General features: G+C 54.6%; 2 protein-coding genes, 2 long non-coding RNA genes and 3 pseudogenes across 4 annotated transcripts in view; 4 read left to right on the forward strand and 3 right to left on the reverse strand.

Moving 5' to 3' along the window:
- The window catches only part of LOC138102196 (uncharacterized), a 12,462-nt gene extending 7,719 nt beyond the window's left edge, over positions 1 to 4,743 (reverse strand). Inside the window, exons 1-2 of the long non-coding RNA XR_011147348.1 lie at positions 4,374 to 4,743; positions 1 to 4,015 (exon numbers count right to left, since the gene is read on the reverse strand). The exon at positions 1 to 4,015 is cut by the window's left edge and continues 7,719 nt beyond it. This is a non-coding gene — a long non-coding RNA (uncharacterized lncRNA). The remainder of the gene's footprint in view (positions 4,016 to 4,373) is intronic.
- Positions 4,744 to 13,449: 8,706 nt separating this feature from the next.
- LOC138102154 (N-acetylmuramoyl-L-alanine amidase-like) lies at positions 13,450 to 16,420 on the reverse strand (annotated as a pseudogene).
- An 817-nt stretch (positions 16,421 to 17,237) lies between these two features.
- LOC138102172 (inositol 1,4,5-trisphosphate receptor-interacting protein-like 1) lies at positions 17,238 to 40,324 on the forward strand. Its single transcript, XM_068999910.1, has 3 exons — positions 17,238 to 17,327; positions 23,468 to 23,579; positions 33,164 to 40,324. The coding sequence occupies exon 3, from the start codon at positions 37,113 to 37,115 to the stop codon at positions 39,021 to 39,023; it is 1,911 nt and encodes a 636-aa protein (XP_068856011.1). The 5' UTR covers positions 17,238 to 17,327; positions 23,468 to 23,579; positions 33,164 to 37,112; the 3' UTR covers positions 39,024 to 40,324.
- A 5,280-nt stretch (positions 40,325 to 45,604) lies between these two features.
- Positions 45,605 to 48,312, forward strand: LOC138102182 (zinc finger protein 70-like). Its single transcript, XM_068999937.1, has 3 exons — positions 45,605 to 45,847; positions 46,499 to 46,577; positions 46,764 to 48,312. The coding sequence occupies exons 2-3, from the start codon at positions 46,526 to 46,528 to the stop codon at positions 47,612 to 47,614; spliced, it is 903 nt and encodes a 300-aa protein (XP_068856038.1). The 5' UTR covers positions 45,605 to 45,847; positions 46,499 to 46,525; the 3' UTR covers positions 47,615 to 48,312.
- A 332-nt stretch (positions 48,313 to 48,644) lies between these two features.
- On the reverse strand, positions 48,645 to 52,970 carry LOC138102175 (ultra-long-chain fatty acid omega-hydroxylase-like; annotated as a pseudogene).
- Positions 52,971 to 53,060: 90 nt separating this feature from the next.
- LOC138102155 (N-acetylmuramoyl-L-alanine amidase-like) lies at positions 53,061 to 56,031 on the forward strand (annotated as a pseudogene).
- A 6,412-nt stretch (positions 56,032 to 62,443) lies between these two features.
- LOC138102192 (uncharacterized) lies at positions 62,444 to 63,571 on the forward strand. Its single transcript, XR_011147344.1, has 2 exons — positions 62,444 to 62,813; positions 63,172 to 63,571. It is a non-coding gene; the product is annotated as an uncharacterized lncRNA (long non-coding RNA).
- Positions 63,572 to 69,505: the final 5,934 nt, after the last annotated feature.

The raw sequence follows: 69,505 nt of genomic DNA on the forward strand, positions 1-69,505 counted from the left end.
AAAACAAAAATCGGCCTGGGACAACACAAAAGATTGGCACACCTGATTGTCAGAAATCAGGAAAGGATTGTTGCTTCCCACCCGAATGAGACCTCTGCCCGAGGAGCTCACAAAAGGTGTTGAACCAAGGAGGAAGAACATCTGCTGCTAAGGTTAGAGGCTCAGTTTTGGCAAAACAAAAACATCAATAAACTATTAGCCAAACACATTCCATCCAAGACAGCAAAGCAAATCAGTGACAAAAGGAGATTGCTGCCCGAGGAACCAGCTGTGGGCATGGGAACAGAACCTGGGATGAGTCACCATCCAGATAATGAGGAGGAACAGCTGGGGAATATCAACCAGCAGAGGGAGGGGCAGCTGCAGGCCCATTAGCAGAGAACTCTGGGTGAATGGCTTTCAGCTGGCAAACTCAACACCTTCCCACAGGCATTCAAGCAGTTACTTCATGGCCACGAGATGACATCACTGGTCAATGAGTCAGGGCAGGACTGCTTCAGGATGCCTCCATATGATAAGCCAGATAAGAACATCAACCCAAGATAAGAACAAAAGGAGGACCCAGGAAAGAAACTCAAGAAGACCTGTCAGGGAGCAATCAAGAGAGGTAATTACCTGCACTTCCAGTGCCTGTTCCATCTAGATAGGGGGAAATTAGCCAAGATTACTCTGGATGATGTTGAATGTTTGTCCTGTGACATCCCACCCTGCGAAATTTATTCAGCATTTAAAGCCAGGTGGGAAACACCTGGCAAGTTCAAGAGCCTTGGGAACTTCCAAATTAAAGGGAAACCTGACAGCAGTGCTTTCAGGGACTTAACTATGGCTAAAGAAATTGAGAAGAATGTGCAGGAAATTAGCAAAAATTTAGCTCCTGGTCCAGATGGGATTACCCTAAGGGACCTCAAAAAGATGGACCCCAAGTTCTCCCAGACTATGGAGATTTTCAACCTTTGGTTAACATCAGATAAAAATCCCAGACATGGTGAGGGGATGCAGGACTGTATTAATACCAAAGTCAGCCAAACTGGATTGTTTAAAGGACACTGATAACTGGAGACCATCACAATTGGCTCCATCTTGTTAAGACTCTTCTCCAGAATAATGACAGCAAGGTTGACTAAGTCATGCCCCCTCAACCCAAGGTAAAGTGGCTTTATAAGAGCAGCGGAATCCCCTGAAAATTGGAAACTCCTACGAACAATAATTCCATCTCCCAAAAGAGAATACAGACTGCTGGGTGTCGTATTCATGGGCATTGCTAAGGCTTTTGACACCGTGACCCACCAGCACATTCTACATGATCTGCAGCACAGGGTAGCGGACCCCCATGTCACCAGACTGGTGAGCAATATGCATGAGAACATCCATACATATCATCACATTAAAACCTGTTCAGAAAATGGACTTTCCAAACAAATAGACACCATCCCTACACTAATATACTTGGCAGACCACACGGATGCAAAGCAGGCCTCCTTTAATCCCCTGAACTACAAATTCAATTGACTGTCAAGGAGTGGCTACACTTAACACCATGCACACGTGATGCCGTCCTGTACTCCAGCATGAAGGATGGAGGTTTGGGTATCACCAAATTGATGGGCCTCAATCTAAGTATACAGGCCCGAAGATTACGTCGACTTGCCCAATTGTCGGATGATGCCTTAAGATCGTTCCTGAAAGAAGAATGCTCCGATCAAATCTACAGGAAATTATGGATAACAACTGGAGGAGATAAAGAAAAGATCCTGTCGATATGGGAGCCTAAACTTAAGACAGAACTACTGGATGGTGCAGGTGATGACACAACATCAGAATGGGAAGTAGCTACTCTGAAAGCTCAGTATCTGTGACCATGTAACCAGAGGAAAGAGGAATTTACTAAAGGGAAACAGCTGGTATCCCAGGGCCCTAGTATTACAAACTTTGAGGAGGATAACATCAGCAATTTCTGGATCTTTAGATACAGAGGCATACCTCACAGAAAAGTAATAACAGCATTGCAGCTGAGAGCCAATGTCTACACCACAAGAATTCCTTCCTGGCAAGAGGAAGACAAGGTCAGTGCGTCAAAAGCTGCAGGCACTGCAAGGCTGAAAATGAAACATGCTCCCACATCATCAGAAACTGTGCAGTAACACAAAATGGCAGAATTAAAAGACACAACTACATCTGTGACATGTTGATCAACAAAGCTAAAAAGGAGGATTGGACAGTGTTTCAAGAGCCACATGTGAGGGATGACAACGGTGAAATGTACAAACCAGACCTGATCTTTGTAAGAGAAAAACAGGCATTGGTGATGGAGGTGACAATCAAATGTGAATGCACTGAAGCATCTTTACAGGAAGCTGCAACTGGAAAAGTGAGAAAATATCAACATCTTCATGAACACATTCAGGAACTCGCCAATGCAGGAGATACCAAGTTTGGGGGCTTTCCTGCTGGAGAGTGGAGAAAGTGGTTCTATGGAACAAATGAGCTCCTAGAGGCCCTGGGTCTCTCCAAAACATGGCGGGAGAAGACTGCCCGGGCTCTGGCCTCCAGAGCCCTCCTCACCTCAGCTGATATTGTTCATATCTTTGCAAGCAAGGCTGGCTCGGTTGCATAGAGTTCTTATTGCTTACGCTAATTAAAAAAAAAAGTTAAAAGCCTGATGGTACATAAGGACAGTGGGAACGACACAATTCTTCCAAGGATGTAGCATTGTGTTTCACCCACTTTTGAGACTAAATTCTACTGATTTGGACCATGGTGGATGGGCCACCTATACTTAACCCAGAAAAGGAACATATATGAAAATAAATGCTCAGTAAATAGTCAAATGCCTCATCATCTAATCAGTGATGTGAATGAATGGATCAATGAGATTCCCACTGTCCCTACTTACTATCCAGAGAAACCACAGCCAACAGAACAGGCTTGGCAGAAGCAACACGGAAAGAAGACCCTGTTGAGCTTGACTCTGCTCTGGTGCTCCGACGAGACACGAGAGGTGTGGAATACGTGGGAGGCGTGGTGCACATTTGGCAGTGTTGGGTGACCCGCCCACTGGTGTCCCGGCCATCGGTGAAATACCACTACTCTGATTGTTCTGGTGAGCACACCTGGCCTCCCGGGTAGAGGAGGGAAGGCTCCCCATGCCCCATGCCGGCAGCAGGCAGACCGTGTCTGAGACCCCAGTGGAGAGACCCGGCCTTCCCGTGACCACACTTGGCATGCTGGGGACACGGGGTACACCTGGTCCCCTGTTCCAGTGGGGAGATGTGGCATCTCATCCCAGTGGAGGGCAGACCTGCTTCCTGTGACCAGACTTGGCCAGTGGGAGACATGAGTGTTTCCCAGGCCTGGGTACCGCTGTGGTCCCTGCTGACTCAGTGCCTGAGCAGGTCCCAGTGAGCCCTAGCACATGTTCCTCCCCCCACCCTTACCTCCCTGAACCACCAGCCCATGGTGACATCAGAGTTCTCTCCAGCCTGCTCAAAAGTAGAGAGATCACAGACAGGCATCCACGCTGACATCTCAAGTCTCTCTGGGCTGCTAAAGAGCAGTGAGGTCACATGAGGTCACAGGGCCTCCATGGTGACATGCCAGGGCTCTTAAATCTTCCACAGACTTGAGAGGTCACGATCAGTCACAGTGGCTGCATGGTGAGAACACTACGGTCTCTATGTGCTCAGGAGCCCATTTGGCACAGGCACTCACTGAGGTTCTGTGGTGACATCCCAGTGGTCTCTATGCTCCTAAAGACACTGAGGTCACAGGCAATCCCAGGGGTTCCATGGCGACATCCCAGGAGTCTCCCATCTGCCAAACTACACTGACTTCACATGCTGTCACAGGGTCTCAATGGCAACATAACAGGTGTCTCCAGGCTGCTGAGCAGCCGTGATGTCACAGGCTCTCACAGGGGTTCCACAGTGACATCCTAGGTGTCTCCATGCTGCTGAAAAGCTGTAATGTCACAGGCACTCACAGCGGCTCTACGGTGACATTCTGAGGGTGTCGAAGGCTGCAAAAGAACCATCAGGTCACACGCTGTTACAGGGACTCCATAGGGACATCCCCCCAGGTGTCTCCAGGCTGCTAAAAAGGTTCTTCCTCACAGACACCCAGAAGTGTTCCATTGTGACATCCCAGTGCTCCTAAAGAACACTGAGGTCACAGGCAATGACAGCAGCTTTGTACTGACATCCCCCGTGTCTCTAGGCTGCTAAAGAGCTCTGATGTCAGCGGCAGTGACAACGGCTCCATGGGGACATGCCAGGTTTCTCTAAACTGCTGAAGAGCAGTCAGGTCAAAGGCCCTCCCCAAGGCTTCCATCCTCACATTCCAAAGGGAGCCAGGTTTTTAAAGAGCCCTGAGCTCACCTGCACTCACACGGCTTCCATGGTGACATCGCAGGGCTCTCTGGGCCTTCTAAGGAGCCCTGACAGTGACAGACGCTCCACGGTCACATCCTAGAAGACTCTGGGCTGCTAAAGACAGGTCAGGAGCAGTCACGGGCACTCCATGGTGACATCCCAAGGCTCTTTAATCTCCCTCCTCTCTCTCTCACCGCCACCACCGCCACTGCCCCTCTCCTGCGCCTCACCACTCCGCACTGCTCCCGGGGAGAGAAGGAGGGAGTCTTTAGGAGCCGCCGGAGTTCCTGCCCCCCGCCCCGCCCCCGGACAGGCAGCAGCGGGAGCTCTCTAAGCCCGGGGCCCGGGTCTCTAAACCCGCCGTGCCCCTGCCCCGCCTCCCGCCTTCATTTCTGCATCGCTCCCTCGCCCCGCTGCGCTCCTGCTCGCCCCCGCCGCGGGATGAAGAAGAAGCGCGGGACCGCGGGAAAAACGCCGTAAAACCAAAAGACTCCAAGCGACCCAGCCAGAAATCTTTTCGCAAAGAGACGCCGCGCAGCCCCCCGCCACCACCCGCAGCCCGTGCCCAGCCTCACCCGTGCCCGGCTCCCCCTGCTCGCCCAACGCGCCCGCTGCCCCCGCGCAGCCTCCTCCTCTCCCGGCCGCCGCCGCCGCCGGCCGCGCCTGGGACCCTGGGCGGCGGCGGGAAAAGCCTTTCCCGTGCTGCTCCGCGCCACCGCCGAGCCTGAGCGGGGAGGGCGGGGCGGCCTGGGCCGCGCGCGGGCCCTGCAAGGCGGCGCGGGGAGCGAGGGGAAAACAGAAGGAAGGAAAGAAATGCAGAAGAAAAAGCCGCCTGGGCTGGTGCAAAAGGGAAACAACCAACTACCACGCTCCCCTCTAACACCCCTCCCCATACCCGCACCTCCGCCTCCCGCGTCGAAAAATAAACCACCCCGCAACAGACACACAAAATTACCTCCTCTCACCTCGCGCAACCAAAGCCGAAAGCCGGCCAAGGGCGCCCGGCCCTGCGCTCTCGCGGCGGGCGGGGGAACTCGCGCCGGGGCCGGCGGCTTGGGGCCGGGCTCGGCCGCCCCGACGCGATCCCCGCCGGCCGGGCTGTGTGTGGGGGCTGTGTGGGCTCTGGGGCAGCGGGGCCGTGGCGGCGCAGGCGGAGCGAAGGGAGGCGGCTCGCCGGGAGCGCGGCGGGGCTGCTGTGGGTGCAACAGAAAACAAACCTTGGGGGAAAAAAAGTGTTCTGGTAGGGCCTGATGGTGAAAAATAAAGGAGTAGGATTTAGGGGACTGGTACCCCTCCGGGGCAGAGGAGCCCTCGAGCGTCCTGCCCGAGCCGGCTGCTGCCGGTTTCCTGTGCCATCCCATCTCTTTAGCAGCGTGGAGCCCCCTGGAATGTCACCACTGAGGTCCTGTGAGTGCCTGTGACCTCCCAGCTCCTTAGCAGCCTTGAGACACGTGGGATGTCACCACTGAGACCCTGTTAAGGGCTGTGAGCTCCGTGCGGTTTGCAAATGGGACACTCCTAGGATGTCCCCGTAGAGCCCCTGGGGTTGTTTGTGCCCTCAGTGTTCTTCAGGAGCACAGAGAGCGCTGGGATGTCCTCATGGAACCCCAGTGAGTGCCTGTGACACAGCGGTGCCGTAGCTGACTAAAGTCACCTCGGATGTACCCACTGAATGGCTGTGAGTGCCTCTGAGCACACGGGTCTTCATCATCCCCAGAGAGCTCTGAGATGTCCCCATGGGAGCCCTGTGAGTGCAGGTGAGCTCAGGGATCTTTGGAAACCTCGAACCACCTAGGATGTGAGGATGGAAGCCTTGGGAGTGCCTTTGACCTCCCTGCCCTTTAGCAGTCTGGAGACCCCTGGGAGCTGTAGCAGGATGCTTTGGGCTGGCTGCTTTGCCTTGGAATGTGGTCAAGGCACTTGGACAATGGCTGCTTTGCCTTGGAATGTGGTCAAGGCACTTGGACAATGTCCTATTTACAAAGCTCTCAGGGTGGATTGAGAGGAAGCACCATGTGTTGTTTTGGTGTTGGATTCTGCTGAAACTCCTTCAGGCAAGTAAGCCAGAATGAAGGTGCTGATAGTGAGGCAAAACATTTGCAGAGAAGCTGCTAAAGTGCCCTGAAGGCCTCTGCCAGCCAGTCAATCCCTTTCAACTGTAAAAGTGCAGTCCTCTTTGCTAGGGTAGGTTCTTCTAAAATCTTCCTCCTTGGAGTATGTGGAGGTTCCTTCCTGGCAGTGACGCCCACCAAGGCTACTCCTGGAGGTGAAGAGAAAGAGAGCTGCCACGAGTGTTGGTGTGGGGAGTTACACGAGCTCTACTTCATAACTGTTTCTGTTTGCTTGCTGAAATATGACTGCTTCCCTACTGCTTTAATAGAGTGCACTCTATTGTGCTCTACTGTACACTGCCAGGAGCAGGTTTGGATTTTCTCCTGTGTAGTCAATAATTGTGATCGAGTTCTTTGTGTCAAATCATTTCTCCTACTGAATAATTTGTTTTCTATAAGTTGATCTATAAGTTTTGCCATGTTCAAGTCCTGCTGGACAGAGTTACTGAAACCAGTGACAGTGTGAGGCTGGGCTTGGATGCAGCTGCCCCAGGCTCCTGTCTGTGAGAAGGACCTGAGAAAGCCAGGGTTCCCTCTGTGCCCCTCGTGACTCAATGGCCGTGCTGCTCTAGGAGCCTTTGTCTGAAGCTGCCACTGCAGCAGCGACAGAGATCCCCAAGGAGCTTGTGTCACTGCTGGTGACATCAGAGCTCTTGAGCAGCCTGGAGAGCCCTGGGATATCCCCATGGAGCCCCTGGGATTGCTGGTAACCTCAGTGTTCCTCTGAGCAGAGACCACTGGGATGTCACAATGGCACCTCTGTGACTGACTGTGACAAGAGACCTCTTTTTCAGCCTGCAGATCCCTGGAATGTCCCCGTGGAGCCCCTGTGAGATCCTGTGACATCAGGGCTCCTCAGCAGCCTAGAGACACCACTGATGTCACAACTGACATCCTGTTGCAGCCTGTGAGCTCAGTCTGGTTTGGTAGATGGGAGACCCCTGGGATGTCCCCGTGGAGCCTCTGGGATTGCCCATGACCTCGGTGTTCTTTAGGAGCATGGAGACCACTGGGAGATCTTTCTGGAACCCTTTGTTTCAGTGCGTGCCTGAGCCAAATGGGCTCTGTGGCATGTAGAGACCCCTCTGTTGTCCCCACGGAGCCCCTGTGAGTGCCCATGACCTCAGAAGTCTTTGGAGGATTAAGAGCCCTGTGATGACACGGGATGTCAGCACGGAGGGCCTGTGATCGGGTGTGATCTCATGGCTTGTGGTGGTGCATTCCCCTTCCCTCCCATTTTTCAGCCTCCCCATGATCTGAGAAATGCTGGTTAGGCCTCGGCCTTGACAAACTGCAGCTTGGCTGAGCTACTCTTGAGCTTATCAAAGACAACGTGTGCTCCCACCAACTGGTGCTGTCGAATGTGTTCCTGCTTTTTTTTTATTTTAACAGCCTTGGAAACTTTGTTTGTGCCTGAATGGTAAACACTGCGTGCAGGTGTGCATGTCCTCTCTGGAATGTGGGAGAGGGGCTGCTCTCCTGGATCTTTAAGTGCTTTACAACTGTAAGTAACTTATGCTTGTAAGTAAAGTTACTATAGAGGTATGGTGAATCCTGTATGGGTCCTGTTCTGAGGTGTCTGGTTTGAGTTCAGTTCTCAGTTAAGTGTTGTTTAAAATGAAGTATGGTTGAGTCTAAAAGCTTTTCAGTGTTATTCCACTGCTAAATGGTTAAGTTTAACTTATAAGTTTAAATGTTGCTACCTTTTAGTTAAGTGAAGTGCTATTGAGCCTTTAGGCCATGTTCTTTTTATCCTTACTCTTTATAGCATCTTGACAAAGACATGCACATACACACACACACAGATGATTTTCATGGTATTTCATTTTGGATTGACTGACTCTGGATTTTGTTTGTTGCTTTTCCTCGCAGTGCTTTAACTGTTGTGTCAGTAGTAGAGTGAAGCTTGTCAAGGAACCCTGTCCTGCTGTGGCTTTGATATGAAATCTTTCTTTCCTGATACCTTTCCTATGATTCTTTAAGTGATGTTAAAGTTCCTGTGCCATCCCATCTCTTTAGCAGCATGGAGAGCCTGGGATGTCCCCATGGAGCCCCTGTGGCAGCACGAGTCCTCATGGTTCTTTTGCAGCCTTTGAGACCCCTGGGATGTCCCCATGGAGCCCCTGTGAGTGCCTGTGACATCCCAGCTGTTTGGCAACATGGAACCTCCTGGACTGTCTCCAGGGGCCAAGTGTGAGTGTCTCTGACATCAGTGCTCTCCAGCAGCAGCAGAGAGCCCCCTGGAATGTCACTGTAGATGGCCTGTGAGTTCCTGTGACATCGTGGCTCCTTAGCAGCGTGGAGATTGCTGGGATGTTACCCTGGAGGCCCTGGGATTGCCCTTCCCCTGCCTGTTCCTTAGGAACATAGAGAGCCCTGGGATGTTCCCATGGAACCCCGGGGAGTGCCGTTGCCAAAAGGGCTCCTTAGCACCTAGAGACACCTCTGGTTTTGCCACGGAGTCACTGTGAGTGGCCCTGCCCTCAGATGTCTTTGGAAGATGAAAGAGCCCCAGGATGACATGGGATGTCAGCATGGAGGGCCTGTGAGCAGAGAAAGCAGCAGATCGCAAGTGGGGCCAGGATGAAACCTTGTTGTGACTAAAGGCCACCCCAGGGGTGCCAAAGGAGCCCCCTGGAGCTGTGCTGGGCCGCAGCAGCGGTGAGCAGCAAAGTCCCTGTGAGTGGGGCCCCTGTGAGCCGGGAACTCTCCTGTTGGCTGCATTTGGAAGTACCCTGCAAACACAACAGTGTCACCGGAACCCCCCAAACTGCTCCGGTGGTGAACCTGCAGGGACAGGACTGTCACCAGGATTGTCACCAGGACTGCCCCAGCACCCGCCCACCCCCCCAAATGGCTCCGGTGGAGACCCTGCAGGGACAGTAGTGTCACTGGGGCCCCCAAACAGGGACTGTGTGGGGACAAGAGTGTCACTGGGACCCCTTCCACCGTGCTGTCCTGCAACTCTTGCCATCAGGACCGTCACCGCTGTCTCAACTGTATCACTCTCTACAGCTCCTGGAAAGGAGGTTGTAGTCAGGTGGGGCTGGTTCTCCCAGGCAACCACTGACAGAATGGGAGGACACAGTCTTAAGCTGTGCCAGGGGGAGTTGAAGCTGGACATTAGGAAAAAATTCTTCACTGAAAGAGTGATTGGGCACTGGAATGGGCTGCCCAGGGGGGTGGTAGAGTCACCGGTCCTGGCGGTGTATAAAAAAAGACTGGATGTGGCACTCAGTGCCATGGTTTAGTTGATAAGGTGGTGTTAGGTCATAGGTTGGCCTTGATCTCAAAGGCCTTTTACAACCCAGTTAAATCTGTGATTCTGTGAGCTTTGGTGCCACTGTAACTTTTCCTCTCTTGGAGGAGACTCTTCCATAAGAGCACCTGGAGGAGGGGCCAGGGACAGCTCCATGTCACCCCTGGGGCCAGCACCCTTGGGGGGTGGGATCAGGGGTGGGGGGTGCCCACCTTGGCGTTGCTGGACTGGGAGGTTGTTGGGGTCTCCTCCCCCCGCCTGTAGCCCTGGGAGCCCTGAGGGAGGCACGGGGTTTCCCTGCCCCTGCTCAGCCTCGTTCCCCATTGGTTGGTTTGTGTTCCCCTGCGCGGGCAAAGCAGCTCGGGTCCTGTGACTGTGGCAGAGTCTCTCGGCCGAGCCCGGCCATGCGGCTGGGGAAATAAACATCTCTGAAACATCTAGCAAGAATCCGTCCGTATATATTTGTTTCTTTTCCACGGGACTCCTGGTTTGATATAGGCGTGTTGCAGTATCCCCACTGCAACATAATGGTGGAAGATTGCGAGCAGAACGATCCCCGCGACTGATTTGTGTGAGTAAACCCTGGAAACTTTGGATTCCTCTTCTTGGTTTTGTTTTGCTATTGCATATCTGGACTATGGAAGAATCGTGGGAAATGGGGCTCTCTGAGCCACAGAAAAAAATGTATCTAGAAGTAAAAGGAATCCTTGAACAACAAAACAAAAAAGTATTTGAACCGGGAGATCTTGAACACTTCTTTATGTGGCTTTTCAAAGAGTTCCCCTATATTTCCCGAGACTTACTTTTTGATATCAAACCTTCTGGATATCATCAGGAGTGTTTCTGGAACGAGATCTGCGATAAGCTAAGGGATGGACGAGCGATAGAAGCTGTCCGTGGATCCTTTATAATCACTGACGCTCTTGAGGAGCATTTGTATGGTCCCATTACCCCTAAAGCAGAAGATCATACTTCTCCCGTGGCCGAGACCGCGCGGCCGCCATCCCAGGAGTGTATGACTGCAGCCGTGCCGGTGGAGGTGCCTGCGCTGGATGCGCCCGGCCCCCTCGGGAGCGCGCGCCTTATCGCGGACCCCATCCCTGCCTCGGGGTCCCCGGCCACCCGACCGCGAGTGAGGGAGCGACGCCGCAGGCGCCACGGGTGCCGTGGGCCACGAGCAGCCAGGAAGCGGAGGTCAGCGTGGAAGCCCGCTCTGTGCATACGGCTCAGAGAGCCCTATGCAGGGAGAAGCGGCGGTTTCCACAGCGACACGAGAAGCCGTGCAGCGCAGCGCCGAGCCGAAACGGGGCCGCTCTCAAAGCGGCGTGGAGTTTGCGGAGCGGAACCACTCGCAGGGCACGGGGCCGGCGGCGATGGCAGCGCGGGGCCGCGCAGAGCCCAGACACGCGCTGGAGCGGGGCTGTGCAGAGAGCGCAGAGCGGCCGCGGCGCGGGGGCCTGACCGAGACGTCGGAGTCGGCGAGGCGGCGGCCATGCGGGACCGGCACCCACGACAGACACGCAAGCACGTGATGGGAGACGTTCTAGCAACAAAAGTCACAGGAACTGTGAAATGGTACAATGTAAAAAACAACTATGGATTTATAACACGAGATGATACAGGGGAAGATTTATTCATCCATAGAACTGCCATTAAAAGGAATAACCCTAAAAATTACCTGCAAAGTGTAGGAGATGGGGAAGTTGTTCAATTTGATATAGTGCAAGGAAAGAAGGGTTTACAAGCAGCGAATGTTACTGGGCCTGGAGGTATTCCCGTCAAAGGCAGCCGTTATGCACAAAATTATAAACAATATCCATTCCAGCAATTTCCCTACCCACAGCCTAATTTCCCCTTTTACCCTATACCCAGTATGAACCCTTTCCTAAGTTTACCCTATCCCCAGTTTATTCCCAATCCGTTTTTTCATCCATGGTTCCCCTCACAAAACCCTGCCTTTGCCAATTGTTTCCCCTACAATTCCTCTCTGATGCCGATGGGGGGATGAAAAGGGGGAGGGAAGAGATTGAACCCTCTCCTGCCTCAGTTTCCCCACAGGCATGTCCAGAGAGTTCTGTCTCCCTTCTGTCAGCCCTAAGATGTTCCAGAGAATCTGTTTGGACATTTAAAGACTCAGGAGGGTGGCTTGTTTTGTTTTGAAACAGTTCTTGTTATGGTTATCCAGTTGTCTTCATTCTCCTTTTATTAAAATAAAACGGGTGAGATGTTGGGGTCTCCTCCCCCCGCCTGTAGCCCCGGGAGCCCTGAGGGAGGCACGGGGTTTCCCTGCCCCTGCTCAGCCTCGTTCCCCATGGGTTGGTTTGTGTTCCCCTGCGCGGGCAAAGCAGCTCGGGTCCTGTGACTGTGGCAGAGTCTCTCGGCCGAGCCCGGCCATGCGGCTGGGGAAATAAACATCTCTGAAACATCTAGCAAGAATCCGTCCGTATATATTTGTTTCTTTTCCACGGGACTCCTGGTTTGATATAGGCGTTTTGCAGTATCCCCACTGCAACAGGAGGTCGGGGAGGTCTCATTTTAGGGCTTCTGGCAGCCCCCCAGGGGGTCCTCTCATCTGGGTCTGGGGGGGACCAGAGTCAGCACACCCAGTACTGCCAGACCACCCCTCATCCTGTGGGAAACATCCCCCAAAGGTGCCAAATCATGCCAGGATCTGGTGCAGCCAAGCTTTGGGTAGGCAAAGGGGGGGCTCAGGGGGACAAAGGAGAAGGGGCAGAGGGGCTTATCCTGCTCCTGGTTCAGTGCCCAGTGCTGGTGCCCAGTGCCAGTGTCCAGCCCCAGCACCCAGTGCCAGTGCCCAATGCCGATGCCCAGCCGCAGTGTCCAGCCTCACTGCCCAGTATTGGTGCCCAGTCCCAGTGTCCATTCCCAGTGTCCAGTCCCAGTGCCTGGTGCTGATATCCAGTGCCAGTGCCCAGTGCCAGCATCCAGCCTCAGTGCCTGTCCCCATTGTTCAGTCCAGCTGCCAGTCCCCAGTGTCAGTGCCCAATACTGGTGGCCAGTCCCACTGCCCACAGCCCAGCCTCAGTGTCCAGCCCCACTCCCCAGCCCCAGTCCCAGTTCCCAGCCTCAGTTCCCAGGCCTGGTGCCGCAATGCCAAGCCCTGATCCAGGACAGTCCCCACCCCGGTCCCAGGTGGGTGCCAGCCCCACTGCCAGCCCTGATACCAGGTGTGTGCCAGCTGTGTGCCAATGTCACCCCCCACCCTGGGGGACACCTTGGGCAGCCACCAGCAAGGCCCAGGGCTGGGCAATGCCATGCTGGCCCCGAGGGAAGCCGAGGGTTTTAACCCGGGGATTGGCCAATGCAGCAGCAGGAAGGAAGCAGTGATGGGGACAGTGACAGGAATGGTGACGGTGACAGAATGAGGCAGCCATGCACGGCTTGGGGCATGGCCTGGGGCATGGCGTGGGGCATGGTGTGAAGTGTGGCGTGGGACATGGCACAGGATAGAGGGCATGCCGTGGGTTGGGACATGACCTTGGAGCATGGCACAGGACATGGGACATGACACAAGACACGGGGCACAGCTAGAGAGCACAGGGACATGGGACATGACTGTGGAGCATGGCACGGGACACAGGGCATAGGACATGGCACAGGACACAGGACATGGCACGGGACATGACCATGGAGCATGGCACAGGGCACAGTCAGTCCCAGCATCATCACTCCAAACCCCCTCCCACCAACCCTACTGGGACACCCACCCCAAGCCCTGGAAGCTGGGCCAGCTCTGGATCTCCTGGAAGAGGGCGTTGCCAGGGCAGTTGGCATGGCTGAGCTGGCGGTGGCCACACAGGGTGAAGTCTGGCCGGACGGGGCCAGAGTGGACGGCACAGGGCAGGAGCTCGTCCTGCACCAGGGCCAGGGTGTCGGGGTCCAGCAGGGTGGCCGAGAAGTCCCAGGTGATGCCAATGCCCAAGCCTTTGGTATTGTAGTCCTTGGTGTGGGCACCGACCCAGCGCCACCCCCGACCCTCGTACAGGTATCCATCTGAGCCCACCACGAAGCTGCAAGGACCTGATGGGGACAATGGTGGGGATCATGCTGGGGACAATGGTAGGGACTACAAGGGGACCATGGGGGGCGAAAGGGACCACAGAGGGTGACAGAGACCACAGTGGGACAGTGATAGGGACAGTGGTGGGACAATGGTGGGGACTACAAGGGGACAGTGATGGGGACCACAGTGGGTGACAGGGATCACAGGGGTCACAGTGACTGCAGGGGGTGATGGGGACCTTGGGAGGCAACGGGTCTCTCAGGGGGTGACAGGGCCCACAAGGGTACAATGACAGCTCCCTTGAGGGGTGACAATGACCTGCAGCCAATGTCGTCCCAGGTGCGGGTGTCCTGGTGAAAGCTCTGCCTGTCCCTCGTGGCACGGGCACAGGGGCAGAAGCTCTGGCATGGCCGTGTCGGCTCCAGGGTGTGGTGGAGGAACATGGAGCCCAGCAGGAGCTGCAGCAATTACAGGGTGCCCCAGCAGGGACGGGCCCCCCACATGCAGCGGGGCACAATGGCCAGGCACTCTGCAGGGGCAAGGGGCTCCATGTGTCTCATGAGCCCTTGGGGACATGGCAGAGTCCACCTGGGGACAAGGGGCTCAATGGGTCCTTTGGGACACGTGGGGACACCTGAGGGACCTTCAGCCTGGATGTGGGAGGGTCCTCCTGGGAGTTACTGAGGGGACGGGGAGGGGCTGCTCAGAGTGTCCTCTGGCCAGGACATGAGGTGGCCAGTGTCCAGGGGACACAACAGTATTGGCCATGGAGACATGGTGGTGGCCACCCAGGGACCATCACCGAGGGGAGAGTGGTGGCCATCTGGGGGACAGAGTGGTGGCCATACAGAGGACATGGTGGAGGTCATCAAGGGGACACAGTGGTGTCCACCCAGGCAGCATGGTGGTGGCCATCCAGGGGACATGGTGGTGACCACCCAGGGGACCCGAAGATGTCCCACCACACCAAGCCACCTGTCCCTGCCCTCATCTCTCAGTGCTTGCCCACCAGAGTGACCCCACCCCACCCACCTGGGGTCCCCTCCCACACCCTCCCACCCCATTTGTGCAGTGACAACCCCCATTTGTGTGGTGACAACCCCGTTTAGGGGGTGACATCCCCTGCCCATACCCATGTAGTGCTCGCTGAACTCCTGTGACACCCAACGAGCCATGGTCACCACCTGCTGTGTCCTCACATCCCTCAGGAGATGCCAGGTGAGTGACAGCACCCACAGCACCCCCAAAACCTCCTTTTGTCTTCTCCTTCTCCAGCTGTCCTGGCCCCACCAGCGCCCTGAAATCCCGGTGCCAGTAACTGCTGGGGAATCTCCTCATTTCCAAGCCATTGCTGGTCCTGCAGTAGCCTCAGAGCAGCTTGGCCAGCAGGAGGGGCTCCCGGGCCAGTCACACCCCCAGGACCACCCCATCCATAGTGGCCACAGCATCAGGGACAGGGGATGGGAGGCCCTGCAAGATGTAATTTTGGCAGTTCCCCATGTCATCCCAGCAGCCGCTGGGTCCCAGCATGATCCCATTGTCGTCACCAGGAGAGATGTCCCCAAAGCCTCGGTGGTGGTGACAGCGAAGAGAGGATCAGCAGGGGGTTGAGGCTGGGGAGAGGCCACCCAAATCCTCCAGATCTCAGCCCCATCTCGATGCTGGCGAGGAGGGGACTGAGGGCCACCGTGGAGCCGTTGAGTGTCCAGTGTCGCGGGGTCACGGCAGAGGAGCTTGGTCAGGAGCTGCCACTGCCCAGGAGTGAGAGCTGGAGAGGTCCCAGGGGTACTTGCCCAGCACGGCCTGGCACTCCAGAGTGCTCCAGCAGGTGCTCCAGCACCTGCCCCAGTGCCGTGGTGGTGACGGGGGAGCCCCGGGGCTGGGGACTCGAGGACATCCATGATGTCACCCATGGAGTCCATGTGGTGTGGAGGACATCCGTGGGGACACCTGGGGGAAAAAGGGTGGGCAGGGGGTGAGGGTGTGTGAGGGGAAGGGTGGGGAGGGGGTTGAGGGGGGAAAGACACCCAAAAATGCATCAAAGCAGGGGGAGGGCACCCAAAATTAAGGGAAAGGACCCAAAATCTGAACAATGCACCTAAAACTGGGGAAAGGACCGAAAACGGGGGGAAAAGACATAGAAGAAGGGAAAGTACCCAAAATAGAGTTAAAGGACCCAAAAGAGGTGGAAAGGACCCAAACCAAGGAGAAAAGACCAGAGACAAAACCAGAGGTCAAAAGGTGTCACGGGGTGTCGTGGCATGTCCCTACGTGTTCCGGGACGGGCACAGATGCTCCGCGCAAGGAACAGCCACGGCAACATCCTGCGGGACATGGAGACACCCTGCGGGACACGGGGGGGGCGGGGGGCAGGGGACATACGGGGAGGGACAGGGACACACAGAAGCGGACAGGGTCACACGGGGAAGATGGGGACGGGGACACTCGGGGGGGACAGGGACACACGGCAGTGGACAGGGGACACGTGGAGAGGGACAGGGACACAGGGGTGGGGGACAGGGACACAGAGTGGGACACGGAAGGGGGACGGGGACACATGTGGGGACAGGGACACACACAGTGAGACGGGGACACACGGAGGGGAGGGGACACGATGCCACCAGGACGTGTCAGGGGACGCTGCCACCAGGACGCGCATTGCGACAAAAGCCACCTGGAGGCATCCGGTGACACCCAGCGCGGGGCCACGTGACCCCGCGGGCGACACCGCCCGCGCCCGACCCTTGCCCTGTCCCCAGCCTGTCCCCAGGAGCGGTTCCATGGCGGTGGCCGCGGCGCTAGGTTCCCTGGGCGCGGTGGCCCTGGGCACCTTCGTGGTGGCCCTGCTGCTGCGGTGGCTCTGGGATGCGCTGGTGGCTGTCACCCGATTCCGGGCCACTTGTCGCCAGCTGAACAAGTTCCCCATCCCACCCTGGCGCAACTGGTTGCTGGGACACACCGGCATGGTGAGGGCACGGCCGGTGGCACCTGGGGTGGTGGCACCTGCAAGGGGACAGGAGGAATGGAGTGGTGGCACTTGGGGGGACAGTGAGGACGGGGTGGTGGCACCTGCAAGGGGACAGGAGGAATGGAGTGGTGGCACTTGGGGGCACAGTGAGGATGGAGTGGTGGCACTGGCAAGGGGACAGGAGGAATGGAGTGGTGGCACTTGGGGGCACAGTGAGGACGGGGTGGGGGCACTGGCAAGGGGACAGGAGGAATGGAGTGGTGGCACTTGGGGGCACAGTGAGGACGGGGTTGTGGCACTGGCAAAGAGACAGTGAGAATGGGGTAGTGGCACCTGTGAGGGGACAGAGGAGGCAGACACACATGTCCCCAGGGCTGGCAGTGTCCTGAAGACACATGTGTCCCCAAGCCTGTCTGTGCCCCTGATGACACACATGTCCGCTGCTGTCCCCAGGGGCAGGGTACGGAGCAAGGCCTACAGCAGGTGGACGCCTTGGTGGCCCGGTACCGTCACGGCTGCCTCTGGTGGGGACTTCCCTGGCTGCCTGTCCTGCGTCTCTTCCACCCCAGCACCCTCCGGCCACTCCTCAGTGCCTCAGGTGGGACATGGGACATCCAATGGGTCCCCAGGGCCACCCACGGGTGTCACCACAGCTGGCACAGAGACCTGGCAGTGCCCGGGCAGTGGCCACCAACCCAACCCCACAGGTCCTCAGAGGCGTCACCATGGCCAGGCCAAACGCCACCCTATAGTGGCCACCAATCTGTCCTTGAGGTTCCCCAAGACCACCCAAAGGTGTCACCATGTCCAGCCTCTGGTTGCCCCCCATGTAGTGGCCATGGGTGCTGGGAGAGGGTGCCCACCCCGGGGTCCCCACCTGAGGGTTATGGGTGCAGACAGGGGGGCCCCACCCCCAGTGTCCCCACCCAGGGGACCTGATGCCACCCCAGTGAACCCCTGCCCACCCCGTCTCTGTCCCCCACAGCCTTTGTGGCTCCCAAGGACGAACTTTTCTACAGCTTCCTCAAGCCCTGGCTGGGTGAGTGGGGGGGGGGGGGGGGGGTTGGGGTGGGGACACCACCCCTGGCTGCCCCCCGAATGGAGCTGGGTGTCACAGGGGTGGGGACAGCACCCCTGAGTGCCTCCCCAGATGGATCCGGGTGTGTAACAGGGGCAGTGGGGGACGTGAGAGACCCCCTGGGTGCCCGCAGGATGGATCTGGGTGTCTCACAGGGGTCAGGGGCAGCGGGGGACAGGGACAGCCCCCCTGGGTGCCCCTGGTGGGTACAGATGTCACAGGGGAGGAGACAGCAGGTTTTGGGGGCAGAATCCCTGGGTACCCCCGGTGGATCCGGGTGTGTCACACAGGACAGGGCACCGGGGGACAGGGACAACCCCTCTGGGTGCCCCCAGGATGGATCTGGGTGTGTCACAGGGGTCAGGGGCAGCAGGGGACAGGGACAACCCCCGTGGGTGCCCCTGGCGGACCCCGGTGTCCCCCCCCAGGGGAGGGGCTGCTGCTGAGCCGCGGGCAGCGCTGGGCGCGGCACCGGCGACTCCTGACGCCCGCCTTCCACGGGGACTGTGCTTCGGAATTACCTGGGAATCTTCAACCAGAGCACCCGCGTGCTGCTCGTGAGAGATCCGAGATGCGCACGAGTCCCCATTCGCACCCCAAATCCTGACCTCAACCCCAAGTCCTGAACTCTGACGTGCATCCCAAACCCTGAGTCCTGCACCCAAAACTCTGTCCTGTACCCACTGCTGCACCCTGAGTCCTGTCCTGCACCCCGAGTCTTGTCCTGTACCCCAAATCCTCTACTGTCCCATACCCCAAACCCAAACCTGCCCTCAAACCCCAACCCCACCCCTCGCTCATCACCCCATCCCTGTCCCACACCCCCACTCCAACTCTGCCCCCTGTCCCACCCCCAATGCCCCCCCCGGTCCCCATCCCTTGTCCCTGTCCCTGTCCCCTCCCTGTTCCCTCCCTGATGCAGTCCATCCCCGCAGGCCAAGTGGGGGGTGGCAACAGTGGCAGCCGGCGGGGGGCCGGTGGGGTTGGAGGTGCTGCAGCCCCTGAGCCTCCTCACCCTGGTCACACTCCAGAAGTGCATCTTCAGCCACGAAAGCCACTGCCAGGAGTGGCCTCACAATACCCCTGTGGCAGTTTAGTCCACCTCAGTTGGTTCTTTTTCCCTGTCTTTGGATCTTCCCATTCAAAGGCAAAAATATTTTGGCTTTCCTCTGCCAGTGGGCAGGCCCAAAAGGCATCTTTAAGATCCACCACACTAAACCACTGATGTTGAGGTGGAACTTTGCTTAAAAGAGTGTAGGGATTAGGAACCATAGGGTAGCAGGCCCGTGTTCTTTTGTTTACTTCTCTTAAATCTTGCACTAATCTGTAATTTCCATCAGATTTCTTTACTGGGAGAATAGGGGTATTATGAGGGGATTTACAAGGTTCTAGTGTCCCATCCTTTATTAATTCTTCTATCACTGGTTTTAAGCCTTTTCTCCCTTCTAAAGATATAGGGTACTGATGTACACGAATGGGACATTCTTCTTTTTCAATTGTGACCCTTATGGGGTCAATATCTAGTCCATCTCTATTCCCTTCCCCAGCCCAAACCTCTTTGTTAATTTTGCTTTCATCTTCTTGGCTAAGTTTTAACACTTTGGCCGTCATTTTCCCTTCTTCTGGTATGACTCCAATCCCCAGTTGGATTTGTAAATCCCTTCCCAATAAATTGCTGCCAGCCCCAGGAACTAACAAAACATCCCCTATCCCTATTTTTGTTTCCCCTTCAATAACCACATCTTTAATGACAGGGACCTTAAATCCTTTCCCCTTTGCTCCTGTTACTTTTACCATATCATTACTTACATCACACCCTTTTGGAATATTCATCACACAAGTCCTTTCTGCCCCAGTGTCAACTGTAAATTCTAATACTTCCTCTTGGGGGCCTTCTTTTAAAGTTATCAAAGGCTCCAGATGGTATTTATCCCCCAAAAAACAGAGCCCATGACTTCCCTATTTTTCTTCTGTGTGTGTTTCTTGAAATATTTTCAGATCCCTCCTCAGGTGGGGGCATTCTCTTTGATATGCCCTTCTTCCTTGCAATAAAAACAGGCATCCCTGGGTTGTTCTTGGAACCTTAATTGTGCTGAGGTTTTATTTTTCTCTTTTCCACCATTTCTGAATCTGGAATGTTTAGGAGTGTTACCTGAGGGCTTTAGATTTTTTTTGGAAGGTACTCTCTTGCATAGTGGCTATCATGATCTTTGCTTCCACTTTGGCTTTTTCTTCATCCCTCCGGACATATATCTTTTGAGCTTCCCTTACTAGGTCTTGTAATGGTTTCTCATACCAGTCTTCTATTTTTTCCAATTTTTTTCTAATATCTGGCCAGGCATGAGTGACAAAGTTAACTCTTAGCAGGGCTTGCCCTGCTAGGGACTCCGGGTCTATCCCAGAATATTGTTTCATATTCTTTTGGAGCCTCTCCAGCCACTCAGTCAGGGTTTCTTCCTTCCCTTGCTGCCCCTCAAAGGCCTTTCTGACATTTTGTCCTCGGGGTGCCCCCTCTTTTATTACCTTGATTATCAAATTACGATAGTCATTCATATGTCCCCTCCCAGCTTCATCATTTTGGTTCCAGTTAGGAGGTGTAATGGGCATTTTCTGATCCCCGGGTGGACCTTGTTGGTTTTCTCTTTCCCAAATTTTTATTCCAGCAATTCTAATCATTTCTCTTTCTTCTTGGGAGAATATTATTTTCATTATTGATTGCATTTCTTCCCAAGTGAAAATGTTGGGACCTAAGAACTGGTCCAACTGCTCAGCTGTACCTATGGGGTCTTCTAATAATCCTTTCTTTTTTGAAATTCCTAACCTCTGTAGAGGTTAGAGGAGCATTTACAAAGCCTGTTCCCCCTCCTCCCATAGGTACTTCTCTTAATGGAAATAAATGAATTTCTCGGCTTCCCTCTGTTTGTTTAGCAATGGAGGGCTTGTTGGGCTGCCTCTGAGCCTTAATGGCACCTCCTGTATTCTGGTATGGTGCTCCTTCGTTAAGAAGAGGGTTGATTCGGGAAGAAAGCACCGAACTGCCCTGGGGAGGAGGGGCAGATTCAAAGTCTGGCGCTGAAGCTGAATATTCTGTGGTGCAGAGGGTGGGGGTGGGGTATGGCAGTGAAGCCAGATATTCCGGAGCACAGGAGGCGGGCACCGGGGCTAAAGCCGGGTTTCTCAAGGCAGGAGAGGTGGGGGCTGAAGCCGGGACGTGTGACCTTTCCCTTGATTCAATTGAGGGTGCTGGGATTCCCGAGATATATGGGAAGGGTGGGATCCCCGGCATGGGCGGGGGCAGGGCTCCCCCCCAGCTCCATTGGGGCGGGAGGGCTGCCGGGGGAAAGGCCCCCGGTGCGGGCGGAGGGGGGGCTGGCGGGGGAAAGCCCCGGAGCCAGGGGGAGGAGGGCAGCTTCTGGTGCTGGCGGCGGAGGCAATACTTCTAAAGGGTCTCAGCCTTTTTTCTCTTCTGTTTGCTTTTCCTCTGCGGTTTCTGAAATTTTAAAGACTTTGGTTCCCAGAGGTTTTGTAATTCCTGTCCAGCAAGAAGCATATTCTCTCTCCTCAGGGTGAGATGGCTCTTTTGAATTTACAAATACATTGAGAGCCTGGCAAATCCATGCCTCATCACACCCATATTTTGGCCAGTACACATGATCGGATCTGATTTCCTTTTTTACCCACTCTTTCATGCAGAATTGAATCATTTTTACTTTATCTTTTCCTTTTGTAGAAGGATCAGTTTCCCAGTTTGCGAGTTTGACCCCGAGGGGACTGTCTTGGGGTATATCTTCTGGCACCCTTTTATAGTTTGAACTTAATTTACTAGGTTGTTGCCCCATTTTTCAAGGAGTTCTCTATTACTCAAAATACCAATTTATCCCTCCCTTTGAAATACTAATTCATTCCTTTAAAACACTAATCTTCACTGCTGTAAAATACTACCCACCTTTTCACAGTACAAAAAACCAAAAAAAATTTAGCCCACCTTCCCCAAAAACAAAGTTAACTTCTAATTACACAGTTTTTCATTCACACATTCACTCTTTTTAATATTTGTTCACTCACTCATTCCTACTCACAACAGAATAATAAGGTACCTCTTTCAAGTCACTTGTTAGTATCCACCCATGGGTATGATATAATCCTTAGGATTGTGGGTGCTCTTGGATTTCCCTCAACCCAGCATTGCTAGCATCCAAACCCCCAACTTCTCTTGGGGTACTTTTAGGCCCTGGGTGCTCTTGGAGTTTTCCTCAACCCAGCATATGGGGGGGGGGGGGGGTAGCTCCCACTTTGCAACCCCTTCCCTGGGACCCCGTCCCAGTCACCCCGGGAGATTCTTTCACTCCTCTTATCTCTCACTTCGTCTCCTCGCTGGCCGCTGTTCTCGTGAACAAGACGGAACCGCAGCACTCAGAGACTGCCACACTCGCTTCGCAGATCTGGGGGCAACCAGCCCGCGTCTCATTCACACACACTCATCTCCCGTAACCACCCCCTTTTTCTTTGGACAATACTTACCAGTCCTGTTTCTTTTCCAGTGTCTGTGGGATTTTTGTCGAGAGCGCTCTCTTTCATTTGCTTTATTTTTGTGTCTTTCTTGTCCTCCGGGTGTTGCCCTGCTTCCACCAAATCACGCCAGAGGATGCTAAGCAAGGTTCCTGCCAACTTGGGCAGGAGGCGCCTTAGCCTTGCTTCTTGAATCCTCCCACGCTTTTCAGAGGCGAGGTGTAGCTCCGGGACGAGCCCCCAGTTGTGAAAAACGAGGTTCACTCTCCTGTGAGAATTTAAAGAGTTTAATATAAAGACAATAAGAGACACATAAAATAAAGCAAAGGGGTAATGGCCGAGTGCCTTGGCGCTCTGCCAAGAGCACACCTGATGCCAGAGGTGAGTCCTTTTTATACCACTTTTACTGTCTGTTCTTCATTCATATTCAAACTTTTCCCGGAGCTGTTCTGCATGGCCACTCCTTGGTTCCGCCTTTTTAGAGCATGCATAGTCTTCTGCCTTGTGGTTTTATTTCTCTTGATTCTTGGGGTTGGGCCCGCTAGGTAAGAGTTGATGGTAGGGTGGATCTCTTAATTCTCCAGACAGTCAGGGCTGATTGCAGCTTTGGCCTCTTTGCCCCCCAGGCAGAGCGGTGATAACGGGTCTCAGACTCTCCTGGCCACCTGTTCTCTGGGCGGAGCAGCCTTTGGGCCCTTTTGTTCCCTGGACAAAGTGTTGATTAGCAGCTCCTTGGGCCTCATCCTCTGTTCCCTTGGAGGGTATCTTACTTGCTCACACTTGCTAACATTCTTGCTAAAAAGAGAGAAAACTACATCCACACAGCAAATGCAAAAAAGCATTTCTAACATTATATAATATCTACCTTTATACTTTGTGAGAAGCCAATATAATATATGTTTATAACACCTGTGATGACACAGGATGTCAGCATGGAGGGCCTGTGATCAGGTGTGATCTCATGGCTTGTGGTGGTGCATTCCCCTTCCCTCCCATTTTTCAGCCTCCCCATGATCTGAGAAATGCTGGTTAGGCCTCGGCCTTGACAAACTGCAGCTTGGCTGAGCTACTCTTGAGCTTATCAAAAACAATGTGCACTCCCAGCAACTGGTGCTGTCTAACATGTTCCTGGTTTTTTTTTATTTTAACAGCCTTGGAAACTTTGTTTGTGCCTGAATGGTAAACACTGCGTGCAGGTGTGCATGTCCTCTCTGGAATGTGGGAGAGGGGCTGCTCTCCTGGATCTTTAAGTGCTTTACAACTGTAAGTAACTTATGCTTGTAAGTAAAGTTACTATAGAGGTATGGTGAATCCTGTATGGGTCCTGTTCTGAGGTGTCTGGTTTGAGTTCAGTTCTAGGTTAAGTGTTGTTTAAGTTGAAGTATGGTTGAGTCTAAAAGCTTTTCAGTGTTATTCCACTGCTAAATGGTTAAGTTTAACTTATAAGTTTAAATGTTGCTACCTTTTAGTTAAGTGAAGTGCTATTGAGCCTTTGGGCCATGTTCTTTTTATCCTTACTCTTTATAGCATCTTGACAAAGACATGCACACACTCACACACATGCACAGATGATTTTCATGGTATTTCATTTTGGATTGACTGACTCTGGATTTTGTTTGTTGCTTTTCCTCGCTGTGCCTTAACCGTTGTGTCAGTAGTAGAGTGAAGCTTGTCAAGGAACCTTGTCCTGCTGTGGCTTTGATATGAAATCTTTCTTTCCTGATTTCCTGATACCTTTCCCATGATTCTTTAAGTGATGTTAAAGTTCCTGTGCCATCCCATCTCTTTAGCAGCATGGAGAGGCCGGGATGTCCCCACGGAGGCCCTGTGGCAGCACGAGTCCTCATGGTTCTTTTGCAGCCTTTGAGACCCCTGGGATGTCCCCATGGAGCCCCTGTGAGTCCTGTGACATCCCAGCTGTTTGGCAACATGGAACCTCCTGGACTGTCTCCGGGGGCCAAGTGTGAGTGCCTGTGACATCAGTGCTCTCCGGCAGCAGCAGAGAGCCCTCTGGAATGTCACTGTAGATGGCCTGTGAGTTCCTGTGACATCGTGGCTCCTTAGCAGCGTGGAGATTGCTGGGATGTTACCCTGGAGGCCCTGGGATTGCCCTTCCCCTGCCTGTTCCTTAGGAACATAGAGAGCCCTGGGATGTCCCCATGGAACCCCGGGGAGTGCAGTTGCCAAAAGGGCTCCTTAGCACCTAGAGACACCTCTGGTTTTGCCACGGAGTCACTGTGAGTGGCCCTGCCCTCAGATGTCTTTGGAAGATGAAAGAGCCCCAGGATGACATGGGATGTCAGCATGGAGGGCCTGTGAGCAGAGAAAGCGGCAGATCGCAAGTGGGGCCAGGATGAAACCTTGTTGTGACTAAAGGCCACCCCAGGGGTGCCAAAGGAGCCCCCCTGGAGCTGTGCTGGGCCGCAGCAGCGGTGAGCAGCAAAGTCCCTGTGAGTGGGGCCCCTGTGAGCCGGGAACTCTCCCCTTGGCTGCTCTCGGGGGATCCCTGAAGGACGACGGCTCCTGTTGGCCGACACCCCCACTCCTGGAGGCCTCGGCCTTTTCCCTTTGGTGAGAAGATGCCAAGGCATCTGCAGGGAGTATTTCAGTGCCTTGGAGGGGAATTTTTCACAGGTACCTTGTGCAGGCTCTTTGTGTGCTTGTGTGTGTGCAGGTGTGCATGTGCTCTCTGGAAGGCGGGAGAGGAGCTGCTCCCCTGGACACTGAAGTGCTTTAGGTTTGTCCCGAGGTCAGGCCTGTAAGTTGCTCTTGTGCTGTGGTAAAGCCTGTGTGGGTCCTTTGCTGAGGTGCTGGGTTTCAGGTCAGTTCTAAGTGTTGTGTAGTTGAAGTACGGTGTTGCTCCTCCGCTAAATTGTAATTTGAACTTAGGTTACCAAGTGAAATGTTGCTAAGTTGAAATGCTATCAAGTGAAATGCTATCAAGCCTCTTGGCCACATTCTTTTTTATCCTTACCCTTTCTATTCCTTTCACACACACACACACACACACACACACACACAGAGACAGATAAAATTTTCACTTTCTTTCAGTTTGGGTTGAGTGGCTTTGGATTTTTGTTTGTTGCTTTTCCTCGCTGTGCCTTAACCATTGTGTAAGTAGTAGAGTGAGGCTTGTTATGCTGTCACTTTTATAATGAACCTTTTTTTACCCATACCTTTGCCAGTGATTCTTTAAGCAATCTCAAACACTCCTTGGTAACTTGTCTCTTTAGCAGCCCAAAAAGCCTTGAGAAGTCGCCGTGGGGCCTATTTGCCTCTCTTTGACCTCTCTGCTTTGGAGCAGGATGGCGCCAAATGTGATGTCACCATGCAGTCCCTATGACTGTGGGTGGCTGCAGGGATCTTTAGGAGCCCAGAGGGCTCTGGGAGTGCAGGTGAACTCAGGGCTCTTTAGAAGCCTGTAGCCCTGTGGGACTGAGGATGGAAGCCCTGGGAGTGCCTTTGAGCCAAGGGCTCTTTAGCAGTCTGGAGACCACTGGCAGCTGTAGCAGGATGCTTTGGGCTGGCTACTTTGCCTTGGAATGTGTTCCAGGAACTTGGACAATGTCCTATTTACAAAGCTCTCAGTGTGGATTGAGAGGGGGCACCATGTGTTGTTTTGGTGTTCAGTTTTCTTAAAACTGCTTGTCTTAGGTTGCAATGTAAGATGTAAGCAAAAGGATGTATTGTATCACCATCTGTTAAAACCAGGTGGGGCAGTGTTCTTTATCTCTTCCATGACACATCCCTGATAACTCCCTCCAGGGCATATGTTCTGTTAATGGGCCATCAAGGCCACACTGCATGACTCATAAAATTACATCAGCCCATTGGGAGATCCTCCGCCCAGGGGGAGGAGCCAAGCATTCCTACCTGGATGTAATCTGAGGTTTGGAGCACCACAGCCAGCCTTTCCTAGTGGATTCCCAGAGCACAGGAGCTACATAACCACCACTGGCCCTTCGGAGGAAGGCCAGACCCTTCTACAGGATCACCGCTTCAACAGAACCACATCTATCACTTCAGGAGGACTGCAGCCACCATTGAATCGGACTGCTCCCACCACCCTGACGGACAGGGCATCAGGTTGTGTCCTGACTCTGTCAGTGTTTCTGCACTATTGCATTTATTTTAATTTTCCTATTCAATTGCAGTTCTGACTTGGAGTCTCTCACTGGTTTGCTTTCAAACTAGTACATGGGGGTAGAGGAAGATCTCTCACCTAAACACAACATGGGAAAGAACAGCTGCCTCCTGGTGGTCAGAGAGAACGGCAGCGGAAGAAACGATGAGGAATCAAAGGATGGCACAGCAAGAACGTCCCCACGCGGACCAGCAAACAGCACGGATTCGGCCCCGGAGGACATCCTGACGGTGACAATTCCCGACCAAAATCCATCCTGTCCATGCTGTGGCACCCGGGCGGACCGTGTGTTGGACTTGATTGAACACCTGAAGAGAGCCCACATGAAAAGAAAGATCTGTATTCGGTGTGCCGGCTGCGGTAAGGAAAGTCTGAACCATCACAGTATTGCTTGTCACTATCCCAAATGCAGGGGAGCCACAAAAACGGCTCCAGCAGGGGAGTGGATCTGTGAGGTATGTGGAAGGGATTTTTTGACAAAGATTGGCCTGGGACAACACGAAAGACATGCTCATCCTGTTATCAGGAGCCAGAAGAGGATTGCTGCATCCCGCCCCAAGGGCACCTCTGCCCGAGGAGCCCACAAACGAGTGTGGACAAAAGAGGAGGAACAGCTTCTGATTCAACTGGAGGTACAGTTTGGGGCAGACAAACACATCAATAAATTAATCGCAGCCCACATTCCTTCAAAAACACCTAAGCAAATAAGTGACAAAAGGAGGCTGTTACACAAGGGACCAGCTGTGGGCAGGGGAAAAGAGCCAGAGATGACTCATCAATCAGAAGATGATGAGGAGCAGCTGGGGAACATGGACCCCAGCAGGAGCAATTAATACTGGAGAGTGTGACATGCAGCCTCATTCACAGTCATTGTTTGTAGATGCCACACACAAAACTTTTACATTTAAAGATGTTAAGATGCCAGTATTTTGTTTTAGAGGAATCTCCTTCTGTTCCAGGGCCATGACATAATTCTAACAAATGACACAAACACATCAAATGTTATCCTTAGGATCTCTAAGCAGGAGGGACTTGACTTCTCTACACTGATGGGAAAGGTTTCACAGTAATTTGTAGAACCAGAGACTTACGGAATCATGGAATGCTTTGGCTTGGGAGGGACCTTAAAGCCCATGCAGTGCCACCCCCTTCCATGGGCAAGGAAACCTTCCACTAGCCCAGGCTGCTCCAAGCCCCATCCAGCCTGGCCTTGGACACTTCCAGGGATCCAGGGGCATCCACAGCTTCTCTGGGCACCCTGTGCCAGGGCCTCACCACCCTCACAGGGAGCAATTCCTTCCTAATAGCCCATCTAAACCCTCCTAAATTGCAATAGTCAGCATCATTTCCTCTTGGAATTTCCCAGTTTAAATTGGAGCTATGTGAGCCTTTCAGCCCCTTTTGAAACTGGATTCCAACAGCTCATCTCTGGAGTTTTTTCCTTTGCCTCCTGAACCATGTGACTTCTCCTGTGTTTATATTGCTCTGCAATATAAAGGGGCAAATGATGGCATTCTTAACTATGCTGAAAGGGAAATCAATTTCCCAACGAGTCCAGAATTTTCACATCGCACTTATCCTAAACTTAGTGCTGCACACGTCACGTGTGCAACAGCCTCTGCATTTTTCGGTGAGCCCTCTCTCCTGATTTTAGAAGGGAATTCTCTGGTGAGTGTGAAATTATCAGAGTTAAGAGAAACAAAGAAAATTATGCTCTTGGATTTGTTTGGAACATTTTCCACAATTCTTTACAACTTGTAATCATTTATAAATAAATTTTACCCTGCAGTGATATGCCTTCTACAATTTAACAGCTGTGCATGATGTGAAAACACACTTTTTTAAAGCTGTAGCAAATCCACTGATTTCACTCTCCAGCCTGAGGAGAGTGTGGGCAGCGGGAGGAGTTGGTTTCATTTGTCTTTGTTTCTTAACCTGCACGCCTGTTTTAACTGAGAAGCAATGACTTTTCCTCAGTGGAGTCTGCCTGCCTGGGATGTGGGGGAGCGAGGTGGGGCTGGGCTGGCAGTGGGTGGGCACAGCCTGAGCTCCTGGGGTGTCAGGCTCCCTGTGGTAGCAAGACACTGTCTTAGAACCTATAAATCCATTTAATCTAGCCCTGAATGACTAAGCAGCACCCCTTTGGAGTTAAGACATGGCTGGGAATTTATCCCAGTGCCGCTGTGACCCTCCTTATTTTCCTTCTAATGCAAGCCCAGGGAGTCCAGCCTGTGAAAACCACTCTGTAACAGAAACAACCATGTTCTGCCAATGTCCTGCAGGAAGGTGGGAATGGGAAACAGGAATCTGCCCGCTGTGCTTTGCCTCAAGCACCTGTAACTACACCTGTGCCCATAAAAGCAGCAGGCAGTGAGGTGAAATATTCCTAAGCATGTAAAGACTGACTCCCTTAGCCAGTGCCACTGTTAAGTCAAGCTTACAGTATCAGTTGATATAACTTCAGAGCTGGCCCTAAGAGCATCCTGACCAGAGTCACATCTAAACCCAGCTTCAGCCCAGACTTCACAGCAATTCACAGCATTTCAGCAGTTTGTACCTTTTATGTGATGAACCAGTGGTGGTATTCTTAGGTAAAAGGTACCAAAGGAAAAGGCACACTTGAAAGGCTTTTCAGTGTTTTGCTGATAATCACTTGGGAAAGGAAACCATTTGAATGCAACTAAAGCCTAAGAGACACTGAAATACTCCAGCCCTTCATGGGTATTTGGTCTCCAAGACTGGAGCAGGGCTGGTCCAAGCTCAAACTCTCAGAAATGCGCCTGTTGTGGACCTTGAGTCCTCATCACCGGCTGGTGATTTACACATAGGCTCCCTCAGGCCCAGGCAGAGAGGTGAAGGCACTGGCACTAGACAAGTGTCCCTTCTTAACACCATGCCTTCCCTGTGGCTTGTGTGGGGAAGCCTGTGCTGAGGGGTGCCTTGGAACAGGACTTCTCCTGTTTACAACACCTGTCAATCACCAGCAATGCCATGGGCTGCATGGGCATAAACAGGAGAAGGATGTCTCCTAAAGTGTGCCCTGGAAGTGTCTGCAGGGGATCTCTTATGAAAAGCTGATGAGATAGAGAGAGATAGAAATCTCTAAGGTATCTAAAGGGTTTCCGGATAACTTTAAAAATCAGGCATGACAATGAGCCTGGAAGTCTCCTGGAAGCTTATTTACTCAGTGCTTCATAGGTAGCTGTTGTGATTTACTGTGAGGAAATCATGCAGTGCTTGACATCCCATTTTATTTGCAGCTGAATTTATAAGCACAAGCGGCCCAGAGCAGCTTTGGTCCTCATTCATTGAGCAGGATGACTTTGGTCACTTCCAGTTTCTACAGCATCTTTGTCAAAGCCGAGCCAGTTGTGCTTTCGTCTTTGCTGGTGTTCATTTGAATTTCCACAGGTATTTTACGGCAGATTTTCCCTGACAATTCTGACAATTATTCTTGCTGGAAGGAGACTAAGGAATACGTCTCTAGATTCCCTGCTGGGTGTTCATATAGAATCACTCCAGGGGAACAACAGGCACCATGCAAGGTGCTTTTACTCCAAGGAAAGCCGTCCAAGCTACTTGATGGCTGATCCCTCATTTAAACTGACGATAAACTGTGGAAATAACTTAAATGATGATGCTGTCCCTTGCATTAGAAGTACATATGAGGTGTATATTTTGCTCTTGCTGCAGTGGGCTTGTGACTTCTGAGAGTCCAGGAGCAGTAGTTTGTCCTGAAGAAATAAACAGGCCCTGGCAGTATTTCCCTGGGGATTTGTGCCATGAAATGAGGAATTTGATGTCTGTGTAGCCACAGAAATACGGAAGCTCACACTATGCTGCAGTGCAGGAGGACACAAGTGTGGCCTGGAAGCTGAGCCTTTCCCTGGTGGCATGCAGCCAAGCCAAGGAGCAGCCAAGCAGCAGTTCCAGGTGGCCAAAAGGGGCTCCTGGCCAAGAGTGATACCACATTTTAACTGCTGTGGGGAAAGGACTTTTTAGTTGGGGACTATTCCATATGTCTCCCCAAAAACCATCCAGCCTTTCCCTGTTTGTCAGCAGGCACCTCACCTTTGCAGGCCTAGTTTCCTCCTTTAGAAAAAGGATGCATTGAGAAGGTTGACTTGCTTGCATGCATTTCCTGTGGCTCCACTTCAGGCCCAGAAATTCTTCAAATGAATGGATCTGCTTGCTCTTGGAGCTGAAATGCCCATTTTGCTGCCTGTAGTCTTTGTAAAAACCCCCTCTGACACAAAAGCCAGTCCTTGGCAGGAGTGGGCCTGGCCAGGTGGCCTTGTTTGTCACCTGCCTGTCAGGGCTGCAGCTGCATCAGAAACCAAATGATTCTGCTCTTAAACCCTAGAGTAACAGGTATTGAATGGCCAGGCCATAGAACCGGAGCTTACAGGGTGAACCTACGGTAAATGTCAGCTGGGCATGGAGTTCTGAACAGCAATCTGTGCTATCCAACCCTTTGCAAGTGAACATATGGAGATTGATCAGAGATGCAGGGATTGCTTTCATGGCAGTGTTTAGAGGGTGAACAAATCAGGCCACTTTTAAACTTGAAACCCAAATTGTGCTAAATCCATTCATTAGCAGAGAACTTGATAGCAATGGTTAGATCCCAGGCCAAGAGGGCCAATGACATCCTAGCCTGGATCAAAAGTAGTGTGGCCAGCAGGGCCAGGGAAGTGATCACCCCCATGTGTTGGGCACTGCTGAGGTCCATTGAATTCCATGTCCAGTTCTGGGTCTCTGGCGGCCAGAGAGGCCTGGAGGGGCTGGAGCATGTCCAGGGAAGGGAACGGGGCTGAGGAAGGGTCTGGGGCCCCAGGAGCAGCTGAGGGAGCTGCAGGGGCTCAGCCTGGATTTCTCCAGGAGGTTTAGGGGGCACCTTCTGGCTCTCCACAACTCCCTGACCGGAGGGGGCAGCCAGCTGGGGGTCCCCGGGGCTCTGCTCCCGGGGAACAAGGCACAGGATGAGAGGAAAGGGCCTCAAGCTGTTACAGGGGAGGCTCGGGTTGGCCATCAGGATGGATTTCTTGCTGGAAAGGTTGGTCAGGCATTGGCAGGGGCTGCCCAGGGAGCTTTCGGAGTCCCCATGCCTGGAGGTGTGCAAGGAAGGCCTGGACGTGGCACTCAGGGCTCTGGGCTGGGTGACACGGTGGGGGTCGGGCACAGCTTGGACTCGATAATCTCAGAGATCTTTTCCAGCCTTAGGGATTCTGTGACTCTGTGAGTCCATGATTTAACACTGTCCCTACACATGCAGAGCTGTTGATCTTTAACTCTGATGTTCTACAGCATCTGTGGCTATAAAATACCACACACACCTGGTCAGCAGGGATGGCCGTGGTCTGTGGAAATCAGTGCTGAGGGGTTTATGCTGCTTTCCCCTTCCCCGCAGGGGGTTTTTATCTCCTCTCTGTGCTGCTGTTCTTGGGCTTTGGATTTGAGAGTGATCTTTGTTGAGCAGGATGTCCTGCCTACTCACACTTTGAGTGTCACACTGCTCAGACACTCCAAGGCCCTTGCACCTTGTGCCACGTGGTGCCATGCCAGTGTCCCCAAAGCCTCAGACGCTGTGTTCATGATGCCCATTGAAAAGGCTTCTATTTCAATGGAATGGAAGCTACTCTTAATTCCATCCCAATTATGCACTTCTCCTTTAGGAATGTTTCAGGCTGCTGCTTTTGGCACAGCTATGGCATCTTCTGGTTTGTTTCTCTGAGCCTTGCACAGCCATTGCTGCTGGGACATTGCTGGAATCGAGTCAGTTGGAAAGAGGTGTATTGCCACTGCTGTTCCAAGGCCAGTTCTGACCTCAGGTGAGCCTGCTGTGCTCAAATAGAGGTAGGCAGGACCTCTGTGCAGACCTTAGTCCCAGAAAGAACCCAAACATCAAATGGATCTAAAAGACTCTAAGAAGTGGGGAAAGACCCAAGGGGTTTTGCTCTATCGATCTCATTCTCCTTTTAAAGAGAAGTAGCTTTTCTTCATGAAATGCAGCTCATTTGTCCCTCATTGCCATCTTGTTTTCCCACAAGTTGGCTGCTGGTCCATGCGGCCAGTGGAAGGGGACTTTCCAGAAAGATGAATACTGGGTTTTCAGGCCTTCCAGGAGCCCTTTCTGCATTTAGTTCCCAAGGTTTCCAGTTTCCATGGAACTTACTTTGACTGTCAGTTTCTGGATACTTGCTATCAAGCAGAACCTTTGCATGTGATGGTTGCATTCCAGTGTTGATCCCTTAAAAGTCTCTGTGCAATAAAGCAACCTGGTAGTAACTTCCTCCCTCCCACAGCTGCAAAATGAAGTAAATTCCAGCCACATTTCCACTTTCAAGGACGCAGAACATAAGAGGACAAGTGGCAAAATTCTAAATGTGCTGCTTAATCAAAGTGTGGTTTTCTGTGAGCAAGCCTGGGATTTGGTGAGGCCTGGCAGGTGTTTTATGGGCTCTGGTGTTCCCAGAGGTTCAGAGGAGCGCTGCCTGGACCAGGTTTTAACCACGTTTTAAGCAGGTACTGAGAAGATGGTGCACTGGGATGCTGGAATCAATCCATTCCAGCTTTACATCATCTGTTTAAGGGATTTTACACCGTCAGCTGGTGCTGCTGAAGCTCTGCCTGTGTCACTGTGGCTTTTTTGTTTTGAAGGTTTCCTTGCACTCTTTAGCCCTTGTGACGTTCATTTTTCCAGGTGGCTGACACAGCCTGCCCAGCCAGATGGAGCCAGCTGGGATTAGAGCTTCACCCTGTGCACACTGCAGCACCCTCAGGCTCAGGAAAGCGCGAGAAGAAAGCACAGCTCAGGTGACACAAGCTGGCCTGGGGTTCTTCCCCGAGAAAAGTGAAATGGGCCTCACAAAAGCCTCATTTCTCAGGAGCACAGATGAAAGCAGCAGAATGCTTTCTGCCTGAACTTTCACTAATACAGTGCCCAGGAAAAGAAACCTGGTGGCTGGCAGGGAAGTCCCGGAGACAGGCATTGTCTGTGGAGTTGAGAATTTCCCGGGGATGCCAGGAGAATGTGTTGCAAGACAGAGGCCTGAGGAATGGCTATCCCTAAAAATGCAAGTGTACTTAAAGCTTTAAAAATGACTTTCCAAAGCCGTATTTTACATTTTCTCTGGATATAATCCAGTTATACCCTACAGGATCCATTTGATCACTTATTATTTATTTCAATAGATGGCTTTTTTGGGCTGTGAATTGCATATAGAAATCACTTCTTTTGGTCTTGGAGAAACCATACAGACCTCTTTTTCTTTCTTATTTAGTGTCTGTCACGATGCTACAGAAATACTCTGAAAAGGCTGAGAAATGTTTGTGGCACTGAAAGATGATTTGTGCAGAACAGAAGGGGTGGTGCTCGGCCTGGAAGCACCAGTCCTGGTGTCCTATCCAGATGCTTAATGCCCAAGGAGTCCTGGAAGGGTCCCGAGGCAGGAATTTGTGACCCTGATGGTTTTCATGTACCCCCACTCTGCCCATGGGCCCAGGAGTCCCCTTTCAGCCAGCCCAGGCCCGTGCTCTTGCTGCTCCTCGTCTTCCCTGTGCTGCTCCTGGACGGGCCCTTTGCATGAGCTGAGACACAGGACTAGGTTGTCTTCCTCCCCACTGTCATTCCTGGAGCAGATGCCCAGGGCCAGCATTTACTGTCTCTACCTAAGAAGTGTACGTGGGGATTTTTGCTATGAAATCTGGATGTCCTCCACTCCACTTTTCTTTTCTCAGCAGGAAGAAAGGGAATGTCCCTGCTTCTTAGACCAGTGCCATTTCTTTCAAAGGATTCTCACCAACTCTTTCCCCATTTCATGGTTCTGTTTCTTTTACTCCCTGTTCCACCTGAGTTTATCAGTTTCAGTAGACAAGGACCAAATAGACAGAGAGTAATCAAAGTGCAAAACAAAGCAGAAGGATTGAGAATGGAGAGCTAGCTCAACAATTTAAGAATAAATCTCTGCAGGTTTTCCATGTGTTTTCCACAAACAGGCTGCTTTTGCAGCCTACAATCGCTGCAAACGTTCAGGAGGGACAAGAGTAGAAAGCCAAAACCTTATCCTAAATCTCTCCCACTCCCCCCTCACATGTGATGGAGGGAGGCAGGGAGGGAGGGACGGAGGGAGGAAAGGAAAGGAAGGAAGGAAGGTAGGGAAGGTAGGGAAGGTAGGGAAGGCAGGCAGGAAGGCAGGCAGGAGGGCAGGCAGGAAGGCAGGCAGGAAGGCAGGCAGGCAGGCAGGAAGGAAGGAAGGAAGGAAGGGCAATTGTAGCGACGTGCCCTTGCTGTCAACAGTACCAGGTACCATCTTTGGGCACAGGGGTAAACCCCCACGGCCTCAGCAGCTGCCAATTGTGGCAGACAGATGTCACCCTTGTCCCCCAGTTTGGGAGACTGAAATACGTCCATTTGTCAGTAGACACTTTCTCTGGAGCCATCTTTGCATCTGCCCTGCGGGAGAAAAGGCAACAGACGTGATAAAACACTTTCTCCTTGCCTTTTCCACCCTGGGAGTGCCCAAAGAAGTGACAACGGACAACGGTCCTGCCTATGTTTCTAATAATTTGCAAGATTTCTTTAGTCAGTGGGGCACCCAGCACACCACAGGCATACCTCACTCCCCCACAGGACAGTCTATTGTTGAAAGGACCCACCAAACTCTCCAGAGGGTCCTTGACCAACAAGGCGGAGGTGCAGAGGTTGATTCTCCCATTGTGAGACTCTGCAAAGCTCTCTTTACCATCAATTTCTTAAACCACTCCTTCTCAGAACCCACCCCTCCCCCAGTGTTCCGACACTTTACCAATGCCACACAGGCCAAATTAAAGGAACAGCCGCCAGTGCTGGTCAAGGATCCAGAGAGCTGTCAAATTCGGGGACCCTTTCCCCACCTGGGGGAGGGGATATGCTTGTGTTTCCACACCAGCAGGTTTGAAATGGGTGCTGGGAAAGAATATCAAGCCCTACCTTGGACCACTGACAACAGCCCCCGAAGACACAAGAAAAAACACAGATAACCCTGACCCTGAAGCAGACAAAGACGAGACTAGTGCCGCCTGGAGGCGACGGCGACGCCAAGTGACAAGCCACGTGAACATCTAATTTGGGGCCCCTCCAGACTGTTTCAGTTTAAAATCCCCCTGAACCCCCCTGACCTTCCCTCATGGTTTCCCTGCCCGAATAAACCCTTCCCCTTCCTATACCCTGTACCTACCTTCTTTTTTGAAGAGGGGGGATGGAAAAGGGAAATTGATAAAGGGAGAATGAACATTTCCAGTTTCAGGTATTCTCGAGTGACTCGACCTTTCAATAATCTTGCCATGATCCTTAACATCCTTGTTTGAGACCCTTACAGAGACATCGGCCCCAACTCCCCCATGGAACCCGGCACCTGTCACCCTGCCGTCTCCTAGATGTCCCTAACCTGAGCAAGTACCCAGAGACGCTGCTGTGGCTGCGGATGCTGTGGCTGATGAGAGCATGGAAATAGCAGCCTCGGTAGCCCAGAAAGGTCCACCACATCCAGCACCGTCAAAAAGGAACTCGGGAATTGTTGGGACATTGGGAACTCGGGGGAGGGGTTGCTTCCCTCCTGAGGCTTTGGGGGTGTTTCTGGTTGTTCTGCCATCCATTCGTTGTTTCCAATACCGCCACAACCCTGGATGCTCACTGCTAAAATCAAAATCCACTTTCCCCGCTCACAGAAAGGGGAAGAATGGTTCCCACCTTAGTTAGTTGCAAGTAATTGGGGGAGGCCTCCTTTTAAAGTAAATTAGGGGGAGATGTAGCAGGGGCTCAGTGCACGTCACACCCCTCAAGTTTCCCTAAAAGTGGTCTCTCCTAACAACACTGTGCTAGAAAGCTCTCCCTTTGTCTAGATTCTGCTGGTCACTGGCCCTCTCCCCCCTCCCATCCCTTTCCCCATTGGCCCCTGTTCTGTCATTCAACCTTGCCTCTGCCCCCTAGCCCTCAGACTATTGCTATTGGATGCTCTGCCCGCCTTTGGGAGTTTTTGGGATCAAACTGGCACGGGCTTTTGATTTGGTGTTCTTTTTGCCTCTGCCTCCCTTCGGGTGTGTTGCCACTAAAGGCCTCGGAATTGCATGCAGAGAACCCCTCTCACCCCTCTGTCTCTGGTTCATGCACAGACTGTGTGTGTGAGCGGGTGGATACTCCTCCTAAACCATAGTGAAGGTACAGAGGCCCTTTAGAGGGACCACACCCATGGAGCCACTAGGGTCAGGTCTTCCACTCCACTGCAAATTGTGTCAGCAAAAGAGCTTCTCAAGCTGCAGCTATAACCCTTCTGGAAGGTTCTCACAGAAACCACACCTGGAGTTCTTTGCCTACCTGACCTGCAGTCCTGTCTGCACTTTGTGTGTGTCCAGCCTTTGATTGCTTCAGGCTACACTGAGTGCCTGAGCTGGGCTGGAGACAAAGGGTGCTGCTGGCCTGGCTGTGCTGTGCTGTGCCCCCTGTGACATCCCGGGCGACGTGTCACAATGGGGGCAGCTCTAAAAGGCCCCAGCAGGTAACGCTGGCCCTGTATTGCTTGGGCAAGCGGTGAGTGCACACGTGGCGGGGAGGCTGGGCTGGGGACGAGGGCCGGGGCGGAAACGCTGCACCCGAGGCTGGCTTGTCCCCCTGCATGCAGGGACAGCCCCTCATGGGAGAGCCTGGGGCAGGGCACGGTGCCACTGCTGCTGGGGCAGCGGGACAGGCCTTGCTGCCTGCCAGCTGTCTGGGGCCCTGTCCTTCCTGGCCCCAGATGCCTGTGACTGCCGTCCCTGCTGCCCCCAGTGGCAGCTGCCTCCCTCCCCAGCCCACTCAAGGCCTTCTCTCCATCCTCCTGCAGACCATGGGTCACTGGCTGTTCTGGCTCTTGCTCTTGCAAAGCCTTATCCCGTACCCGCAGCCCGCAGGAGATGCTTTGGATGAGGCGAGGCGTCTGAGCATGGAGGTGCATGCGATGCACCAGGAAGTGGAGAGGATTCTTCTGGAGCGGGAGGTGGAGCAGCTTATGCTGAGGCAGAGTGGAGGGGCCTGGGGAGACCTGCCGTGGTCTGCCTTGCAGCACTGGCAGGTCTGGGAATTTGCTGGGCTCCTGCTCCTTCTCTTGGCCCTATGGTTTATCTGGCGGAAAAGGAGCCTGAGGAGAGAGGAACGTGAAGAAGAAAATGATGGTGCAAATGAAGAGGAAGTCAGAAATGCGGATGCAAACCAAGAAGAAGATGTTGGAAATGAAGAAGAAGAAGAAGCCAATGATGCCAATCGGGAGGAAGACAACAATGATGATGGCAATGTACAGCAAGTCGGCAATGTTGCTGCAAATGAAGAAGACGATGTTGGAAATGAAGTTGTCCGTGAGGCTGCAAATGCAGAAAACAACAATGATGCTGCAAATGGAGTCCAAGAAGAAGAGGACGAGGGTGAAGATAACTTCGGAAGGATTGCAATGGAGCGCATCCAGTGGCCTGTAGAGGACCTGCAGGAAGGCTGTGAGTGGACAACCAACCTGATGGACAATTTTGCCATTTACTTTGGCCACGTCTTGTCCAACAGTTTCTACCCGGTGCTGCAACGAGCCATCGGGGTGGGCAGTGCCTTCGAAGGTTGGAGTCCCCGTGAGCAGGATGTTGTGTACCGTGTGCTGGTACCCATGAATCCTCCCCGAGGCCACTCCTTCCAGCTGGAGCTGGACACTGCAGGGCAGAGGCGCGGGAGGAACTTCCGTGTCCGCGTGCAGCTGGAGTGCACCTGCAGCAGGGAGCAGCAGGGTGAGAAGATGCTGTGCTTCCTGCACCAGCCCCAGGAGGAGCTGCGGAGCAATCAGCATGCCAGCCTCCTACACACCCTGTGCACCGGCTCCTACCTCGACGTGCAGAAAACTGCCCGCTGGTTCTACCAACTGGTGAGAGCAATCTGGCCAGCTTTGCCTCAGTCCCACAATTGGCATTTAGTGCTGCTGCCCTCCAGACGCTCCTGCCAATTCCAGGCGAGCAACGGCGCAGCAAGCTTCCGCATTGAGGTGCTGTTTGGGGTGCGGCAAGGCGACTCAGACATCTTTGTGAGCAGCCAGCCGAGGGAGGCCTGCACGCCAAGCACAACATGGCCTGAGAGCTACGCCGTGGCAGAGATGAAGTTCTTCAAGTCCATCGCCAGGCAGGCCCCCCCTGACAGCTTGCACCTCAAATGCCTGCAGTTCTTCAGCCGTCTGCAGCTGGGCTCAGGCTTTTCCACCTACACCATCAAGACCATTGTCATGCACCTCCTGTCCATCATCCCCGTGTCACGGTGGCGCAGGAGAGATTTTGTCAGGCGACTGGTGGATATCAGCGAGGGCCTGCGCTTCTGCGTGCAAGTGAGATGCCTCAACCACTTCATCGTGGGCAACCGGAGCCTTCCTGGGGAGATCAGGTTGCCCCCAGAGGTGCAGATGGCCGAGATGTGCAATCTCTTCCACCACCTGGTGATGGATCCCGTTGCCCACTCCCAGGCGATGAGTGAGTACGTGGATCTGCGAAAGCGGTTCACACGAACCCTGAACGATGAGCACTGAAAGAGCTTCTCCTGCTTAGAGCTGTGCTTGTGGGGCCGGCAGCTGGCGGCAGAGAAGCCCCTCATTGTACAGGGGAAAAGAAGGAACAGTGTGGGACACAGAGAGGGAAGGGAAAATGCTGTGCAGCAGCACTCTGCCAGCAGCAGCAGCAGCAGCAGCAGCGGTGTCATCTCAACAGTCTCCTCAGCACTGCATGCACGGATGACCGGGTTGGCTACACAGATCAGGGACCACGCAAGAGGAAATACTCTGATTCCATTTTGTGTTCTCTGGGCTCTGTGGGCACAATCTGCTCCCTGGGCTGCAGCTGACGCTGACCGGAGCGTGCAGAATGTGGGGAGGGCACTGCTCAACAGACAGTGGGAATTGCTGCCACACCTTTCCTCAAGAGCAAAAGAACATTCGGGGAGTCAAAGCTGATGGAGCTGAAGAGGCCGTGCCCAGGGGCCTTGTGAGAGAGACTCCCATTAGCACCAGGACTGCGACTGCCCCCAACTCTTTCTCAGACTCCACTTTCCCTCGGAGAGCTTCACCTTGTGCAAAGATGCAGATCTGCGAATGCCAGAGGAGTTAACGTTTGGAAGGAGCACCGGTGGGATCATCTTGGCCAGGGCTACTCCAGCAGGGTCTTCCCGCTGCGCCTTGCAAAGGATTGCCTTCAGATGGTTCTTGACTATCTGCGCTCAGGGAGACTCCACAACCTCTGGGCAATGTGCTGCAGTGCTCGCTCACTGCGCTGAATGCCAGATGTGCTGCAGAGCTGCTTGAAGTCAGCAGAGAATTGATGGGGCTGCTTGAGAAAAACATCAGCTGGGCCTCTCAGCTCTCTTGCCCCTGGCTGCAGCAAGGCCTAAGCACAGAATGACGTCTGCAGTGAAGCAGAGGCCTCTCGGCCCCATGTTGTTTCCCTGAGGCCCAGAAGAGCACCTGCACCTCTCTAGCACCATCGGCCTCACTGCCCTTCACTGTGCAGAACAAGCTGTCGTACAAATCTGGTCCTTCAAGGAGAAGAGGATGTGTGCAAAGACTCCGGCCCAGGTCCCACGGCCTTTCCCGCCTCCTCAGCAGGTGCAGGGCCATGGCAAGGTTGATTCTACCTCCTCGTATCATTTCCATCTCCAAAACAAGTCACCCAGATCCGCACTGAGCCCTACTTGCATATGACCTTTGCCGCTCCTGAGGATTCGCACCAAGAGAGCGCCTGCCTTATGTGCACGGCCAAAGCCACCAAAGCCTAGCTGTAACCAGCAATTGTTCCCGGCCTTTGGCAAGGGCCAAAACTTAGAGGAGGAAAGAAGTGGGAATGTGGGACAGAAAAAGGAAACAGAAACAGGGAACAAAAGACCAAGGGGAACAATCAGCGCTGCTTGCCCGCCATCAGCCAATGGACGGTGTCTCTCCATTTCCCCAGAAGGGACACCTTTGGGTCTGACTGTGTCGGAGCTGGCCAAAAACTGTGACTATATAAGAATCTAGATTTTTATTTCATAGATGTATATAGATCATCTATACATAGTGGATACTCTAAAGTTTATTAATGATCATATATAATAGTATAGTATAATCAAACAAAACAATACACTAATCTAAATAATAGAAAAGATACCAAATACGTCATTATTCTATGATAAAATAGAATGAAAATGATCAAATGATCATCTAGATAAAATATGCTACAAAATATTTAGAAAGAGTTGAGTAGGTAATTAGGTTTAAATAATAACAATATAGCACATATTTAGTGTCACTATCTGTTGTGACACATAATATTGCTCTCAGTGCATTTATGTCTGGAAAGATTTTAAGAAAATAGATCCATTTATGACATGCCTATGATAGATTACCTCGATGATATTATTTTTATGCACAAGTCAAGCCTTGTATAGTGTCGCTCTCTGCTGGGACATCTACTCATGCTCTACAGTTAGTGCATTTATGAGTGGAAGGCCAGAAGCTGCTTTGTCCTTGCTTCAATAAACGACAATATTCCAGAATCTGGAGCGTGCAAGACTTGATTGATCTCAGCCAGACCCAGAGCATTGGTAAATCTCAGGCGCTGGCAATCTGGGCTCGTGAACAGTCTCCTTGAACTCAGCCCAACTTAGCATGCTGAAGCGGTTCTAAGCAGAAATGAAGGCCAGCTGCCCCGGGATCCTGTGATCACAGAATCACAGAAGGCCTTGGCTTGGGAGGCTCCTTGAAAATCGTCTTGTTGCGAGCCTGCTGCCAAGGGCAGGGACACCTCCCACTAGGCCAGGTTGCTCTGAGCCCCGGCCAAGCTGGCCTGGAACACTGCCAGCCATGGGGCAGCCACAGCTTCTGTGGGCAGCGTGGGCCAGGGCCTCGCCAGCCTCCGAGCCCAGAATTTCTTGCACATCTCCAGCCTAAGCCCACCCTCTGTCAGTGGCAAGCCACTGCCCCTGGGGCTGTGCCTCCAGGCCCTTGGGAACAGCCCCTCTGCAGGTCTCGGCTGGGCCTCGTGCAGGGACTGAAAGGCCACAGGAAGGTGCCCCCGGAGAAGCCCTTGGAGAGCACTGGGGCCACGAGTGCCACCATCAGGGCAGCAGGCAGGGCCTGGCGCGGCCAGCGGGGCCAAAGGGCACAGGGCACAGGGCGCTGAGGCCCTGCCAGCCGGAGCTGGCGGCTCCGCTGTGCGGCCGGCAGAGAGCCGTGGGAGATGCGTGCAGCAGCAAGGACACAGGGCTTCTTGATGGGTCAGAAAGCAGAGAAGAGCTTGAGAATGGTCTCTGAAGGATTAGGGCCTCTCCCTGTGCGGAAAAAATTCACAACACCCGAGGTTTAGTCTGGAAAAGACACACAGGTGTCCTGTAGTCTTATTGGAATAAAGGCAGAGGCCACGGGACATTTCTCATGGCGTGTCTCCAATTGTTGTGGGGCGCAGCCTCCTTTTTGATCCTAATTTCCAGGTGCATCACCCTCTTCCTTCCCCCATTGCCTGAGGTACTCGGAAGGTACAGACTTCCCAAGTCGCCGTCTCTATGGCCCCCTCTAATATGCACCCTCTGGTTTCTTTATATACAGATCTAGAACCAAACACTATTCTTAACTCTCTTAAGCCTTTGTTCTTCTTCTCTAAGTTCAGGAATTTCACACGGCCTTGGCTGAGCAACAGTGCGTGCCAATCAGTAACATTTTCTAGAAGGGAGAACTTCTTTTGTGCCTTCCCTATCTGTGAGTTCCTGGCCCTATGGACAAGCAGATTCACGCTATCTGTGTGTCAAGACACATTTCTCTTATTCCTTTCATCCCCCTCCAAAAAGGTAGCGAGATCAAGAGCTCAACTGAAGTGCTTCCTCGCCACTTTGTGCAGCATGGCCAACAAAGTGCAGCAGCTGGGAGTGGTTGCAGGTCGGGAAAAGCGGGACATGGTTGCCATGCCAGAGCCATGGTGGGATGAGTCCCACACTGGAGCACTGTTGCTGATGGCTAGAAAGCCTTCAGAAGGGACAGGCAAGGGAGGAGAGGCGCTGGGGTTGGTGTCTGTGTAAGGGAGGATTCCAACTGTCTCGAGCTTCATGCTGGTGCTGATGGGGTTGAGTATTCATGGGCGAAGGCCAACAAGGCAGATTTCGTGGAGGGGCTCTGGTATAAAGCAGGCAGGCAGCGTGAAGAGGCAGGCAAGATATTCCCTGAGTAGCTGGGAGAAATGTCAGCATCACTCACCCTTGCTCTCTTTGGAGAGTTCAGTGGAGCAGCTGTAAGTTTCCTGGAGTCTTGGGATGAGTTTTGGGCCCCTCCCATCAAGCAAGACCTTGAGAGGCTGGAGTGTGTGCAGAGAAGAGAAGGGAAGGGAAGGGAGCTGGGGAAGAGGCTGGAGAAGAAGTCTGATGAGCAGGGGCTGAGGGAGCTGCAGGGGCTGACACTGGAGAAGAGCAGGATCAGACAGGAACCTTCTCACTGCCTGCAACTCCCAGACAGGAGGGTGGAGCTAGTGCAGGTCAGGCTCTGCTCCCAAGGGACAGGAGAAGAAGAAATGGCCTCAAGTTGTGCCAGGAGTGCTTTACATTGGGTATTAGGGCAAAGGGTCTCCTCTGAAAGGGTTGTCAAGCACTGGCACAGGCCACCCATGGAATTGAGGCGATTGCCATGCCTGCAGGGACTTAAGGAATGTGTGGATGTGGCACCTGGGGATGTGCTCTGATGTTGAAGCAGTCCAGTAGAAAAGGGAGAAAATCCAAAATTCCAGGGAAGGAAAAAAAATCATCTCTCTGTCTCCGGAGAAAAAGAAGCTGAACCACTGGCCAAAAGCTGACTGGAAAGCAGCAAGCTGGGTGCTTCCTCACTCCCCTGCCGCAGCTGGAAAAAAAAATCCCTATCTCTGTGTGACCTTGAACAAGCTGCAAACTGCTTTGAAAAAGTTTTGCTGTTTTTCCTTCTCCCTCTCAGGCTCAGTTTAAAGGCATAGAAAGGCACAAAAATTAATTTCTGGGCATAGGGCAGCGATATGGGATACACATCATAAAATCATCCGAAGACAAGCTGCTCGGTCTCTGGGGGGACCCAGCAGAGCCCGTGTCTCCTTCTCGGTCTGTGTGTCACCCCCTGTCCAGGGTGTCTCCCCTAGCCGGTCCACAGTGTCCCCGTGTCCCCCTTGGTCCGCTGTCACGCCCTGTCCCGTTGTCACCCCCCCTATTACCCCCCACCCGATCCCCAGTACCCCCCCGTCCCCATCTCCCCTCTGTCCCATCCCGTTCCGATTCCTGGTGCCCCTTTCCCTGTGTCCCCCTGACCCGGACCCCCCTCACCCCGGTGTCACCCCCCCCACCCAGTCTCCGGTGCCTCCTGTTCCTGTGTCGTGGTCCCATTCCCATCGCAGCTCCTGATCCCAGTCCCGTTCCAGATCCCTGTTCCCATTCCCAGTCCCGTTCCCATTCCTTATCCCACATTTCCGCTCCCATTCCCCCATTCTCTATCCCACATTCCCGTTCCCCCATTCCTTATCCCATATTACCACTCCCATCCCCCCATCCCCTTTCTCATCCACATTCCTGCTCCCGTTGCCCCGTTCCCTACCCCACATTCCCGCTCCTGTTCCCTACCCTACATTCCTGCTCCCGTTCCCTACCCCCCACTCCCGTTCCCATTCCCACTCCCGTTCCCGTTCCCACTCCCGTTCCCGTTCCCGTTCCCACTCCCGTTCCCGTTCCCACTCCCGTTCCCGTTCCCACTCCCGTTCCCATTCCCACTCCCGTTCCCACTCCCGTTCCCGTTCCCACTCCCGCTCCCGTTCCCACTCCCGCTCCCGTTCCCACTCCCGTTCCCACTCCCGCTCCCGTTCCCACTCCCGTTCCCACTCCCACTCCCGTTCCCGTTCCCACTCCCGTTCCCGTTCCCGTTCCCACTCCCGTTCCCACTCCCGTTCCCGTTCCCACTCCCGTTCCCGTTCCCGTTCCCGTTCCCACTCCCGTTCCCGTTCCCACTCCCGTTCCCGTTCCCACTCCCGTTCCCACTCCCGTTCCCGTTCCCACTCCCGTTCCCGTTCCCGTTCCCACTCCCGTTCCCACTCCCGTTCCCGTTCCCACTCCCGTTCCCGTTCCCACTCCCGTTCCCTGCTCACCGGACACCGCCCCCGCCCGGGCTTCGGCCGCGGTCTCACGTAGCCGAACCCCACCGCTCTGGCTCCACCAATCACCGCGCGCGACCGCTCTCTTATTTGCATGGCCACGCCCCCACACGGCCCGAGCGTTGTGGCCACACCCGCTCCCGTCGGTCACGCCCACCGCGGGTAACCACGCCCCCTGGCAGTTCCCTCCCAGTGCTCCCAGTTCTTTCCCGGTGCTCCCAGTATCCCTCCCCCTGGGTGGCCGGGAGTCGGGGTTCGCCTTGTCCTTATGCATCTCTGTCGTGCTCTGCGCAGAGGAATCCCGGGAGCTGCTTCTTCCTGCGAGAGCGGCTCTCCTGGGACTGGGCATCCCAGGGCACAGCGCGGCTGCTTTTGGGGTGTTGGCACCTGCCCGGCGATGGCCATGGGGCATGTGGGGGGAGCTGGGGCCGTACTGGTGTTACTGGAGGTTCTGGGAGCCGCCCCGGCCGCCGGGTGAGCGGGGGGGCGAGGTGACAATGGGGAGAGGGGCCTGGAACCCCCAAAACCAAGCACGGGGGAGGGTGGGGATGGGGGGGACGATGAAGAAGGGGCAGAAGAGCTGGGGAAAAGAGGGGGCTGGGACCCCCAGACAGAACGGGAGCAGGGTGGGACACCCAAATTGAGTTGGGAGGGGTCTGTGGATTGGGGGAACGCTGGGAAAGGGAAGGAGGGGGGAGGGAAAGGTGGGGTGGGGATGGAAGAAGGGCCGTTCCAGGGGTGTCCAGCCCTGTCCCCCAGCACCTGAACCCTGGAGCGATTCCCTGCGGCTCGGGAGGGGCGGATCCGCACTGGGGGGTCCCCAAAGCCCCTGCCCATCCCTGGGGGCTCATGGGGGGCTCCCCCCACCCAGCAGCCGGTGCTGCGGCGGCCGTGGGGCAGCGACGGGTGGGAAGGGGAGTCCGGGGTGGGAGCGGGGGAGGAGCGGGAGGACGAGGGGGGAGAGAGAAGCAGGAGGAGCAGGAACAGGAGGGGAAGGAAGAGGAGGAGCCCGAACCGGAAGAAGAGGAGGAGAATCGGGGGGATCCGCCGCCGCTCGCTGAGTCCATAGCTCCCCTGGGCCTGACTGCATCGCATCCCCCCGCATTCCGCCGGTGACCGGGGAGGGGAAGTTCGCCCCAAATCTATCGCGGGATCTCCGGGAGGATTTTTTCTGGGGAGGTGTTTGGAGCTCGCAGATTCCGGAATCGAGTCGCAAATCTATTTCGGTGTCCCTGGGAAGGTATTTTTTTATCTATATGATGAGGGGGTATTTTTGGATCTTGCAGGAGTCCAAAGCTGAGCCGCAAATGCCCCTTGGGGGGATTTTGAGGGGCCCGCGTGGCGATCGTCCGGTACCGTTGGGCGGGACATGGGTTTTGGGGATCCCCGGGAGAGCCGGGGGGTGAAACACGGGAGCCCCCCGTTAACAGAGCTGGGGGACCCCCGGCAGCCTGGAGGGGTGGGGGAGCCTGGAGATGAGTGGGATTCGGGCCCCCTGACCCTGAAAGTGTTCGCAGGGAGAGGGGGAAGCCCCGAGTACTTGGAGGGGGGGGAAGCTGAGGAGGGGGACCATAGGACCCCTAGGAGCCGAAGCAGAATCAGGGGAGGATGACCCCTGAGACCCCCGAAATGCCCCCAGCATCCCTAAGCAGGACTTGGGAGAGGGTATCCTCAGGACCCACAGGCCCCCCAGCAGCCCTGAGAAGAGGGACCGCCATAACCCCAAAGTAAGGACACTGGAAACAGGGAACTCCTGGGAGAGTTGTTTTGGACTCCTTGATTTCTGGAGGTTTTTGTGGACACCAGACCCACGGTGACTTCTAGAGATGGACTTGGACAGCGGAACCCCCAAAGCCAACACTCTCGCATCTTGTTTTTCCCTCCAAACCAGGATTTCCCATTCCCAAACCTTGGCCGGATGGAGGATGAGGCGGCGAGGAAGAGGAAGATGCCCTGGGACCCCCAGGCAGGTGAGGAGGAAGTCCCTGCCCCTTTCCCCCTCTCTCCTGCTCCATCTCCCAGCCCAGCATCGCCCCCGGCTGCAGGACAATTCCGCTGCTGACGCCGTCCTGCCGGGGACAGACTGGGGGGATCTCCTTCCCCTTCCCTCTGGCACGGAGGCAAATCCCATCCTCTCCTTGTCCTTCCTCCCCCAGACAACGAGCTGAGCACGGAGCCCAGGGAGGACAAATCCCTGCGGCAGAACCTGATGGAAGAGGCCGTTTTGAGTGGCTCCACAGTGCAGGAATCCAACAGGGAGGAAAAGCCCTGGAGATCCTGCAGGAGGAGGGGCTGCAAACGTAGCCCAGGGAGCTCTGAGGCAGAAAGACCCACCCTGGGTCAGGAAGGAGGCTGGAGATCCAGCCAGAGCTCGGAGCTGGGGGTCCATGAGCATCTTCATGATGAGGAGAAGCCCTACAAATGCTTGGAATGTGCAAGGAGTTTCAGCAAGCGATCCCGCCTGGTCCGCCACCAGACAATCCACACCGGGGAACGGCCCTATGAGTGTGGAGAATGTGGAAAGGGCTTCAGAGACACCTCCGACCTGATCCGCCACCAGACAGTCCACACCGGGGAATGGCCCTATGAGTGTGGGGAATGCGGGAGGTGCTTCAGCATCAGCTCCCACCTGATCACCCACCAGAGGATCCACACTGGGGAACGGCCCTACGAGTGTGGAGAATGTGGGAAGAGCTTCAGCCTGAGCTCCAGTTTGAAACGCCACCAGAGGATCCACACTGGTGAACGGCCCTATGAGTGTGGGGAATGTGGGAGGGGCTTCAGGAAGAGCTGCCACCTGATCCGCCACCAGATGATCCACACTGGAGTACGACCCTACAAGTGTGAGGAATGTGGGAAGAGCTTCCGCGACAGCTCTGGCCTGATCATGCACCAGACAGTCCACACTGGGGAATGCCCCTACAGGTGTTCAGAATGTGGGAAGAGCTTCAGCCAGAGATACAGCCTGACCTCCCACCAGAAGACCCACACCAGGGAGAGGCCCTAAGAGTGTCCCAAATGTGGGAAGAGCTTTTCACAGAGCTGTCACTTGACCCAACCCCAACAGAGCCACCAGTAAGGGAAGCCCTGTGAGTCCCCTGAGTGCAGGAAGAGCTTTGTGTGCTGTTCCAACTCCATCCCCCTTTGGAGGACCCCTGTTAGATGATGCACAGTGACCCCCCTTGGGCAGAGACTTGGTGATCCATGCTCCTGGTGATCCGTGTTGGGATCATCCTGGCTGGTGGTCTCCACATCTGCCTGGCTCCCTGTGGGCACCTGGACGCAGCAGGACAAAAATTCACTGGGATGCAGACTGACATCAGGAATTCATTTGGGACAGCATTTTCTTTTTAATTTTGACCCCAAAACCTCTCACCTTTTGCATCCAATAATTTCTTCTGGTGGCATCAAGAAATACTGGATGGTCTTGGAGGTCTTTTTCAACCTAAATCATTCCATAATTCTAATTCTCTCTGGCCCACAGGCATCTTCCACAGCCAAACCGTGATGGACTGGGGCAAAAAGCAAGATTTTGGAGACAATGGAGTGGAAACCTCTCTAAAAAAGGTTCTTCCCACCCACCCAAGCACATGGATACTCAGCCAGCATGGACACTTAAATCCTTTTATTTTAGCCTTGATTTTGTTTTCATTCTTCTTCATCCCTTCACCCAACATTGGGGTAAAAATAAAGACATTGAACTAACACATGGATGGGGATATGGAAGGGGACGTGGGGGACACAGGCATGGATGGGAACATTGTGGGACATGGGTGGGGACATGGTGGGGACAGGGACATGGTCATGGGTGCAGACATGGCTGTGGATGGGGATATTGAGTGTGGGGGGTCAGACATAGATGGTGACGTGGGGGTATATGGCCATGGATGAGGACGTGGGGGACGTAGCCATGGATGGTGACAAGTGGCCTAGGGGACAAGTCCATGGGTTGATATATCCATGCCATGAGGTGTCCCGTGACCAAGGACAACACATCCCCACCACCACCATGATGACACTGTCCCTTTCATGCTACCATTTATTCCCCACTCCTCCCCTGGATGTGACACCTGCCTCACGGGGTGTCCCCATGTCCTGGTGACCCATGTCCCTCAGGCCACTCCTGGCAGTGGCTCCAGCAGCAGCCAAAGCCCGTTTTCGGCACGCAGGATCAGCTCGGGCTTGCGGCGTGGGGGTGGCCTCGCTGTGTCCCTCCGCAGCACGAACCGGGACAGCATCAGTGCCACCACCACCTTCATCTCAGCCATGGCGAAGCTCTGCCCGATGCAGTTCCTGCCACCACATCTCCACTGTCACCCCACTATGAACCCAACCAGGGACGAGGGTGGCACTTCAGGACACTCCTGTCCCCACCCCACCACGTACCTGGGGCCAGCAGAGAAGGGGATGAAGGACGATGGGGACCATCCCTTGCTGTTCTCTGGGCTGAACCTCAGGGGATTGAACACCTGGGGTGACAGTGTCACGCTGAGGGGACACAGTTGTCACCACTGTGGTGACAGGGATGCCTCGTAGGGTGGCCTTACCTCAGGCTCGGGCCAGAGGTCTGGGTTGTGGTGGGTCCTGTAGATGCTCATCAGGCAGGTGACCCCTGGTGTGATGGGAATGACCACTTTAGGGACAGCAGATGAGGGTGGGTGGTGACATTAGGGACACCCTGGCCATGCCATACCCTTGGGGATGATGCGGCCATCACGCAGGGGGATGTCCTCGGTGCAGCGCCGGGACACAGCAGTGACAGGAGGGTGCAGCCGCAGACTCTCCTTGATGCACATGGTGGTGAAGGGCAGCTGGGACAGGTCCTCCCTAGGGACAAGTGGGGGTGGCACCATGTCCCCGAGCCACGTGGCCGGAGGTGGCCTTGGGGACATCTCACCATTCAATGTCCGCAGCGTCCCGGCCAGCCAGGAGCTCCTGGACCTCCTGGCGGCACCGCTCCTGGTGCTCAGGGTGGCCAGCCAGGTTGTAGAATAGCCACGCCAGGCCACTGGCCGTGGTGTCGTGGCCTGTGGGGACATTGGATGAGCGAGGGGACACCAGAGTGGCTCGTCCCCAATGGCACCTGGGAGCTCGTGCTCACCCTCAGACATGAAGGTGTCAGCCTCAGCCGCGATGTCCTCATCGGACAGAGTGTGGCCGTTCTCGTCCTGCAGGAGTGAGATGAGCCATCGGCCACCTGGGACCACCAGTCTATGACCAAATCCCATCCATGGCCACCACTGTTCACCCATGGCCACCACCATCCCACTGGCCACCACCTTTCTGGTCAGTGCTGCCCATGGCCACCACTGTTTTCCCCCCTTGGCCACCAGTATATGCCCAAACCCCCCCATGGCCACCAGCATCCCACTGGTCTATGACAAACATTTCCATGGCCACCGCCACCCTCTTGACCACCTCCATGCCCCCATGGCCACCACCCCTGACCCCCCAGCCCCACCTTGGTGAGCAGCAGGAGGTCGATGAAGTCCATGCTGCGTCCCCGGTGGCCATCCAGCCAGGCCTGGTGGCCCAGGCGGGCGAGGGCACGGCGCCGGCGCTGCACCACATCAGCAGTGAAGGCATGGACAGTGGCGCAGGCACGGGCAAAGCGCTGGCCATCAGAGGAAAGGCTGTAGAGCCACCACGGGTGGAGAAGTGGCTGGAGCTGGCGCCGGACCACCAATGAGCTCAGCTCCAGGATGGCCTGGATGTACTCACTGGGCTGCCTGCAGGAACCAGGGACAGTGGGGGGACACTATGGCCACCAGGATGGCCAACAGGGAGGATGGCAGGGCCATTGTGCCACCGGAATGGCCAGTGGGGACAATGGTGGGACCAGGATGGCCAATAGGGACAATGGAGGGGCCACCATGGCCCCCATGAGGGCCAACGCGGACTATGGTGGGGCCACCGTGGTCACCAGGATGGTCAACAGGGACAATGGTGGGGTCACCACGGCCACCAGGATGGTCAGGTGGGACAGGTGACACTCACTCCTGGCAGTGGCTCTCGTGGCTGAAGATGCACTTCTGGAGTGTGTCCAGGGTGAGGAGGCTCAGGGGCTGCAGCACCTCCAACCCCACCGGCCCCCCGCCGGCTGCTACTGTTGCCACCCCCCACTTGGCCTGCGGGGATGGACTGCATCAGGGAGGGAACAGGGAGGGGACAGGGACAGGGACAAGGGATGGGGACCGGGGGGGGCATTGGGGGTGGGACAGGGGGCAGAGTTGGAGTGGGGGTGTGGGACAGGGATGGGGTGATGAGCGAGGGGTGGGGTTGGGGTTTGAGGGCAGGTTTGGGTTTGGGGTATGGGACAGTAGAGGATTTGGGGTACAGGACAAGACTCGGGGTGCAGGACAGGACTCAGGGTGCAGCAGTGGGTACAGGACAGAGTTTTGGGTGCAGGACTCAGGGTTTGGGATGCACGTCAGAGTTCAGGACTTGGGGTTGAGGTCAGGATTTGGGGTGCGAATGGGGACTCGTGCGCATCTCGGATCTCTCACGAGCAGCACGCGGGTGCTCTGGTTGAAGATTCCCAGGTAATTCCGAAGCACAGTCCCCGTGGAAGGCGGGCGTCAGGAGTCGCCGGTGCCGCGCCCAGCGCTGCCCGCGGCTCAGCAGCAGCCCCTCCCCTGGGGGGGGACACCGGGGTCCGCCAGGGGCACCCACGGGGGTTGTCCCTGTCCCCTGCTGCCCCTGACCCCTGTGACACACCCAGATCCATCCTGGGGGCACCCAGAGGGGTTGTCCCTGTCCCCCGGTGCCCTGTCCTGTGTGACACACCCGGATCCACCGGGGGTACCCAGGGATTCTGCCCCCAAAACCTGCTGTCTCCTCCCCTGTGACATCTGTACCCACCAGGGGCACCCAGGGGGGCTGTCCCTGTCCCCCGCTGCCCCTGACCCCTGTGAGACACCCAGATCCATCCTGCGGGCACCCAGGGGGTCTCTCACGTCCCCCACTGCCCCTGTTACACACCCGGATCCATCTGGGGAGGCACTCAGGGGTGCTGTCCCCACCCCTGTGACACCCAGCTCCATTCGGGGGGCAGCCAGGGGTGGTGTCCCCACCCCAACCCCCCCCCCCCCCCCCCCCCACTCACCCAGCCAGGGCTTGAGGAAGCTGTAGAAAAGTTCGTCCTTGGGAGCCACAAAGGCTGTGGGGGACAGAGACGGGGTGGGCAGGGGTTCACTGGGGTGGCATCAGGTCCCCTGGGTGGGGACACTGGGGGTGGGGCCCCCCTGTCTGCACCCATAACCCTCAGGTGGGGACCCCGGGGTGGGCACCCTCTCCCAGCACCCATGGCCACTACATGGGGGGCAACCAGAGGCTGGACATGGTGACACCTTTGGGTGGTCTTGGGGAACCTCAAGGACAGATTGGTGGCCACTATGGGGCGGCGTTTGGCCTGGCCATGGTGACGCCTCTGAGGACCTGTGGGGTTGGGTTGGTGGCCACTGCCCAGGCACTGCCAGGTCTCTGTGCCAGCTGTGGTGACACCCGTGGGTGGCCCTGGGGACCCATTGGATGTCCCATGTCCCACCTGAGGCACTGAGGAGTGGCCGGAGGGTGCTGGGGTGGAAGAGACGCAGGACAGGCAGCCAGGGAAGTCCCCACCAGAGGCAGCCGTGACGGTACCGGGCCACCAAGGCGTCCACCTGCTGTAGGCCTTGCTCCGTACCCTGCCCCTGGGGACAGCAGCGGACATGTGTGTCATCAGGGGCACAGACAGGCTTGGGGACACATGTGTCTTCAGGACACTGCCAGCCCTGGGGACATGTGTGTCTGCCTCCTCTGTCCCCTCACAGGTGCCACTACCCCATTCTCACTGTCTCTTTGCCAGTGCCACAACCCCGTCCTCACTGTGCCCCCAAGTGCCACCACTCCATTCCTCCTGTCCCCTTGCCAGTGCCCCCACCCCGTCCTCACTGTGCCCCCAAGTGCCACCACTCCATTCCTCCTGTCCCCTTGCCAGTGCCACCACTCCATCCTCACTGTGCCCCCAAGTGCCACCACTCCATTCCTCCTGTCCCCTTGCAGGTGCCACCACCCCGTCCTCACTGTCCCCCCAAGTGCCACCACTCCATTCCTCCTGTCCCCTTGCAGGTGCCACCACCCCAGGTGCCACCGGCCGTGCCCTCACCATGCCGGTGTGTCCCAGCAACCAGTTGCGCCAGGGTGGGATGGGGAACTTGTTCAGCTGGCGACAAGTGGCCCGGAATCGGGTGACAGCCACCAGCGCATCCCAGAGCCACCGCAGCAGCAGGGCCACCACGAAGGTGCCCAGGGCCACCGCGCCCAGGGAACCTAGCGCCGCGGCCACCGCCATGGAACCGCTCCTGGGGACAGGCTGGGGACAGGGCAAGGGTCGGGCGCGGGCGGTGTCGCCCGCGGGGTCACGTGGCCCCGCGCTGGGTGTCACCGGATGCCTCCAGGTGGCTTTTGTCGCAATGCGCGTCCTGGTGGCAGCGTCCCCTGACACGTCCTGGTGGCATCGTGTCCCCTCCCCTCCGTGTGTCCCCGTCTCACTGTGTGTGTCCCTGTCCCCACATGTGTCCCCGTCCCCCTTCCGTGTCCCACTCTGTGTCCCTGTCCCCCACCCCTGTGTCCCTGTCCCTCTCCACGTGTCCCCTGTCCACTGCCGTGTGTCCCTGTCCCCCCCGAGTGTCCCCGTCCCCATCTTCCCCGTGTGACCCTGTCCGCTTCTGTGTGTCCCTGTCCCTCCCCGTATGTCCCCTGCCCCCCGCCCCCCCCGTGTCCCGCAGGGTGTCTCCATGTCCCGCAGGATGTTGCCGTGGCTGTTCCTTGCGCGGAGCATCTGTGCCCGTCCCGGAACACGTAGGGACATGCCACGACACCCCGTGACACCTTTTGACCTCTGGTTTTGTCTCTGGTCTTTTCTCCTTGGTTTGGGTCCTTTCCACCTCTTTTGGGTCCTTTAACTCTATTTTGGGTACTTTCCCTTCTTCTATGTCTTTTCCCCCCGTTTTCGGTCCTTTCCCCAGTTTTAGGTGCATTGTTCAGATTTTGGGTCCTTTCCCTTAATTTTGGGTGCCCTCCCCCTGCTTTGATGCATTTTTGGGTGTCTTTCCCCCCTCAACCCCCTCCCCACCCTTCCCCTCACACACCCTCACCCCCTGCCCACCCTTTTTCCCCCAGGTGTCCCCACGGATGTCCTCCACGCCACATGGACTCCATGGGTGACATCATGGATGTCCTCGAGTCCCCAGCCCCGGGGCTCCCCCGTCACCACCACGGCACTGGGGCAGGTGCTGGAGCACCTGCTGGAGCACTCTGGAGTGCCAGGCCGTGCTGGGCAAGTACCCCTGGGACCTCCCCAGCTCTCACTCCTGGGCAGTGGCAGCTCCTGACCAAGCTCCTCTGCCGTGACCCCGCGACACTGGACACTCAACGGCTCCACGGTGGCCCTCAGTCCCCTCCTCGCCAGCATCGAGATGGGGCTGAGATCTGGAGGATTTGGGTGGCCTCTCCCCAGCCTCAACCCCCTGCTGATCCTCTCTTCGCTGTCACCACCACCGAGGCTTTGGGGACATCTCTCCTGGTGCCGACAATGGGATCATGCTGGGACCCAGCGGCTGCTGGGATGACATGGGGAACTGCCAAAATTACATCTTGCAGGGCCTCCCATCCCCTGTCCCTGATGCTGTGGCCACTATGGATGGGGTGGTCCTGGGGGTGTGACTGGCCCGGGAGCCCCTCCTGCTGGCCAAGCTGCTCTGAGGCTACTGCAGGACCAGCAATGGCTTGGAAATGAGGAGATTCCCCAGCAGTTACTGGCACCGGGATTTCAGGGTGCTGGTGGGGCCAGGACAGCTGGAGAAGGAGAAGACAAAAGGAGGTTTTGGGGGTGCTGTGGGTGCTGTCACTCACCTGGCATCTCCTGAGGGATGTGAGGACACAGCAGGTGGTGACCATGGCTCGTTGGGTGTCACAGGAGTTCAGCGAGCACTACATGGGTATGGGCAGGGGATGTCACCCCCTAAACGGGGTTGTCACCACACAAATGGGGGTTGTCACTGCACAAATGGGGTGGGAGGGTGTGGGAGGGGACCCCAGGTGGGTGGGGTGGGGTCACTCTGGTGGGCAGGCACTGAGAGATGAGGGCAGGGACAGGTGGCTTGGTGTGGTGGGACATCTTCGGGTCCCCTGGGTGGTCACCACCATGTCCCCTGGATGGCCACCACCATGCTGCCTGGGTGGACACCACTGTGTCCCCTTGATGACCTCCACCATGTCCTCTGTATGGCCACCACTCTGTCCCCCAGATGGCCACCACTCTCCCCTCGGTGATGGTCCCTGGGTGGCCACCACTATGTCTCCATGGCCAATACTGTTGTGTCCCCTGGACACTGGCCACCTCATGTCCTGGCCAGAGGACACTCTGAGCAGCCCCTCCCCGTCCCCTCAGTAACTCCCAGGAGGACCCTCCCACATCCAGGCTGAAGGTCCCTCAGGTGTCCCCACGTGTCCCAAAGGACCCATTGAGCCTCTTGTCCCCAGGTGGACTCTGCCATGTCCCCAAGGGCTCATGAGACACATGGAGCCCCTTGCCCCTGCAGAGTGCCTGGCCATTGTGCCCCGCTGCATGTGGGGGGCCCGTCCCTGCTGGGGCACCCTGTAATTGCTGCAGCTCCTGCTGGGCTCCATGTTCCTCCACCACACCCTGGAGCCGACACGGCCATGCCAGAGCTTCTGCCCCTGTGCCCGTGCCACGAGGGACAGGCAGAGCTTTCACCAGGACACCCGCACCTGGGACGACATTGGCTGCAGGTCATTGTCACCCCTCAAGGGAGCTGTCATTGTACCCTTGTGGGCCCTGTCACCCCCTGAGAGACCCGTTGCCTCCCAAGGTCCCCATCACCCCCTGCAGTCACTGTGACCCCTGTGATCCCTGTCACCCACTGTGGTCCCCATCACTGTCCCCTTGTAGTCCCCACCATTGTCCCCCCACTGTCCCTATCACTGTCCCACTGTGGTCTCTGTCACCCTCTGTGGTCCCTTTCGCCCCCCATGGTCCCCTTGTAGTCCCTACCATTGTCCCCTCCATGATCCCCACCATTGTCCCCATCAGGTCCTTGCAGCTTCGTGGTGGGCTCAGACGGATACCTGTACGAGGGTCGGGGGTGGCGCTGGGTCGGTGCCCACACCAAGGACTACAATACCAAAGGCTTGGGCATTGGCATCACCTGGGACTTCTCGGCCACCCTGCTGGACCCCGACACCCTGGCCCTGGTGCAGGACGAGCTCCTGCCCTGTGCCGTCCACTCTGGCCCCGTCCGGCCAGACTTCACCCTGTGTGGCCACCGCCAGCTCAGCCATGCCAACTGCCCTGGCAACGCCCTCTTCCAGGAGATCCAGAGCTGGCCCAGCTTCCAGGGCTTGGGGTGGGTGTCCCAGTAGGGTTGGTGGGAGGGGGTTTGGAGTGATGATGCTGGGACTGACTGTGCCCTGTGCCATGCTCCATGGTCATGTCCCGTGCCATGTCCTGTGTCCTGTGCCATGTCCTATGCCCTGTGTCCCGTGCCATGCTCCACAGTCATGTCCCATGTCCCTGTGCTCTCTAGCTGTGCCCCGTGTCTTGTGTCATGTCCCATGTCCTGTGCCATGCTCCAAGGTCATGTCCCAACCCACGGCATGCCCTCTATCCTGTGCCATGTCCCACGCCACACTTCACACCATGCCCCACGCCATGCCCCAGGCCATGCCCCAAGCCGTGCATGGCTGCCTCATTCTGTCACCGTCACCATCCCTGTCACTGTCCCCATCACTGCTTCCTTCCTGCTGCTGCATTGGCCAATCCCCGGGTTAAAACCCTCGGCGCCAGCATGGCATTGCCCAGCCCTGGGCCTTGCTGGTGGCTGCCCAAGGTGTCCCCCAGGGTGGGGGGTGACATTGGCACACAGCTGGCACACACCTGGTATCAGGGCTGGCAGTGGGGCTGGCACCCACCTGGGACCGGGGTGGGGACTGTCCTGGATCAGGGCTTGGCATTGTGGCACCAGGCCTGGGAACTGAGGCTGGGAACTGGGACTGGGGCTGGGGAGTGGGGCTGGACACTGAGGCTGGGCTGTGGGCAGTGGGACTGGCCACCAGTATTGGGCACTGACACTGGGGACTGGCAGCTGGACTGAACAATGGGGACAGGCACTGAGGCTGGATGCTGGCACTGGGCACTGGCACTGGATATCAGCACCAGGCACTGGGACTGGACACTGGGAATGGACACTGGGACTGGGCACCAATACTGGGCAGTGAGGCTGGATACTGCAGCTGGGCATCGACATTGGGCACTGGCACTGGGTGCTGGGGCTGGACACTGGCACTGGGCACCAGCACTGGGCACTGAGCCAGGAGCAGGATAAGCCCCTCTGCCCCTTCTCCTTTGTCCCCCTGAGCCCCCCCTTTGCCTACCCAAAGCTTGGCTGCACCAGATCCTGGCAGGATTTGGCATCTTTGGGGGATGTTTCCCACAGGATGAGGGGTGGTCTGGCAGTACTGGGTGTGCTGACTCTGGTCCCCCCCAGACCCAGATGAGAGGACCCCCTGGGGGGCTGCCAGAAGCCCTAAAATGAGACCTCCCCGACCTCCCAGTCCAGCAACGCCAAGGTGGGCACCCCCCACCCCTGATCCCACCCCCCAAGGGTGCTGGCCCCAGGGGTGACATGGAGCTGTCCCTGGCCCCTCCTCCAGGTGCTCTTATGGAAGAGTCTCCTCCAAGAGAGGAAAAGTTACAGTGGCACCAAAGCTCACAGAATCACAGATTTAACTGGGTTGTAAAAGGCCTTTGAGATCAAGGCCAACCTATGACCTAACACCACCTTATCAACTAAACCATGGCACTGAGTGCCACATCCAGTCTTTTTTTATACACCGCCAGGACCGGTGACTCTACCACCCCCCTGGGCAGCCCATTCCAGTGCCCAATCACTCTTTCAGTGAAGAATTTTTTCCTAATGTCCAGCTTCAACTCCCCCTGGCACAGCTTAAGACTGTGTCCTCCCATTCTGTCAGTGGTTGCCTGGGAGAACCAGCCCCACCTGACTACAACCTCCTTTCCAGGAGCTGTAGAGAGTGATACAGTTGAGACAGCGGTGACGGTCCTGATGGCAAGAGTTGCAGGACAGCACGGTGGAAGGGGTCCCAGTGACACTCTTGTCCCCACACAGTCCCTGTTTGGGGGCCCCAGTGACACTACTGTCCCTGCAGGGTCTCCACCGGAGCCATTTGGGGGGGTGGGCGGGTGCTGGGGCAGTCCTGGTGACAATCCTGGTGACAGTCCTGTCCCTGCAGGTTCACCACCGGAGCAGTTTGGGGGGTTCCGGTGACACTGTTGTGTTTGCAGGGTACTTCCAAATGCAGCCAACAGGAGAGTTCCCGACTCACAGGGGCCCCACTCACAGGGACTTTGCTGCTCACCGCTGCTGCGGCCCAGCACAGCTCCAGGGGGCTCCTTTGGCACCCCTGGGGTGGCCTTTAGTCACAACAAGGTTTCATCCTGGCCCCACTTGCGATCTGCTGCTTTCTCTGCTCACAGGCCCTCCATGCTGACATCCCATGTCATCCTGGGGCTCTTTCATCTTCCAAAGACATCTGAGGGCAGGGCCACTCACAGTGACTCCGTGGCAAAACCAGAGGTGTCTCTAGGTGCTAAGGAGCCCTTTTGGCAACGGCACTCCCCGGGGTTCCATGGGAACATCCCAGGGCTCTCTATGTTCCTAAGGAACAGGCAGGGGAAGGGCAATCCCAGGGCCTCCAGGGTAACATCCCAGCAATCTCCACGCTGCTAAGGAGCCACGATGTCACAGGAACTCACAGGCCATCTACAGTGACATTCCAGGGGGCTCTCTGCTGCTGCTGGAGAGCACTGATGTCAGAGACACTCACACTTGGCCCCTGGAGACAGTCCAGGAGGTTCCATGTTGCCAAACAGCTGGGATGTCACAGGCACTCACAGGGGCTCCATGGGGACATCCCAGGGGTCTCAAAGGCTGCAAAAGAACCATGAGGACTCGTGCTGCCACAGGGGCTCCATGGGGACATCCCAGGCTCTCCATGCTGCTAAAGAGATGGGATGGCACAGGAACTTTAACATCACTTAAAGAATCATAGGAAAGGTATCAGGAAAGAAAGATTTCATATCAAAGCCACAGCAGGACAGGGTTCCTTGACAAGCTTCACTCTACTACTGACACAACAGTTAAAGCACTGCGAGGAAAAGCAACAAACAAAATCCAGAGTCAGTCAATCCAAAATGAAATACCATGAAAATCATCTGTGTGTGTGTGTATGTGCATGTCTTTGTCAAGATGCTATAAAGAGTAAGGATAAAAAGAACATGGCCTAAAGGCTCAATAGCACTTCACTTAACTAAAAGGTAGCAACATTTAAACTTATAAGTTAAACTTAACCATTTAGCAGTGGAATAACACTGAAAAGCTTTTAGACTCAACCATACTTCATTTTAAACAACACTTAACTGAGAACTGAACTCAAACCAGACACCTCAGAACAGGACCCATACAGGATTCACCATACCTCTATAGTAACTTTACTTACAAGCATAAGTTACTTACAGTTGTAAAGCACTTAAAGATCCAGGAGAGCAGCCCCTCTCCCACATTCCAGAGAGGACATGCACACCTGCACGCAGTGTTTACCATTCAGGCACAAACAAAGTTTCCAAGGCTGTTAAAATAAAAAAAAAGCAGGAACACATTCGACAGCACCAGTTGGTGGGAGCACACGTTGTCTTTGATAAGCTCAAGAGTAGCTCAGCCAAGCTGCAGTTTGTCAAGGCCGAGGCCTAACCAGCATTTCTCAGATCATGGGGAGGCTGAAAAATGGGAGGGAAGGGGAATGCACCACCACAAGCCATGAGATCACACCCGATCACAGGCCCTCCGTGCTGACATCCCGTGTCATCACAGGGCTCTTAATCCTCCAAAGACTTCTGAGGTCATGGGCACTCACAGGGGCTCCGTGGGGACAACAGAGGGGTCTCTACATGCCACAGAGCCCATTTGGCTCAGGCACGCACTGAAACAAAGGGTTCCAGAAAGATCTCCCAGTGGTCTCCATGCTCCTAAAGAACACCGAGGTCATGGGCAATCCCAGAGGCTCCACGGGGACATCCCAGGGGTCTCCCATCTACCAAACCAGACTGAGCTCACAGGCTGCAACAGGATGTCAGTTGTGACATCAGTGGTGTCTCTAGGCTGCTGAGGAGCCCTGATGTCACAGGATCTCACAGGGGCTCCACGGGGACATTCCAGGGATCTGCAGGCTGAAAAAGAGGTCTCTTGTCACAGTCAGTCACAGAGGTGCCATTGTGACATCCCAGTGGTCTCTGCTCAGAGGAACACTGAGGTTACCAGCAATCCCAGGGGCTCCATGGGGATATCCCAGGGCTCTCCAGGCTGCTCAAGAGCTCTGATGTCACCAGCAGTGACACAAGCTCCTTGGGGATCTCTGTCGCTGCTGCAGTGGCAGCTTCAGACAAAGGCTCCTAGAGCAGCACGGCCATTGAGTCACGAGGGGCACAGAGGGACCCCTGGCTTTCTCAGGTCCTTCTCACAGACAGGAGCCTGGGGCAGCTGCATCCAAGCCCAGCCTCACACTGTCACTGGTTTCAGTAACTCTGTCCAGCAGGACTTGAACATGGCAAAACTTATAGATCAACTTATAGAAAACAAATTATTCAGTAGGAGAAATGATTTGACACAAAGAACTCGATCACAATTATTGACTACACAGGAGAAAATCCAAACCTGCTCCTGGCAGTGTACAGTAGAGCACAATAGAGTGCACTCTATTAAAGCAGTAGGGAAGCAGTCATATTTCAGCAAGCAAACAGAAACAGTTATGAAGTAGAGCTCGTGTAACTCCCCACACCAACACTCGTGGCAGCTCTCTTTCTCTTCACCTCCAGGAGTAGCCTTGGTGGGCGTCACTGCCAGGAAGGAACCTCCACATACTCCAAGGAGGAAGATTTTAGAAGAACCTACCCTAGCAAAGAGGACTGCACTTTTACAGTTGAAAGGGATTGACTGGCTGGCAGAGGCCTTCAGGGCACTTTAGCAGCTTCTCTGCAAATGTTTTGCCTCACTATCAGCACCTTCATTCTGGCTTACTTGCCTGAAGGAGTTTCAGCAGAATCCAACACCAAAACAACACATGGTGCTTCCTCTCAATCCACCCTGAGAGCTTTGTAAATAGGACATTGTCCAAGTGCCTTGACCACATTCCAAGGCAAAGCAGCCATTGTCCAAGTGCCTTGACCACATTCCAAGGCAAAGCAGCCAGCCCAAAGCATCCTGCTACAGCTCCCAGGGGTCTCCAGACTGCTAAAGGGCAGGGAGGTCAAAGGCACTCCCAAGGCTTCCATCCTCACATCCTAGGTGGTTCGAGGTTTCCAAAGATCCCTGAGCTCACCTGCACTCACAGGGCTCCCATGGGGACATCTCAGAGCTCTCTGGGGATGATGAAGACCCGTGTGCTCAGAGGCACTCACAGCCATTCAGTGGGTACATCCGAGGTGACTTTAGTCAGCTACGGCACCGCTGTGTCACAGGCACTCACTGGGGTTCCATGAGGACATCCCAGCGCTCTCTGTGCTCCTGAAGAACACTGAGGGCACAAACAACCCCAGGGGCTCTACGGGGACATCCTAGGAGTGTCCCATTTGCAAACCGCACGGAGCTCACAGCCCTTAACAGGGTCTCAGTGGTGACATCCCACGTGTCTCAAGGCTGCTAAGGAGCTGGGAGGTCACAGGCACTCACAGGACCTCAGTGGTGACATTCCAGGGGGCTCCACGCTGCTAAAGAGATGGGATGGCACAGGAAACCGGCAGCAGCCGGCTCGGGCAGGACGCTCGAGGGCTCCTCTGCCCCGGAGGGGTACCAGTCCCCTAAATCCTACTCCTTTATTTTTCACCATCAGGCCCTACCAGAACACTTTTTTTCCCCCAAGGTTTGTTTTCTGTTGCACCCACAGCAGCCCCGCCGCGCTCCCGGCGAGCCGCCTCCCTTCGCTCCGCCTGCGCCGCCACGGCCCCGCTGCCCCAGAGCCCACACAGCCCCCACACACAGCCCGGCCGGCGGGGATCGCGTCGGGGCGGCCGAGCCCGGCCCCAAGCCGCCGGCCCCGGCGCGAGTTCCCCCGCCCGCCGCGAGAGCGCAGGGCCGGGCGCCCTTGGCCGGCTTTCGGCTTTGGTTGCGCGAGGTGAGAGGAGGTAATTTTGTGTGTCTGTTGCGGGGTGGTTTATTTTTCGGCGCGGGAGGCGGAGGTGCGGGTATGGGGAGGGGTGTTAGAGGGGAGCGTGGTAGTTGGTTGTTTCCCTTTTGCACCAGCCCAGGCGGCTTTTTCTTCTGCATTTCTTTCCTTCCTTCTGTTTTCCCCTCGCTCCCCGCGCCGCCTTGCAGGGCCCGCGCGCGGCCCAGGCCGCCCCGCCCTCCCCGCTCAGGCTCGGCGGTGGCGCGGAGCAGCACGGGAAAGGCTTTTCCCGCCGCCGCCCAGGGTCCCAGGCGCGGCCGGCGGCGGCGGCGGCCGGGAGAGGAGGAGGCTGCGCGGGGGCAGCGGGCGCGTTGGGCGAGCAGGGGGAGCCGGGCACGGGTGAGGCTGGGCACGGGCTGCGGGTGGTGGCGGGGGGCTGCGCGGCGTCTCTTTGCGAAAAGATTTCTGGCTGGGTCGCTTGGAGTCTTTTGGTTTTACGGCGTTTTTCCCGCGGTCCCGCGCTTCTTCTTCATCCCGCGGCGGGGGCGAGCAGGAGCGCAGCGGGGCGAGGGAGCGATGCAGAAATGAAGGCGGGAGGCGGGGCAGGGGCACGGCGGGTTTAGAGACCCGGGCCCCGGGCTTAGAGAGCTCCCGCTGCTGCCTGTCCGGGGGCGGGGCGGGGGGCAGGAACTCCGGCGGCTCCTAAAGACTCCCTCCTTCTCTCCCCGGGAGCAGTGCGGAGTGGTGAGGCGCAGGAGAGGGGCAGTGGCGGTGGTGGCGGTGAGAGAGAGAGGAGGGAGATTAAAGAGCCTTGGGATGTCACCATGGAGTGCCCGTGACTGCTCCTGACCTGTCTTTAGCAGCCCAGAGTCTTCTAGGATGTGACCGTGGAGCGTCTGTCACTGTCAGGGCTCCTTAGAAGGCCCAGAGAGCCCTGCGATGTCACCATGGAAGCCGTGTGAGTGCAGGTGAGCTCAGGGCTCTTTAAAAACCTGGCTCCCTTTGGAATGTGAGGATGGAAGCCTTGGGGAGGGCCTTTGACCTGACTGCTCTTCAGCAGTTTAGAGAAACCTGGCATGTCCCCATGGAGCCGTTGTCACTGCCGCTGACATCAGAGCTCTTTAGCAGCCTAGAGACACGGGGGATGTCAGTACAAAGCTGCTGTCATTGCCTGTGACCTCAGTGTTCTTTAGGAGCACTGGGATGTCACAATGGAACACTTCTGGGTGTCTGTGAGGAAGAACCTTTTTAGCAGCCTGGAGACACCTGGGGGGATGTCCCTATGGAGTCCCTGTAACAGCGTGTGACCTGATGGTTCTTTTGCAGCCTTCGACACCCTCAGAATGTCACCGTAGAGCCGCTGTGAGTGCCTGTGACACTACAGCTTTTCAGCAGCATGGAGACACCTAGGATGTCACTGTGGAACCCCTGTGAGAGCCTGTGACATCACGGCTGCTCAGCAGCCTGGAGACACCTGTTATGTTGCCATTGAGACCCTGTGACAGCGTGTGAAGTCAGTGTAGTTTGGCAGATGGGAGACTCCTGGGATGTCGCCATGGAACCCCTGGGATTGCCTGTGACCTCAGTGTTCTTTAGGAGCATAGAGACCACTGGGATGTCACCACAGAACCTCAGTGAGTGCCTGTGCCAAATGGGCTCCTGAGCACATAGAGACCGTAGTGTTCTCACCATGCAGCCACTGTGACTGATCGTGACCTCTCAAGTCTGTGGAAGATTTAAGAGCCCTGGCATGTCACCATGGAGGCCCTGTGACCTCATGTGACCTCACTGCTCTTTAGCAGCCCAGAGAGACTTGAGATGTCAGCGTGGATGCCTGTCTGTGACCTCTCTACTTTTGAGCAGGCTGGAGAGAACTCTGATGTCACCATGGGCTGGTGGTTCAGGGAGGTAAGGGTGGGGGGAGGAACATGTGCTAGGGCTCACTGGGACCTGCTCAGGCACTGAGTCAGCAGGGACCACAGCGGTACCCAGGCCTGGGAAACACTCATGTCTCCCACTGGCCAAGTCTGGTCACAGGAAGCAGGTCTGCCCTCCACTGGGATGAGATGCCACATCTCCCCACTGGAACAGGGGACCAGGTGTACCCCGTGTCCCCAGCATGCCAAGTGTGGTCATGGGAAGGCCGGGTCTCTCCACTGGGGTCTCAGACACGGTCTGCCTGCTGCCGGCATGGGGCATGGGGAGCCTTCCCTCCTCTACCCAGGAGGCCAGGTGTGCTCACCAGAACAATCAGAGTAGTGGTATTTCACCGATGGCCGGGACACCAGTGGGCGGGTCACCCAACACTGCCAAGTGTGCACCACGCCTCCCACGTATTCCACACCTCTCGTGTCTCGTCGGAGCGCCAGAACAGAGTCAAGCTCAACAGGGTCTTCTTTCCGTGTTGCTTCTGCCAAGCCTGTTCCGTTGGCTGTGGTTTCTCTGGATAGTAAGTAGGGACAGTGGGAATCTCATTGATCCATTCATTCACATCACTGATTAGATGATGAGGCATTTGGCTATTTACTGAGCATTTATTTTCATATATGTTCCTTTTCTGGGTTAAGTATAGGTGGCCCATCCACCATGGTCCAAATCAGTAGAATTTAGTCTCAAAAGTGGGTGAAATACAATGCTACATCCTTGGAAGAATTGTGTCGTTCCCACTGTCCTTATGTACCATCAGGCTTTTAACTTTTTTTTTAAATTAGTGTAAGCAATAAGAACTCTATGCAACCGAGCCAGCCTTGCTTGCAAAGATATGAACAATATCAGCTGAGGTGAGGAGGGCTCTGGAGGCCAGGGCCCGGGCAGGCTTCTCCCGCCATGTTTTGGAGAGACCCAGGGCCTCTAGGAGCTCATTTGTTCCATAGAACCACTTTCTCCACTCTCCAGCAGGAAAGCCCCCAAACTTGGTATCTCCTGCATTGGCGAGTTCCTGAATGTGTTCATGAAGATGTTGATATTTTCTCACTTTTCCAGTTGCAGCTTCCTGTTGAAGCTTCCTGCTTCAGTGCATTCACATTTGATTGTCACCTCCATCACCAATGCCTGTTTTTCTCTTACAAAGATCAGGTCTGGTTTGTACATTTCACCGTTGTCATCCCTCACATGTGGCTCTTGAAACACTGTCCAATCCTCCTTTTTAGCTTTGTTGATCAACATGTCACAGATGTAGTTGTGTCTTTTAATTCTGCCATTTTGTGTTACTGCACAGTTTCCGATGATGTGGGAGCACGTTTCATTTTCAGCCTTGCAGTGCCTGCAGCTTTTGACGCACTGACCTTGTCTTCCTCTTGCCAGGAAGGAACTCTTGTGGTGTAGACATTGGCTCTCAGCTGCAATGTTGTTATTACTTTTCTGTGAGGTATGCCTCTGTATCTAAAGATCCAGAAATTGCTGATGTTATCCTCCTCAAAGTTTGTAATACTAGGGCCCTGGGATACCAGCTGTTTCCCTTTAGTAAATTCCTCTTTCCTCTGGTTACATGGTCACAGATACTGAGCTTTCAGAGTAGCTACTTCCCATTCTGATGTTGTGTCATCACCTGCACCATCCAGCAGTTCTGTCTTAGGTTTAGGCTCCCATATGGACAGGATCTTTTCTTTATCTCCTCCAGCTGTTATCCGTAATTTCCGGTAGATTTGATCGGAGCATTCTTCTTTCAGGAACGATCTTAAGGCATCATCCGACAATTGGGCAAAGTCGACGTAATCTTCGGGCCTGTATACTTAGATTGAGGCCCATCAATTTGGTGATACCCAAACCTCCATCCTTCATGCTGGAGTGCAGGACGGCATCACATGTGCACAGTGTTAAGTGTAGCCATTCCTTGACAGTCGATTGAATTTGTAGGCCAGGGGATTAAAGGAGCCCTGCTTTGCATCCGTGTGGTCTGCCAAGTATATTAGTGTAGGGATGGTGTCTATTTGTTTGGAAAGTCCATTTTCTGAACAGGTATTAACGTGATGATATGTATGGATGTTCTCATGCATATTGCTCACCAGTCTGGTGACATGGGGGTCCGCTACCCTGTGCTGCAGATCATGTAGAATGTGCTGGTGGGTCACGGTGTCAAAAGCCTTAGCAATGCCCATGAATACGACACCCAGCAGTCTGTATTCTCTTTTGGGAGATGGAATTATTGTTCGTAGGAGTTTCCAATTTTCAGGGGATTCCGCTGCTCTTATAAAGCCACTTTACCTTGGGTTGAGGGGGCATGACTTAGTCAACCTTGCTGTCATTATTCTGGAGAAGAGTCTTAACAAGATGGAACCAATTGTGATGGTCTCCAGTTATCAGTGTCCTTTAAACAATCCAGTTTGGCTGACTTTGGTATTAATACAGTCCTGCATCCCCTCACCATGTCTGGGATTTTTATCTGATGTTAACCAAAGGTTGAAAATCTCCATAGTCTGGGAGAACTTGGGGTCCATCTTTTTGAGGTCCCTTAGGGTAATCCCATCTGGACCAGGAGCTGAATTTTTGCTAATTTCCTGCACATTCTTCTCAATTTCTTTAGCCATAATTAAGTCCCTGAAAGCACTGTTGTCAGGTTTCCCTTTAATTTGGAAGTTCCCAAGGCTCTTGAACTTGCCAGGTGTTTCCCATCTGGCTTTAAATGCTGAATAAATTTCGCAGGGTGGGATGTCACAGGACAAACATTCAACATCATCCAGAGTAATCTTGGCTAATTTCCCCCTATCTAGATGGAACAGGCACTGGAAGTGCAGGTAATTACCTCTCTTGATTGCTCCCTGACAGGTCTTCTTGAGTTTCTTTCCTGGGTCCTCCTTTTGTTCTTATCTTGGGTTGATGTTCTTATCTGGCTTATCATATGGAGGCATCCTGAAGCAGTCCTGCCCTGACTCATTGACCAGTGATGTCATCTCGTGGCCATGAAGTAACTGCTTGAATGCCTGTGGGAAGGTGTTGAGTTTGCCAGCTGAAAGCCATTCACCCAGAGTTCTCTGCTAATGGGCCTGCAGCTGCCCCTCCCTCTGCTGGTTGATATTCCCCAGCTGTTCCTCCTCATTATCTGGATGGTGACTCATCCCAGGTTCTGTTCCCATGCCCACAGCTGGTTCCTCGGGCAGCAATCTCCTTTTGTCACTGATTTGCTTTGCTGTCTTGGATGGAATGTGTTTGGCTAATAGTTTATTGATGTTTTTGTTTTGCCAAAACTGAGCCTCTAACCTTAGCAGCAGATGTTCTTCCTCCTTGGTTCAACACCTTTTGTGAGCTCCTCGGGCAGAGGTCTCATTCGGGTGGGAAGCAACAATCCTTTCCTGATTTCTGACAATCAGGTGTGCCAATCTTTTGTGTTGTCCCAGGCCGATTTTTGTTTTGAAGTCACGGCTGCAAACCTCAGAGACCCACTCCCATGCTGGAGCTGTTTCAGCCATTGCCCTGCATTTAGGAAAACGACTAGCAATAGTTACTGATAGTTACTGTTTTTCCTTCCGCATGTAGCACATTGAAACCGAATCCTCCTTCTCCTGTGGGCTCTTTTCAGGTGTTTAATTAAGCCCAACACACGGTCCACCCGGGTTCCACAGCATGGACATGGTGGATTTTTGTCGGGAATCGTCACTGTTGGAACGTCCTCCGGCGTCCGATTCACGCTGTTCCCTGGCACGGGTGGGGATTTTGCCGGCGTGTTGTTCTCTGGCTCGGGAGGTGATGTTTCTGATGTGCTTTCTGTCTTTTCCTTGCCACTTTTTTCCCCATGGTTAAGTACAAAAAACTCGTAGTCTACAGGAGACAGCTGTCTTCTCCCGCACTCAGATGAGGTGTAAGACATTTGTACACCTCCGGCAGCCTGTTCAAACCCTCCCAACTTGTGGAAAAATGAACACATTCATTAGTTTCAGACACTCCCTAGTTATAAAACTCCAACAACACCAGTTTGTTTTCATTTTCCACCAAATCTTGGGGTCAGATGGTAAATTTGCAGACAACAGGTCTCCTTCAGTGTTAGACAAGTGGTCCAGTTTTAAATTGCTAGGCCCCAGTCTACCCAGTCAGAAGGGCTGGTCTGGGTGCTGGTCAATACCTGGAATAAGCATATCAATGGCCCCATTTTACGGATCCGGAATTTTAGTTTGTAGCAAATTAAGGAGAGGAAGTATTAGATTGGTGGTGGAGCCCCAACCACTTGCTGTTCTTTGGCCAGCACAAACCCATGGGCTAGGTTTTGGGTAAAAAGCTCCACAGCTCTTACCTTAAATTTGTTTCACCGATTTTGGGGCTGTTGTTGGCTGGCAATTCCAGCAATAACTTGCTGGGGCAGAGGTCAGCGTATTCAGCAGCGTATTCAGTGGGACCACAAGGAGGTGCGACCTCTGCAGCAATGCCCAGTTTGTAGCTAAGCCCTCATACGCAACGTCCTTTTCATTGGTAAGTTCTCATACCTCTTTCTCCAGGTGTTTGTACTTGTTCACTTGCTCAGTAGTGGCTTCTTCTGGCGATGCTTTGGCTGATTCCTACTGCACTGTCACATCCACGACAAATGCCTGGGCGACCTTCGCCAGTACCAGATTAGGTTTATATAACTGTTGTTATCGCTTATATGCGGTTCCTGAAACACTACCCCCTCCTTCTTCTTCGCCTCTTTAGACAGCAGCTCGCCGATGTAACTGTGCCTCTTAATCCTAGCATCCTGTGTAACTGGGCAGTTGCCAATGATGTGGGTGCAAGTTTCATTGTCCGCCTTGCAGTGTCTGCATGCCTTGAGGTATTGGTCCTGTCTACCCCTGGCTAAAAATTCTCTCGCGGGGTAGACATTCTCTCTCAGTTGTAATGCTGAAAGGAGCTTCCTGTGAGGTATGCCTCTATTATTTTGCAGCCAATGATTACTAATTATGTCTCCTTCAAAATTTGTGATTCCGCAGCCTGGGACAATAACTTAGTCCATTTATTGAATTCAATTTTTTTGCCAATTGCATGGTTTAGGAAATTTGCTTTTTGAAGACGGTGCTTCCGGTATGTCTGCACTATACGAACCAATTGGTTCAGTCACTGTTTTGGTCTCCCAAATTGACAGTATCTTTTCTCTGTCTCCTCCATCTTAAATCCACAGTTTCTTATATGCTTGTTCCATTTAATCTTTCTCCGGGAACACCTTCATGGTTTCTTACTAAACATATGTCAGGAAAATTAATCCACAAACACCAGAGGTTTGTGTCCAAAAAGGAGATAGAGGAGTTCCATTACTTTATTTGAATAAAGGGAGAGGTCATGGGCATTTCCCATGGGTCTCTCAGATTGTTAGAGGATGCCGCCTCCTTTTTATCCTAATTTCCCAGCCGCATTTCCCTCTCTCTTTCCCCATTGGCTGAGGTACTTGAGAGGCACAGACTTCCCGAATCACCTAATACAGACCCTATTCTAATGTATACCCCCCCTTTTCTTTTCCTTGTGTCTCTGTTCTTTTTCTCTAAATGCAGGGATTTAGCACAGCCTTGGGTAAGTAATAGTTTGTGTCAATCAGTGGAATTCCTATGGAATTTATGGTTCCTCCCATTGCTTCTTTCTCAGTATCTGGCTTTATCCACCAGCAGACCCACAGTTTGTTTGTAGAGATAAATCCCTCTCATTCCTTTCACATCTATGATTATATGTTTCTTTTCTTGGTTCAGTATAGGTGGCCCATCCACCT

Source organism: Aphelocoma coerulescens, unplaced genomic scaffold, assembly GCF_041296385.1.
Source record: "Aphelocoma coerulescens isolate FSJ_1873_10779 unplaced genomic scaffold, UR_Acoe_1.0 HiC_scaffold_63, whole genome shotgun sequence".
In the NCBI taxonomy this organism is placed as follows: Eukaryota; Metazoa; Chordata; class Aves; order Passeriformes; family Corvidae; genus Aphelocoma; species Aphelocoma coerulescens.

Bases quoted from the DNA above. Each gene is read 5' to 3' on its own strand.
- LOC138102172 (XM_068999910.1), top strand. From the start codon at position 37,113: ATGCAGGGACAGCCCCTCATGGGAGAGCCTGGGGCAGGGCACGGTGCC.
- LOC138102182 (XM_068999937.1), top strand. From the start codon at position 46,526: ATGGAGGATGAGGCGGCGAGGAAGAGGAAGATGCCCTGGGACCCCCAG. The intron at 46,578-46,763 runs GTGAGGAGGAAG...TTCCTCCCCCAG, and splicing joins GCCCTGGGACCCCCAGGCAG to ACAACGAGCTGAGCACGGAG.